This window comes from Musca domestica, unplaced genomic scaffold (genome assembly GCF_030504385.1).
Source record: "Musca domestica strain aabys unplaced genomic scaffold, Musca_domestica.polishedcontigs.V.1.1 4, whole genome shotgun sequence".
Taxonomy (NCBI): Eukaryota; Metazoa; Arthropoda; class Insecta; order Diptera; family Muscidae; genus Musca; species Musca domestica.
The window spans coordinates 14,889,705-14,961,793 of NW_026712328.1; the positions used below are offsets into that span (position 1 = coordinate 14,889,705).

The 72,089-nt window shown below is 34.1% G+C and overlaps 4 protein-coding genes across 10 annotated transcripts in view; 2 read left to right on the forward strand and 2 right to left on the reverse strand.

Annotated features, from left to right (window-relative positions):
* Positions 1 to 2,871, forward strand: part of LOC101901277 (calcyphosin-like protein) — a 17,026-nt gene extending 14,155 nt beyond the window's left edge. For all 4 annotated transcript variants that reach the window (XM_005190208.4, XM_005190209.4, XM_011296950.3 and 1 more), the window contains 4 exons: positions 1,855 to 1,974; positions 2,165 to 2,222; positions 2,318 to 2,530; positions 2,598 to 2,871. In XM_005190208.4, the coding sequence (XP_005190265.1) occupies positions 1,855 to 1,974; positions 2,165 to 2,222; positions 2,318 to 2,530; positions 2,598 to 2,702 (496 nt within the window). In that variant the 3' untranslated portion in view covers positions 2,703 to 2,871. The remainder of the gene's footprint in view (positions 1 to 1,854; positions 1,975 to 2,164; positions 2,223 to 2,317; positions 2,531 to 2,597) is intronic.
* A 14,657-nt stretch (positions 2,872 to 17,528) lies between these two features.
* LOC101901546 (uncharacterized) lies at positions 17,529 to 34,361 on the reverse strand. The gene is made up of 6 exons (XM_005190210.4): positions 34,343 to 34,361; positions 27,914 to 28,067; positions 27,572 to 27,780; positions 27,360 to 27,493; positions 26,927 to 27,182; positions 17,529 to 18,711 (listed from the first exon to the last, which is right to left on the reverse strand). Exons 1-6 carry the CDS (start codon positions 34,359 to 34,361, stop codon positions 18,611 to 18,613), a joined length of 873 nt encoding a protein of 290 aa, XP_005190267.2. The 3' UTR covers positions 17,529 to 18,610.
* A 2,488-nt stretch (positions 34,362 to 36,849) lies between these two features.
* On the reverse strand, positions 36,850 to 42,058 carry LOC131804256 (uncharacterized). Of its 3 annotated transcripts, none has more exons than XM_059126839.1 (2): positions 39,864 to 42,058; positions 36,859 to 39,785 (listed from the first exon to the last, which is right to left on the reverse strand). In XM_059126839.1, the coding sequence occupies exon 2, from the start codon at positions 39,644 to 39,646 to the stop codon at positions 37,112 to 37,114; it is 2,535 nt and encodes an 844-aa protein (XP_058982822.1). In that variant the 5' UTR covers positions 39,647 to 39,785; positions 39,864 to 42,058; the 3' UTR covers positions 36,859 to 37,111. The 3 variants fall into 2 exon arrangements, with proteins under 3 accessions (XP_058982823.1, XP_058982822.1, XP_058982824.1); XM_059126840.1 differs by having other exon boundaries at positions 36,850 to 36,954; positions 37,034 to 42,058.
* LOC131804255 (uncharacterized) lies at positions 42,059 to 45,716 on the forward strand. 2 transcript variants are annotated; one of them, XR_009343024.1, is made up of 2 exons: positions 42,059 to 45,504; positions 45,583 to 45,716. XR_009343024.1 is itself a non-coding variant. In XM_059126838.1 (2 exons), exon 2 carries the CDS (start codon positions 42,892 to 42,894, stop codon positions 45,424 to 45,426), a length of 2,535 nt encoding a protein of 844 aa, XP_058982821.1. In that variant the 5' UTR covers positions 42,059 to 42,674; positions 42,753 to 42,891; the 3' UTR covers positions 45,427 to 45,716. The 2 variants fall into 2 exon arrangements, 1 of the variants encoding a protein (XP_058982821.1); XM_059126838.1 differs by having other exon boundaries at positions 42,059 to 42,674; positions 42,753 to 45,716.
* The last annotated feature ends 26,373 nt before the right edge of the window (positions 45,717 to 72,089 follow it).

The following is a 72,089-nucleotide window of genomic DNA, read 5'->3' on the forward strand; positions in this document are numbered from 1 at the left end:
GCAGACAAAAGACTGATCTGTTCAAAATTTTAGCTTCCTACCTTAATTTATTTTTACTGTAGCATGATTACAATAGAACGACGGACAAGGCTAAATCGTCTTAGAATTTTACGCTTATCAAGAATATATATACTTTGTTGGGTCTAAACTTATTATTTCGATGAGTTACAAATGGACCGACGAACTTAATATACCCTCCATACCATGTATGGTGAAGGGTATAAAATCAAATTAAAATATATAAAATAAAAACAAGTTTGGCCAGGCCGGATTGTTAATACCATTTGGAAGGAAATTAAAAAAGGGAAATTCCGGGAATTACCGTTATATTGGGGCTTTATGAAGACGTGTGCCTGTCATTTTGTCATAGGCCATTACGATATTCATACACGAAAATTGGAACAATCCTGTTGGATAATGTCGATAAAAACATCAAAATACCGAATATAGAGAGGTACCCTTATATTGGTGCCCGTACAAAGACGTGGACCTGTATGAGAAATTTTCTGTTAAAATATGTAGTGCCCATAAAAATAATCAAAATACCAAATATATATCTGGATGTATAGTTATATGGGGACTATACCGATAACCTTGATCTATATTTACAGTTCTATGCGAGTAGGTTTGCAGAAAATTCGAGTTCAAATTGTGACTGAAATACCCAAGAAACCTTAAATCTGTCTATACAGTTATATGGAGGCTATACCAAATTATGGATCTATATATAGCCAATTTCAATACCAAGTCTGGCAGACATAAAACACATCTGAGTAAAATTTTATTACCCAACTTCATTTCGTTCGAAAGCTGATGGACAGACAGTCGGATGGATATCTCTAAATCGACAAAGAATTCTTTTGCTGATCAAGAATTTATATACTGTGTGGGGTCTAAAATTTATATTTCGAGGTGTTGCAAACGAAATGACAAACGTAGTATACCTTCCATGCTATGGTGTAGGATATAAAAACGAATCGTGTGCCTGCTATAGTCCGGGCTTATATGATGACCGAAAATGGAAAATATTGGCCCACTGTTTCTCAAACCTCCACGCAAAATAACAAAATGATTAATGATCGTTAAATATGGAATACAGATCTTCTTCTTGTTTCACATATCCCAATTATTCCGCATGAAGTTATGATTTACCAGTATACTCCCTCAGATACCTTTCCCACAAAGGGTAAAACTTTTTTAATATTTATTTACTTTCAATGAATTCTTAATTTTTTCATATTTCTGCTTAAACTGCGCACATGGAAATATTTATACTGACATTAGATTTAATAAAAGTTTCCCAAAAAGTAAAAACAAAACTAAATGATCGAATGCTGGGTGTATATATATACCGGAACAACGAATGAAACATCGTTGACCATGCTACAGTGGATATAATGCGTGTTCTACACCTAAGCGTTTGTTATTCGGACTCCGGTCCAGATAAATTTTTCGATCTAAAACTAACGCTACAAGAAAATTTAAATGAATAACGAGATAACTTAACCTTCCGATAGAACTTCTTGTAGAAAGATATAGTGCCATGAAATACCCATCAGGAAACAATTTCCATTTTCATTAGCAACATATGTATGTTCGATTTTAAAGCGATTAGTAAAATAAGCTTTCAAAACTCATAAATATGTAAAATACGCTTATACATCTTCCGCATATAAGCAGATTACTCGACCACAAAAAAGGTATTTAATTTGTATTAAAATCATCAACGGAGCACCAATTTGTATTATATTTTAAGGATCATATTTTTGCATTTGCATTTGAAAAGAGAGAAAAATATTTTATACTTGTCTTGGTGCCTAATTAATTTACATTAACTGTTGTTCCCATTTACAGAATATTCCGCAATATGGATGATGATGGCAGTAAAGCTTTAAACGAGTACGAATTTACCAAAGGCATCAAGGAATGCGGTTTAGATGTGAGTAATGAGGAGATTAAGGAGATGTTCCGCAGGTAAATGAACAGCATTCTAAATAAAGATATTAATTACGCCTCATAAGAAAAATCATAATTTCGGCTTTTCATGTCTCCTTAAATTTCATATTCCGGCCCTAACGATGGTAGATACAGCCATCGTTTTTTTTTTGGTTTGTGTGTTTGGTTATTGATGTTGTTCTTTTTTCCCCTGCTATTCTATTTGCAGCTTTGATGAGGATGGCAGCGGCTCCATTAACATGACTGAATTTTTGCTCAAGCTAAGGGTAAGTACTTTGTTTGCGTATTAAGATGAACGGGGTTTGTTTAATACAAATTCCCTTTTTCCTCATTTTGTAATTTTTTTTCTTTATTCACGTAGCCTCCCATGTCCCAAGCCCGTTTGGCAATGATTGATAAAGCCTTCAGTAAAATGGATAAAACCGGTGATGGTGTCATTACCTTGGAAGATTTGAAAAATGTGTACACAGCCCGCGAACATCCCAAATTCAAGAGTGGTGAAAAGACTGAAGATGAAATTTTAACCGATTTCCTGCACAACTTCGAGGGCGGTCGTGGTAATTTGGATGGAAAAGTAAGTCATTTTATCTAGCTTAAATGCGATATGTTTATAAACCATTATGTTTTAAAACTTATTTTAGGTGACAAAAGAAGAATTTATCAACTATTATGCCACCATCAGTGCCTCCATAGATAATGATGAATATTTCGAGTTTATGATGAAGAAAGCCTATGCCCTGGAATAAATCTCTACAACTAAATGTTTTTTATTATCCTATGTAATTTTTGTGTTTTTAAATGTTCCCTTTAGCTAACAGAATTCGTGTGTTAAAACTAATATGAACAAAGTATTATTTGCAATGATAATTATTAATAACTAAAATAAAATTATAAATGCACCAAGTCTATAAAGCACCCCGATTTTTTTAATTTTCTAAAAATGTAAGGAACGATAAAAAATGTGGATAGGAGGAGCGTAATTATACCTTACGCTATTGCGCGCATCTACGGCACATCTTAGTGTAGCTTTGCATGAAATACACTATTTTTTATAAATCGGTCACATTAGTTTATGTACATTTAGTATGTTTACTTCTGGTAGAAAAATGTTTAAATTAGTTCCACTTTTTCGCTAATTTGATGACTTCTGTCGGACCTTTGGATATCCTCCACCATCTGGATTAAATTTGTAAATTCTCAAAAAAAAATCCGTCGAAATACCGAATATACGGAGTTACCGTTATATTGAAGCCTTTAAAAAAGACATGGACCTGCGTATGCAATTTTCGGTCACAGGCTGTAGCATCCATTACGAACTAACAATACGAAATTTGAAACAACTCCGGTGGATTATGTGGGTAAAATCATTAAAATGCGGAATATTGGGGGGTACAGTTATATGAGGACTAGCTTCCTTAGTTTCCGACGGAAATTAAGAAGATCGATAAAATCTTATTCCTATGTACTTTAAGTCCACAGGATTCTTGGTATTGAAATAGACATAACTGCAAAGGCATATTAAAAATGTTTTGGTTGTTATACACAATTGTAAATTGACAGTTTGTGTTCCCAGTATACATCATTGCAGAGAACTGTCAATATAGCTCCAAGTTTATAGACACCATACAACAGTACTTTCAGATATTTTTTGTGTTTTGATTATTATATGTGATACACTATTCATCGGAATGGTTTCAAATTTGATATTTGAATTCGTATTGGGTATTACCTTCAATAACAGAAAATTGGCCAAGCAGTCCAACATGTTTGTATATTCGGCATTTTTTATGACTTTATGACAGGAAATTTCCTGTATAGGTTCACCTCTTCGGGTAGTTTGCCATTTTTATCCACATTTTCAAGGGCATTATTTCATAATTCGTATGGTAGGCCCCATATCACTGTACCACCAGATATTTGGTATTTTAATAAATTAAACGGCATGTTTTTCGACAATTTTTTTATTTTGCTAATTCCATGAAGATGGTGGAGGATGTTATATGTTCAACCCGGCCGAATTTTCTTCTGTTTTACTTGTTTTTACTTTGTACGCTGCTGGTATTGAACTAGCCTATTATGTATTTTAGTCCATTACAACAATCACTGTCCAACGGCCGTTTCAAATTTTACACATACATCAACAGCACTATGTCTTCTATTCTGTATTCGGACACGCACACTCTATGCCGAAGTAAGCTATTTTGATTTGTATTTTTTTAGGAATAACCCATTATTTGCACCTACTGGTAAAACTGCTTACATTACCCATGGATTATTGCGTTCAAACAGCTTCATTTAAATGTGAATGTAAACTCGTAGCTAGCTTCGTATATTAAAATAAATTATTAGAAACTCTCTTAAATTATTAAAGTATTATGTGAACGGATAGAGCTAGAAATTTGGTATGAGAATAGAGGTTGGAAAGTAAGTTTGATATATGAATGTGGTTTTGGCAATGTGCACTAAGTGTGCGAACTGTACTAAACGGTACACCAACAAACCAGAATTGGAACATTAGAAGAAGTGTGTATTTTTCAAGTTCAGAATCCCAACCAAGGACATGTTAAATTCCCTATGTTTCCTTGATGACGGATACAGGGTTGCCCATATTCGACGGACGCATCTGGCAACGCCATAACTTTTGACAGAGATGTCACATCGCTTAATGACATATCGTGTTTGAAGCGTCAGTCCAAGCAGATTTTTTACCATGAACCAATACACGCCACGCGAAATAGTTGAAATTTATATTCAACAGAAGAAGTCAATTGTGAAAATTCAACGTGCTTTTAAAACATTAAAAAATGTGAGAAGTGCCAAGAACACCATTAAGCGTTTATACGAAAAATTTTCGACTGGTAAGGCTCTTTCTAATCCGAAGAGGCCATATAAAAGTCGAGCAAGGCGATCGGCCAAGAATATCGCTGCCGTATGAGCCAGTGTTGAGAGGTCCCCAAGAACATCCCAAAAACGCCGTTCTCAGCAGTTGGGCATGGCTCGGTCCACTTTACAACGGATTATTCACATTGATTTGCATTTGCTCCCGTACAAAATTCAATTGACGAAAAGAATGTTGGCTGCGGACAAGCCTCGTCGATTGGAATGGGCCCATGGGTCCGTCGAATATGGGCAACCCTGTATAATTGTACACAAAGCATTTTTTGGCTTAATTCAAATGAACAGATTTTTAGAAAAATATAATAGCTGCAAATTTTAATCAACTTCAGAAAGTTCACAAATTTTTAGCCAACCGAAATAAACGCTTGGCATGGGAAGGAATTGCAAATTTGACCGCTAAATTTGGTCGGGACCTATTTGCCACCAAAAAAATTAATGATATTTCCTAGTTACTTCATGTCCACACCGTTCATAATTTCATTTGATCATTTCATGGCTAAATATTTTAAATTCAAATCTCCAAGTTTGGATGTTTGGGTATCTTTTTACGACACAGAGTAAGCTCTGAATCGATGTTATTATTTGTTAGCCTTTTTCTATAAAATTTAACGCCAATTTTTCCACGTGCAGTCATATTTTTACGACAAAAAAAAAAACAAATGAATGAATGTTAATTTATCGCATGAGTTCATAAATACTCGGCCATGCACGATAAACTTTAATGTTGTCTGCAACATAGACAGCAATTAAAAACCTACTAAAATGATAAATGAAAAAATTTAATTAAACATCATAAATGTTCATTGCCTTGGATTTAAAATACAGTAGAATTGGAAGGGGAAGAAGCTAGTGCAGGCCTTTTTTCATCTAGGATTGCAAACAGTTATTATGATATACTGTTATTCAAATTACCTAAAATCAGCTTGTACCATAATAGGGAGGTCTATAAGAAACTGTGGGTCCAAGTGGTCAATTATGTATTTTTAAAGATCTAGATCATAAACAAAAGATTTTCTCTCTTGTTCTTATTTACTCAAATAATGTTGCAACTAAAAAATCAGTAACATCATTTTCAGGTAAAAGGGACAAACCAGCTTGTTAACTTGAATTTATTAATTTGCCGACAAATGTCGATAATTACCGAAAAAATGTGCAATACAAAAATTGCTATTATCGATAAGTGTCGCTCATTCTATCGTCACTTGTTCCAAAACTGCAAGAATATAAAATTGTTTAGCACCATAACCGAAGGTCGCACCAAATACAATCAAGCAGTTATTCTATGGGAGACCCAATAGAGGAAACCATTTCTGACAGAGTACCGAAAAAAATTAGTTGCCCTGAGCGACACACTAAAAAATTTCGGACAAAGACTTTATTGTCATCAAGGCAATAACAGCCAATAAAGTTTACTTAAGAACTGCAGTAAAGTGCATAACAACGATCAAAAACTATTCACAGCACGGATTAAGGATCATAAGTGTACCAGGTCATAATGGGATTAGAGGTAATGTACTGGGAATTTATAAAGGGTAAGTGTTACTTAGAATGGAAACGTGTTAAATTAGCAGTTAAAAGAGGAAAACACACAATTTTCAGTAGTAATATCCAAATTTCGAACGCAATTTTATTTATGACCATTACAACTGAATGTATGGGGCATTCTGAAATCATATTACTTTCATTCATCAAGTCGAAAAAAGACGGAGGAAAAATAATCAAACAAAAATATTAGAAAATGCTTTCGAGTATTTCGACAATATTGTTGCATGAAAACCGTCATATGGGGGCTATACGAAGACTTGGACCTGCATACGAAATTTTTTGCCATAATACCGAATATCGGGGGTTTATTATGAATATTTCGAGGAATTACAAACGGAATGACAAAGTTAATATACCCTCCATAGAATGGTGGAGGGTATAAAAATATAGGTATCTTTTCTTTGTTGGCTTATAGGGAAATTCTGTGAAAAATATTTCTGTCCTTGACTTCATCCTTTCAAAGTATAGCTTTTCAGGAGAATTTCGCATAAACTCACATGAAGTACGATTTTAACACTAAAATGTGGTTTTAATATTTATGAATTAAAATTTTAAGTAAGCTCTGCACTTGTGGAACCCAAAGCACAATTTTGTAAAGCTTGATGGTTAAAAATTCCGACTTAAATAACCCTCGTATTGTTATCAGTAATTTTGTCGATGACACTATATACCTAGCATGCACGTATTCCAAGAAATCTTAGTTGCAAAAATTAAAAAATCGGGAAAGAGGGGGATTTTCCTCCTGCATTGAAATTACTTTGTAATATAAATTTTTTAAAAGTCTACACACGTGACTTTTGTTTTTATACCCCCCACCATAAATAGTATGGAGGGTATATTAAGTTCGTCACTACGTTTGTAATTCATCGAAATAGTAATTTTATGGGTTTCTTCTGAGTACTTCACCCCTTGGAAGAGAATTGTCTATATAAGTGCAAGATATCGTATGCCTCCTATAGAACGGTATCTCCCGATATTCGATATTTTGACATTTTTAGTCACTTTATTATTTTTTTAAAGGTTATATTTTGTGGCATAATATTGTTAACATAGGTTCCATAACCCCCATATTAAGTTATCTCTCGATATTCGATATTTTGACAATTTTTGTCACAGTCTTTAAAGGAATATTTTTAAATTCGATATTTTTAGTTTATAACGGTTTTCAACTAATGTGGCAGAATACTATCCATATGGTTTTTAACTTAAAATGCAGTATTTGGATTCCGCGATGGTCTCTTCTGATTCCTCTGCTTATATAGGGCAATTTCTATATAAGTCGAGATTTTTCTATGGCCCCTATCGTAACAAACTTTTTTACAGGACTGTGTGAAATTTAGATTAGACGTTTCTAATAATAGAAGTGATGCATGCCCATCGAATACTGGGTTTATATAGTATAAAAAGTTCGGCACAGTCTAACTTTACTGCTTCTTACTTGTTATCTCTAATTTCATGCATTACTGGATTCTTCCTGAAATTATTTTTTATGTTGCACTGTGATATCAATCACTTACATAAAATTATCTGTGGAGTATGATTATCGAGCATTATAATTCCACCAATTCCACTGTTTTTGGAATGGGCAACTAAATTGAAATAATTTTAACAATTATCGAGTGCAATGTAAATTAAAACTTACCTTAATGTGAACAAGAATAAAAAAATATAGCAACGCCATTGTTATTACTTTGAATTCATTGATTTTTGTTGTGTTGTTGTTTTTGTTCATTTTATTTTATATTTAATTATAGTAACAAAAATTATTTAACATTTATACTTTTTTAAGTTTATTTTTAATTTTTTTTATTTCTGGATTTGTTTTAAAAATTAAATTTTGCTTTGATGAGCGATTGCTCTTGTGGATTGTAGTTTCTCATAAATTATTACATTACATATCTTCCATTCACACTACACTCATTCGGGATAGAGGATATATTCATATTGTATGCATGTAAGTGTGTATTGATGTATTGGCATGTGTGTGTGTGGGTTTGTGTGATTTTGTTGTGATAGTCTCAAGAGGTAATCCTTGCAACCACTTGCATTAATAATACTGGTATTTGGTATATCTTAAGAATAGGGTTTTCCATAGTTTTCAGTTAAGTTTGTGTGTGTATGAGAATGTTTGTATGTATGCGTTTCATTTTCCATTCTATTATCTAAGTTGCAATAAAACTTAGAATAAAAATAATTATATTCGATCATAGATTACCACTAAGGGGTGAAATGAATTAGCATGTGTGTGTGTTGGTGTGAATGATGGATGTCTGTCGTGAAGATTAGAACCTCCTATTCTATTCAATGTCATATTGTTTACGTACTAAATATTCAGAACTTATCTGCTAGATATTTATGATCGGAGTTCTTTATACTGATTATGCCTTGTATTTGCTCTTCGTTTTTTTTTTTTTTGTTTTTTAAATGTATCTTAATTAGTTCACGTATTTGTTAAGTCCCTTTCTTAAAGTGTTTGTTGTTTTAAGCCGTAATTGTTTTATAGTTACTTCCCAATTGTTGCTTTTATTCCTTTTTACATCTTTAATTAATATTTCTTTTTTTTAATTTAGCTTATAATTGTTTTCCATTTTGGTTTTTTGTTGAGTGCTTTTGTTTGTAATGAAACAACTTTATCAAAAGTGTGTGCTTAGACATATGAATAGTTGAGTGTGACGTGTTGTTATTTTATTTATCTTATTGATTTTTTTTCCATTATTATCAAATCGTTTTGCATATTCGTAAAGTATTTTACAACAATCGTTATAAGGAAACTTTAAATATACTATATTTAAAACGGAAAATTATTTAAAAACACCAGATTTATTTGTAATGGCCTAATTTATACATTGTATGTGCAATTAATAAAATAAGGTGCAAATTATCCATAGGACAGCCTTCGGCGTTCACTCGAACATATTGCAACCGCTGCAAGAAATATCTTGAAATTTAAAATGTTTTATACATTACTTGACATAACGAAAAAGATGAGGCAAATAAACATTAAGCTACGTGATTTTATTTGACTTGCAGCAAAGCTAAATCACATTGATTTATAAACGTTTCCTAAACTTTTTAACACCTCAAAAAGCTATCAAAAAATAATATTTGCATAACTGAGTGTCTGACAAGGAAAGTTGGGCTTGGAAAAGATATAAAGAGGGAGGAGAAATACTTACGTTTTCCCTTTCTCATCTTTCCCCAACAGATAGGAAGCATTAGCTGCCTTCATGTAAATCCGCGAACTTTAGCTACAACATTTTGGTACACAAGGAACAAAATCTATTTGAGCTAAGCTCTAAAAGACAGATAGGGCTAAAACCGTGCCAAGTTAACCAGACAAATTGTAAGGACACACAATTAAACAGATAATAATATCAAAAAAGATCATAATGGAAAATGTTTTTGTAAAACATTTGCGCAATGGATTGGTTGCGGGCAAGTGTCGTAATTTCAAATAAATTTTTAATTGCAAACCGAGATTTTAAATTTATTATGCAAATAAAAAAAAAACATAATTTAAAAAAGTAAGGAAAAGTCAAAGTATTTGATACCCTACACCACTTATCATACTTAGTAGAGCTCCCGTAACAATATAATTTATTTCAAGTAGAACATACCACCAATCAACATTAGGCTTTAGAGTAGTTGTAGTTTGCTATAGAGTGCAATGAATCACTTGAAGGATTTTGCTAAAAATATTTATCGGAGCCGAGTTGCACAAAATGGAAAATTTGTCCCGAAATTCACTGATCTGATCTGATTATTACCAATTTCTATAGGGTTCGTCCTTTAGCCAAACAAATATTGTTTGAAAAATTCCATCACAATCGGATAATAAATGCGACCTGTATTTTGTTCACAAAAATACATGGACGGACTGGCTGACATGCATAAATCGACTCAGAAAGTGATTCTATGAAGATCCGCAAAAGTAAATATGGGTCGATCTCGTTACAAACAAATGCCCAAAGACAAGCACTCTTACCAGTATGTGGTGTAGGGTATAAATATTACAGAATGTCGATGAATCTGAAGCTTATGCATTCACGATGCAATGAAGACAACACCAACTAGGGTAACAATGGGTGAGTCAATGGAAAACATTGTATCGGACCGGGTACCTGTAACAATTGTAGATCCCTTATGTGAAACATAAATTCCTAACTCGTGGATAGACGAATTCCTATCCCAAATACCTACTGGACCGGGACTGGGACCTTTTTTGTAGAACCATATACCATAATCTCTTTTCGCTTGTCCGATCGTAAGCGGAGGTCCGGGCAAATGCAGAGTGTCTAAAGTTGTATATTGCCAACACGAGATCGGCTACCATAAACGTCCTAATGGACAGCAAGATCACAATAAAATCTATAATATCTAAGACATTAAAATCAAAAAATGTACTGGAATGAATAAATAATCAACTCTAGAGTTAAAAGACACACACACACTTATCGCTATGGAACAATGCAAACGTGGGGAAAACCACAAAAATCCTATGGGCAGACCCCAATGTGGTAAAAACGAAGAATCTTTTATTACTAGGTAAGAAAGAGATTAGTGGGGTAAGAGACATCCTTACGGTTCATCTGGGCCTACAAGCCTATTTAAACAAGATGTGCAGATGTGCAGATGTGCAGAGCAGCATATGCAGGGCATCCGGGAAACATGATGAAACGTTGAAGTATTTTCTCTGTAAATGTCCAGGGTTTGCAAATATTAGATACCAAATCCTAGGGAACGACTCCATACCAGAACTTAATAAGATTATGGTGAAAAAAGTAAAACAGATAGGTTATTTCGTTAATGCAGCTGAATTTCTGATATAATAAACAGCAAACTGCCTGTATTTTTTCAATAACCAAGTAATGGGTAGCACATTTTATGACAAAAAAGTGGCTAAAAAGCTGCACGTAACTACCATATTACGGAAACTTCAGTTATTTGGTATTTTGAGGATTATTAAGTTATTTTAATTTCATTTTAGGAAACTCTCTGGAAGCAAACTAACAACGTCATTTATAGCCTTTTTTTCAAATACTGTACTTTTGAAATGGTCATATTTCTTTAAAAGTCAAAATTTTCCAATGTTATAAAAAACCTCAGCATTACTAATATATGCACTCTTGGTAATTATTATAATTTTGTTTCCAAAAACATTATTAATTTACATTCTTCGTATTTGAATCCATCTCATTGCATTTTCAAAGGAAATGAATATAAATTCATATTTACAAAGCTCAGAACCGACGATTGCATAAACGATATACGTGTGTATTACAAATTCTTTCGGAATGAAACAATTAAAAATAAACTCCCTATACTTACATGTTTGTATGTGGACAATAACTTCAGAAATAAACGCGAATACCTTATTTAAAACACATTTGAATTTCAAAACATTTCTGTGCAGTAAGTCCGAGCAAAGAACCGCATCTGTAACACTTAAATATTAAAATTGTATCAAATATGTGTGTTCATCGGAATTTCTTTATGTAGCATTTACAATAAACTTATAACAATAACTGTTTTTGTTTTTATTTTGTTTCTTTTTTTAGAGTTTGTGGCAAGTATACAGTTTACGTGTATGTATGTGTGCATACTCATCAAGATGCGAATCAAACCGCAAGTAGTCAATACAAAGTGTTTGTAAAATTAAAATTCAATGAGCTTTAATGGCAAATGACTAGCAATTAATAAACGATTTGGACAATTCTTAATAACATTCATTGGATGTGTTTAGCAGCTATGAAAAAAAGTGAAAATTGACAAAGGTACATGTTTAACCAATTTTCTCAACTCCAAAATCAATTTATTCATGGACATATTGTAAACAATGATTTATTTTTATTTATAAAGTTTTAAATATTTATCCAATTATAAATGTTCACAAAAATTACTTACTTTAACAAACACTTTACTTTGACTATCGTTTATCGTAATTAAAAATTAATTAAACTTAAATAAATTGACAAATTTTATGTGTCTTACGATTGTACAGTGGCTATCGAAATGCTTGCAGTTGTATAATCTTATGTGTTGTACGAATAATAACTTTTGTTGAATAATAAAATCGACCTTGTTATTTGAAAAAAAAAAAAAAAAAACACACAATACAAAAGGAAACGAGTAAGGAAAAGTCAAAAGTCGGGCGGAGCCGACTATATGATACCCTACACCACTATGCACATTTGGTAGAGCTCCTGTAACAAAAGAATTTATTTTAAGTAGACCTTTGGCTCCCGAAATTCACTTCATTTGGTCTTATATTAGCCATAATTTGCACAGTAAACCTAAAATCGGATTAAGCATATATATGGGAGATATATCAAAATCTTTGCCGTTCTGGATAAAATTTGGTAAAGGTATTTTCGAGTTTTATAAGATATCTGGTACCAAATATCATTGTTGTCTAATGCATATTACGAATGTGAGGGACTTAAACACCAAATCAGATGAAACATATATATGGGAGCTATAGTATATCTGAACCGATTTTCTCCGAAAATTATGTACTTACTTCTGTCGGATATGCCAAAATTCAGGTAATTTGGGCTAATGTTAGCCATTTGGTGCACAATAAACCTGATATCGAATAAAGATATAAATGGGAGCTATATCCTAATCTGAACCGATCTCGATAAAATTTGACAGAGGCATTTATAAGTATTATCTGATATCCGGTACAAAATATCATTCTTCTGGCATGTGAGGGATTTAAAACCCCAAATCGGATGAAACGTATATATGGGAGCTATAGCTATATCTGAGCCGATATTCAAATTTGATTTACTTGATTCTAGACTGAATTCTGTGGGATGTACCAAAATACAGGTCATTTGGACTTACATTAGCCATTAGGTGCGCAATTTACCCGAAATCGGTTGAAGATATATGGGAGCTATATCTAAATCTGATCCGATTATCACCAATTTCAATAGGGTTCGTCTTTGGATCAAACATACATTGTTTGGATAATCGGATAATAAGTGCGACCTAAATTTTGTTCACAAAAATACATTGACGGAAAGTGATTCTATTAAAATTCTCAAAAGTATCTATGGGTCTATCTCGCTTCTTTCTCCCTGTTGCACTATGTTAATTATAACCAATTCAAAAATTGATGTAACTGTCGTTAATTCCGCCGTAAAAAAGTTACAGAATCGCAATACAGGAGCCAATAAAAAAATTATTTATATTTTATTTTTTACGTTTGCCTTTTGTGAAGTTGAACTTGCGATCTGTTGATCTGTCACTCATCCACTATTACGTAATATTTTTTTTTAATTTTTTAGCGGCTCGTAATTGCGTAGGCAAATCCTTGGCTTTTTGGAGTTTCGAAACAGCTGCCTTGTTATTTTCGGTTTACTAACAATGAAGACTAACTTCAGACAATTTGAAGGATATGCAGTTTTTAAAGCTTGAAGTTTTACTTGTCACATGTTTGTGGGGAGGGCGTTAAAGTCAAAGTTATTTTCTTCTATATTTTATAGTTGCAGACTGTTTCATTCTTTTGAAAAAATTAATATATATTTTTTTAATTTTAATAAAAAAAAACAGTTCGAATTATTACAGCTCATAACCGATTTTATATTTCCACACGACCTTCTCGATAGCCACTGTATTTGTTATAAGGTAACAACAAAATATTGTTTTAAATATTTATATGGATATTTGTACATATATTTACCTGTACGTATTTATGTATGTGTTTGTTATCATTGTGTTGTCATTTATTTCAATTAAAGTGTTTAAAACACAATATTTATTTTCTTTTAAACTATTATTTAAAATTTTGGCAAACAAAAAAGAACGAGAATTAAATTCATTAACACTAAATTGGTTTTTGTTGTTTGCTTGTTTATCATTCTATCTTAGACTTATTCTAAAAATATTCGTAATTTTCTTAAATTCATATTAATTGCAAATACACATACCTGTATGTGTTTTTGCTGTGGTTTGTGTGTGTGTTTGCAGTCCATAAGAAATCGATGCAATGTGGACTAAGGAGAATGAGAAGTCAAAATATGTTCCGGTCTTGGAGACAATATTGATACTAATAATTGTCCTGCATTCCCAAAATTTAAAATGAGAAACTATAAATATCCTACCCACAGTTAGATATTCACATAATATTTGCATATTTTTAGTGGGAAACCATTTTTATACCCTACACCACATAGTGGTAAGGGTATTATGTCTTTGTGCATTTGTTTGTAACATGGAGAAGGAAACGAGATAGACCCATAGTTACTTTTGAGAACCTTCATAGAATCACTTTCTGAGTCGATTTATGCATGTCAGTCCGTCTGTCCGTCCGTCCGTACGTCCGTCTGTGCATGTATTTTTGTGAACAAAATGCAGGTCGCATTTATTATCCGATTGAGATGAAATTTTCCAAACAATATTTTTTTGGCCCAAGGACGAACCCTATTGAAATTGGTGAGAATCGGATCAAATTTAGATATAGCTCCCATATATATCTTCATCCGATTTCGGGTTAAATGTGCACCAAATATCCACTATCAGTCCAAATTACCTGAATTTTGGCACACCCAACCGAGTTCGGCCTAGAAGCAAGTATATCAAATTTGGAGAAAATCGGTTCAGATATAGCTATAGCTCCCATATATATCTTTCATCCGATTTGATTTTTAAGTCCCTCACATTCCTACTATGCACTCCACAACCGTGATATTTGGTACCAGGTATTAGATGGAGCACAGAAGTAGCTGTTTTAAATTTTATCGAAATCGGTTCAGATTTGGATATAGCTCCCATATATATCTTCATCCGATTTCGGGTTAATTGACCACCAAATGGCCCGAATTTTGGCAAATGTGACCGAGATTAGCCTTAAAGCAAATACAACAAATTTGAAGAAAATCGGTTCAGAAACAGCTATAGCTCCCATATATATCTTTATCCGATTTCGGGTTAAATGTGCACCAAATGTCCACTATCAGTCCAAATTACCTGAATTTTGGCACACCCAACCGAGTTCGGCCTAGAAGCAAGTATATCAAATTTAGTGAAAATCGGTTCAGATATAGCTATAGCTCCCATATATATCTTTCATCCGATTTGGTGTTTAAGCCTCTCACATTCGTAATATGCACTCCACAAGAATGATATTTGGTACCAGATATAAGATACAGCCTAGAAATAGCTGTTTGTAATTTTATCGAAATCGGTTCAGATTTCTATATAGCTCCCATATATATCTTCATCCGATTTCGGGTTAATTGTGCACCAAATGGCCAATATAAGTCCAAATGGACTGAATTTTAGTACATCGGACCAAATTCAGCCTAGAAGCAAGTATATCAAATTTAGTGAAAATCGGTTCAGATATAGATATAGCAACCATATATATGTTTCATCCGATTTAGAGTTTTAGTCCCATACATTCGTAATATTCACTCTACAACCGTGATATTTGGTACCAGGTATTAGATGGAGCACAGGAATAGCTGTTTTAAATTTTATCGAAATCGGTTCAGATTTGGATATAGCTCTCATATATATCTTCATCCGATTTCGGGTTAAATGTGCACTAAATGGTCAATATCAGCCCAAATCACCAGTCTAGAAGCTAATACGTAAAATTTGGAGAAACCCGGTTCAGAGATAGCTATAGTTCGTAAAATGCACGATAGAATTAGATAGATTTTGATTTTGTACCAAATATCTCATAGAGCTCTGAAATGCCCTGTATAAACCTTTTTACGAGAGCTCTACTAAATATGCATAGTGGTGTAGGGTATCATATAGTCGGCCCCGCCCGACTTTTGAACTTTCCTTACTGGTTAATATTCCATGCATATTTTACTGCAGGTATTTTTTCTTTCTCCTACCCACTTTTTATGATTTTCTATTTGATCAGCCTTTTTAGTTCGAAAGTCAGTTCCCTGACTCTGAGATCAGTAGGGATCTTCAAGATAGTTAGGTCTTTCGGATTTTCTCTGAAATATTCAATTTTCGGAACATTTCTTGACTATCAACATCCTTAGAAGAGAACAATGTATTTTTACTTTCCTCTAGCCAGTCTATCTCGATCAGCCTGTTTAGTTCCAATGTCAGTTCCCTGACTCTGAGATCAGCAGGGATCGCCAACATGGCCGGGACCTCCATTCTGAAATATTTAATTTTCAATAACTTCGGAACGTTTTTTATAAAAATCGTTTGTTTACTGAGCCCTCGACTCGCTGTACCACCCGTAGTCTAAATATCGCTTATTAATGTAAGTATAGTCATGGTCGCCCCCTGGATTAAACAACCGTGGCATCAGAATAAATAGTGAATATTATTGCTAAAATATTCTGGAGGGTGTATGAAAACCGTGAAAACCGTCAGCGTGTGACGGTTTCATTGACCGTTTGAAGGCCATAATTCGTGCCAAAGGTGACCAATTCGAACAAATCTAAACTTATTCCAAAATTTGATGCTATTTCCGACATTGTTTGCTTTCATTCAATAACATTTAAAAAATTAAAAAATAAGGCGTTAAACTTTGTTTTTTTATCTCACCCTGTATATACACAATTTTACGAGACATACAGGTCGCATGAATGCCCCGATCTCAGCGAAGTGTCATAAGAAGTTAAGGTCAGGGTTATAGATTATTGGTTTAGAGACCTCTGATCACTACTTTAATGATGTCATTAAACCATCCAGTCGGATGTCGGAAATATAAAAGAATCAAAATTTTGAAATAATATTCCGAATTTCTATTAGCTGGACGGACCGCGTTCATATAGGGCAACTATTACGAAATTTAGCTTAAATTAGATTTTCGAGGGGTACATGAAATGTTCTTCTAGAGAACGTAGTTTATTAGAAAATATTGATTTCGGATCTATGTGGACATTATTTTTAGCCCCAAAACAGAGAAAATAATAGAACGATCATTGATTTTTTTAGGGAGTCCAATTATGTATACTAAATAATTGCTGAAATCTGTCATTCTTGCTAAAAGGGTTAAAGATCTACTAACTTTTAACCGCAAGCTATGGTGATGTAGAGTATCACATGGTCGGCCTCATCCGATTTTTTTAAGGAGATTAACAAACCTTAAACCTCATACCCATATGTTATATAGATATGTTTATATCTGGATGAATTTTTTTTAAAAAATACATATTTGTTGATGGTGTAATCTGTGCAACAAAAAAATCAATTGAATCATAAAGAATTTCTAGGGTTAGACTCATCTAACAACCGCAAAGATAAATACAAACTTGTAACCTTTATACGTTTTTTCAAACGATTACCGTTGCCCCCTCCTAAGATAGTTCCCATATATATGTTGATTGGATTAATCGATTGGTCAAGGTCTCACATGCTGAAATTAATTTACATACATACATAACTGGTAAAATCCGATAGTTGTTGAAAATGCTCACAATCTGACAGACACCAGCGCAACACTTAAAAACATATACAAACAGTAAAAATTACTACATCAAACTTTCACAGAAATATTTTATCAATTGGGGTGGCTAGCAGGCGGGCAGACAACCTTTTACAAAAAATGCACTTCTTTGAAATTTTTCCGGTACTCATTTTCATTTTTAATCTACTTAAAGAGAATTGTAATCGAGACCATTATTGTTCTGATAGCATCGCATTTGTTCGTTGCACATACATACAAACACTCACATTCAATCACACTCGTTCGGAGGAGTTCTCTCCACCTCACTTCAGACCACATTGCACATTTCATTCCTTGAGCTGAGTTCGTCGTCGTCGTAGTCGTCGTTATGTGTAATTTCATGTTATTTAATATTCGATGATGTACATATATACAAAAGGAATAATACATATAAAAATAGTATTTAATAAATAATGACGAATGAAAACAAAGAATACAACCAAAAAGAACAGGGTCTTGTTTTTTATGCATTTAATTTTTTTGTTTTGCTTGACTTTACCTTTCTTTGGCTTCCTGTCGTTCTATTCTATTCTGTCCTGTTTTGTTTTATTTTTCACTTTTTGTTTTATAGACTAACTAATATGATATAGTAACTTCGTCTGCAAACTTTTCCTCGTGCTTTTATTCCTGTGGGGATTACTGCTCACAGATCTTCATTTAACGCCTATCTTCGCTTATATTCGTAGTTTTGTTTTGTTTTTCTCTAATACAGCTTCCACTTTCCGCTTACATTTAATAATTCATAATTTAAATAAATGCCATCGCAATTTCAGTAGATCATAACTTGTTGAAGCCAACAACTGTTGAGAATATCACCACAGTGGCCACAACAACGGTGAGCAATGTGCGGGTCACTGGCACGGGGCTATTTGTGGTCGCTGTAGTTTGTGGAATAGTGGAAAAAGAGGAAGTAGAAAATAAAAAACGTAAATTAAATATAAATGCAATCAAAAAGCTTTGTATTGTGATTTAAATTTGTTTTAAATTACTTTAGCAACACTAATGAGCAATCGGTTTTTAGCATTTGGAATTTGGAATATTTCATGAATAGCATTTTTCTACAAAATTACGATTACAAAATTCAATATTTCAAATAACCATGGCTCTGATGAATCACTATACACAAATATACAAAATATATAAGGGAGCACTTGTTGCAGGAAACTCTGCTAAATACGAAGAGTGTGGTATTGGTTATCATGTATTAGGCTCTTCTTAATTGTGTCTTTTTCGTACTAATTGTCATGTGCAACGAAAGTTGACGAATGACTTCACATAAGGGAAATTAAGATTCTCATAATTGATATTTTTTAATTTTTTCCCTCTGGGAAGTTTCCAGAAGAAGGTACCAATATATAATCCCTACATTTGTTTCAGGTGAGTTACTAATATTATAATGAGGGAACTTGGGAAATTGTGTACCTTTATGATTCTTATAACATCTACATATGGGATTCAATGTTGTCAAAGTGGAATGTACGGAATTTGAGGGAAAGAAACCACTGATTTGACATTTAATCAAAATTATTGGTATTAAAATGTTGACCTTTTGTGAGAGTCACGAAAAGCAGTCGGCCAATATTCTTCATGTTCCTCAGGCACATCTGCATTGTACTACATCGGGTACTCGATTCGTTTTATATGTGATATATTTGAAAATTATTTTTATACGCTTCACCATACATAGTATTGAGGGTATATTAAGTTCGTCATTCCGTTTATAACTCATAGAAATAATAATTTTAGAACCAACAAAGTATATATATTCTTGATCAGCGTAAAATTTTAAGACGATTTAGCCCTGTCCGTCCGTCCGTCTGTTGTAATCACGCTACAGTTAAAACGAATTAAGGTACGAAGCTAAAATTTTCCACAGATCTGTCTTTTGTCTGCAGGCAGGTCAAGTTCGAAGATTTTTAACACGTATTTTCAGGGAATGGTCTGAAATTCTACACTAGGAGTTCTTTGTGAGCACTTATCCCCCTGAAAGAGAATTGTCTATATAGGTCCACGGTATCGTATTGCCCCCATATAGAGCTACCCCCCGATATTCGGTATTTTGATGATTTTAGCCACATTTTTCAACGGAATTGTCTGAAATTCTACACAAGGAATTCTTTGTGAGTACTTTACCCCCAGACATGGATTTATCTATTTGGGTCTACAATATCGTATATCCCCCCATGTATCGGCACCTTACGATATTTGGTATTTTTAAGATTTTAACATAATTTTTAATATATATGTATTTTTTTTGGAAAATTTTCTAATTCGTTCCAAATGGTGGAGGGTATTCAAAGTTCGGCCCGGCCGAACTTCTTGCTTTTTACTTGTTTTAATTTTAAAGTTGAACCGATAAATGTTATGTTCACTCTTGATCTAAAATAGTCGCAAATATTGGAAAATCGGACAATGATTCCCCACTTTTAGATAATTATTATTTTTCAAAACATTTAGCTTTTGTGCACAAAAATGATCGTACCCGACCTAAGTCTTATCTAAACATTATGTTGCCCAGGGGTCCTACACGTGTTGGAAGGCGTGACAAATATGTTTCTATCGATCTGATTTTTTAGTGAAACTTAATAATGAATAAAGAACAATGTAACATTAAAATTGCAGGAATGGACCATGTTTAGAAATGATCTACATTAATCGCCATACTCCTGAAATTTTAATATGGTGGATAATTTGATATTGCTTCCGTAGAACCCTACAACCGATTTAAGTTTTCTAATGGATTTGGACCATATTTTTCAATTTATTTTTTAAATTCGACATTCAATAGGGCAACAAATTTATTAGCCAAAAATTGTCAACATCGGACATATTTTTGGAATTTTTTTCAAAAATGTTGATGCAATTAGATGCATTTCTCTCAGTACAGTATGTAGATCCTTGTAATAAGTTATAAACATAATCCTACTATTTGGAATAAATTACGTATAAAAAGGTACTTCCATATTTGCCGTATTTTTAAAGCTTAAATGACATATTGGAATATAAATTAAAAATGCAGATACAGGGTGAGATGAAAAAACTGCAACCAATTTTAGACTGTTGTCATTTCGAAGCCATTCGTCTGACAGCTCTTAAAATTATTCCAGTGACAGCTCATTTTATTGTTTACAAGCGTACAAAAGCATTTTGGTGAGAATTTTCCAGAAAAAAAGTGGACGGAAGAAAACAGCAACATCAGCAGAAATGGTTCGAAAAGTAAAGAAGCGACTTGATTGAAATCCGCGTCGCAGTGGCCGAAAAATAGCTTCGGCAAATATTGAAAAATGATCTCGAGATAAAGTCATTGAAATTCCAAAAAGTGCAAGAACTTACACCGCAACAGAAAGAAAATAGTCTCAAAAGAGCTAAAGATTTGCTTCGCTTGGCCGAAAGCAGTGATCTGCCAAATTTGGTTTTCTCCGATGGGAAAACATTCGTTGTCCAGCAGTTTATAAACAAACAAAATTATCGGGTTACTTGCGAAAGAGGTCAGCTAAAAATTTACACTTTCGGTTGACCACCAGAACTCAAGCGCCGGCCATGCTGATGGTGTGGACCGCCATAACAGCTGATCGTCGCCCTCTGCTCGTATTAATCGACCGTGAAATCAGAATAAATGCCGAATATTATGCCGAAAATATTCTGGAGGATGTATTAAAGCCTTGGGCACGCAAACATTTTGGCCGCAGACCTTGGACATTCCAACAAGCCTCAGCACGCGCCACCCAAGAATGGTTACAAAATGAGGTTCCTCGCTTCATTTCCAGCGCACAATTGTCAATATCTCCGGATACCAATCCGATGGACTATTGTGTCTGGAGTATTTTGAAAAGCAAGGTTGGCACAAAAAAATACCAAAGTGTCGATCGCCTCAAGCAAGCGCTTCGCCGGGAATGGGCCAAAATGCCCAGTGGTGAAAGTTTCATTGACCGTTTGAGGGCCATATGCCAAAGGTGACCAATTCGAACAAATCTAAACTTATTCTAAAATTTTAAATGATATTTCCGACACTTTTTGCTGTCATTCAATATAATTAAAAAAATGTCAAAATTATGGCGTTTGACTTTGTTGCAGTTGTTTTATCTCACCCCGTTATATGGGAACCTATCGAGAAGCCCAATTGACAAGATTCAACTAATTTGTTGGAAATAGTGTGCAGAATCCTTCAAACTACCGAAACCGGGAGGTATCGTTACATGCGTGTTTTACCTTATAGCCCATTTTCAGAACCAATCAGCATGCATATAATTTAAACCCTTGCACCAAATGTCAAAGCTTTAGATTAAATTATGTCTTTAGTTAAAAATGGCTCCATCGTGACTCCAACAGACAGATACGAAATCTGAGGGAAAGCAAACTCTGATTTGACATTTAATAATAGTTATTGGTATTCAGAATGTTGACCTTTTGTGGGAGTCACGAAAAGCAATCTGCCAACATTATTCATGTTCGTCAGGTACATCTTATATGAATATTAATACTTCTACATTGTACTGCATCGGGTACTCGATTATATAGGGAATAATTTTTTGAAAATTTCGAAGTTGAACCTATACATTACATGTTCACACTTGCTCTAATATAGACACAAATATTAGAAAATCGGACAATAATTTCCTTCTTTTAGACAATTATTTTTTTTTTCAAAATTTAGAGCTGTTGCTCACAAGAATATTCCTACCTTTCCTAGGGCATATCTAAATATTTTATCGTCTGATTTTTATACCGTACACCACATAGCGGCAAGGGTATTATGTCTTTATGCATCTGTTTGTAGCATAGTTACTTTTGAGGATATTCATTGAATCACTTTTTGAGTCGGTTTATGCATGACAGTCCGTCCGGCCGACCATGTATATTTGTGAACAAAATGCAGGTTGCATTTATTATCCGATTGAGATGAAATTTTGCGAGCAACATTTGTTTGGCCCAAGGACGAACCCTATTGAAATTGGTGATAATCAGATAAGATTTAGATTTCTCTTCAACCGATTTCGGGTTGATTGTGCACCAACTGGCTAATATCAGTCCAAATGACCTGAATTTTGCACAACAGACTGAATACAGTCTTGAAGCTAGTACATCAAATTTCGCGAACATCGGTTCAGATATCGCTATAGCTCCCATAAATATGTTTTATCCGATGTGGTTTTAAAGTCCCTCACATTCGAAATATACATTCGACAACAATGATATTTCGTACCAGATATCTTATACAAATTTTATAAAGATCGGTTCAGCTCTGGATATAGCTCTCATATATATCCATAATCCGATTTCAGGTTTATTGTGCAAATAATGGCTAATATCAGCTCAAATGGAGTGAATTTCGTGACGTGCATTTCCATTTTGTGAAACTCGGCTCCGATATATATTTTTCTATATAATCCTTCTCCAAGTAATATCATGCACTCACTAGCAATGTTATTTGTGATCGGGAGGTACCGTTGTATGGGGGCTGTAGTACCCATAACGAACTTCATATACAAAATTTTGAATAATTCCGGTAAATAATGTCGTTGCTATGACAACTAATAAATCTTAAGGACAAACTGTATGGGGACTTAATTTGACATGTTCCTGCTTTTCGCGTGGTCCGCTGTTAACATTTTGGTAAGCCAAGCTGTTTGTTTGTTTACGCTCCTAAAGGAGATTTTTATACCCTCCACCTTGGAAAGGAGGGTATATTAACTTTGTCATTCCGTTTGTAACATCCCTAAATATTCGTTTTAGACCCCATAAAGTATATATATATTCATAATCAGCATAAAATTCTAAGTCGATTTAACGATGTCCGTCTGTCTGTCCGTCTGTCTGTTGAAATCACGATACAGCCCACATTATTTGACGTAGAGCTCCAAAATTTAGCAGAGCTATTTGCATTGTGTCTAGGATGGTTGGTATTGAAAATGAGATATATAGGTCCACGTTCTGGTATAGTCCCCATATAACGGTACCTCCCGATATTCGGTATTTTGATGATTTATGCCACATTTTTTCACGGATTTGTCTTAAAATTGGTATTTGTAGGTCATAGCGGGTCCCTGAGCGTGTGGCAAAACATTGCATGTAAAGGTCCACGTTGTGGTATAGCCCCCATATAAAGGTACCTCCCGATATTTAGTATTTTAGTTTTTTATCTCATTTTTTCACCGAGTTGTCTAAAAATTGGTATTTGTGGGTCATAATGGTTTCCAGCTGCGGTGGCGGAACATTGCATGTATGGGTCCATAATTTGGTATAGTCCCCATATAACGGTACCTCCCGATATTCGATATTCTGATGATTTATGCCACATTTTTTCACGGATTTGTCTTAAAATTGGTATTTGTAGGTCATAGCGGGTCCCTGAGCGTGTGGCAAAACATTGCATGTATAGGTCCACGTTGTGGTATAGCCCCCATATAAAGGTACCTCCCGATATTTAGTATTTTAGTTTTTTTTACCATATTTTTTCACGGATTTGTCTGAAAATCGGTATTTGTTGGTCATAATGGGTTCCAGCTCCGGTGGCGAAACATTGTAATTATAGGTCCACGTTTTGGTATAGCCCCCATATAACGGTACCTCCCGATATTCGGTAATTTGATGATTTTTGCCACATTTTTTCAGGGATTTGTTCGAAAATTGGTATTTGTTGGTCATAATTGGTTCCAGCTTCGGTGGCGAAACATTGCATGCATGGGTCCATGATTTGATATAGCCCCCATATAACGGTACCTCCCGATATTCGGTATTTTGATGGTTTTTGCCACATTTTTTCACTGATTTGTCTAAAAATTGGTATTTGTGGGTCATAATGGGTTCCAGCTCCGGTGGCGCAACATTGTAATTATAGGTCCACGTTTTGGTATAGCCCCCATATAACGGTACCTCCCCATAATCGGCATTTTAATGGTTTTTGCCACATTTCTTCTAATGTTTCATTTACCCTAAGGTGGAGGGTATTAAAAGTTTGGCCCGGCCGAACTTAATGTTTTTTTACTTGTTGAATTTGTTCTATTTTTATTTAAACATCACAAAATATTCGTATATAGAATTGTGAATGCATCTTAAATCAAAAAGGGTAGCGAAGCGCAACTGCTTCATCTAGTATCATATTAAAAACGAGCACCCAATATAGACTAAGTTTGGAACGTGCCAATATTTCTGTCCGACTTAGGTCAGTAGTGAACATGAAAAATTTTGGTCCCCTGTTCAAGAAGGATAATGTGTCGACCTTAAATTTGTTAGTCAAGTTTGACGCCGTCATCAATGATCCTTTGTGGAGATGCTAAGTGAAGGAATAGTATGCTCATGTTAATTTCGGACAAGAACTTGGCCTGAACTAATGTAGGAAGTTTGTTGGAAAACAATGAATGATTTCGTACTTTATAGGAATTTTCATTCAAAATTTCGTGCATTTGTATGGGTGGTTGAGAATGAGAGGAACGATATTGTTCATTTGCGCATCTTGATTATGAATGATAAAATTATTACGATATTCGAAGTTTCAACTAAGTTAGATTCTTCCAACGATTCTTCCTCATCGAACTCGTTCAAAGTTCGACACACAAATTAAAATGTGTCATTTTCTAAAATGTAATAAACCTATAATGAATTGTCTCTTTAAGTCTTTGCTTTCATTAAAGTCGAATTGTTTTGCGGAACTATAATGTGTACGTTTTCTTTTGAATGAAATACAAGTGACATTTAAATATTCTGCGGTAATGATCTTGATCTTGTTACATCTGATCCATCTTAAAATTTAAATTCGTTCCAAGAGTTTTTAGTACTCTAAATGCATATGCACAACATCCATATCTAAATCTCAAATACCAACAAATTTCGAGATTCCAGCTCTGTTCCTACACCGAATACCAAATTTTGTACTATTTAGCATTTTTCGTAAAATTTTTCAAACCACAGCCAAATCTCAACACAGAAATATCATAAGTAATCTAAATATCAAACTTCAAATTTCTATCCCTTCACTCAACACCAATGGTAGTTCTACATTTAGTACATTTCGTACAATTAAAGTACACATTAAAGTACTAATTTCCGATTTCAAGCACTATGTGTTCATCCAACGCCAAATTGTACCAAACATAGCACTATTTAGTTTTTTCGTCCACATGTAGTATACATTTCTAAAACCACCTTTTTATCACGAACAATAGGAATCCCAAAATTTCGAATTTCAAATATTTAGCGTTTAGAAGTTTAGCAACATTTAAGAACATTTAGTACAGTACACGAATTTCCAAAGCTTCCTACATATATATCCCAATCCTACTCTCCCAAAGTATTCCCAATTCCAAATTTAAGTATTCCACCCCTGTTGGTTCGCCCAAACACAAATTGTACTTTAATTAGTACATTTTAGCACAAATACGTAAAAATGTCCAAAACTTCTAATCTCCAATCTTATTTCCAATTTTCAAATCCAAATTGTACCAAATTTAGTAATATTTTGTACACTTAAATACAAATTACTACCGAAATCATACAGTCCAAAAGAATCTTAATTTCAATTTTCGGGATTCCATCTCTACCGGTTCATCCAAAATTTAAATTATACCAAATTTAGTACCATTTGGTACACATAAGTACGAATTTCCAAAACTACCTACATTTCTTACTCCTAGAATGCAATAGTAATCTCATTACTACATTTCAAGATCCCACCTCTATCGGTTGACCCTTACCATTTAGTACTTTTTGTGCACATAAGTACAAATTTCAAAAAATTTCTCCATATTTAAATTTCAAGATTCCAGCTCCATCCGTTCCTCCAAATTCAAATTGTTTAGTCCATTAAGTACCGTTTAGTACTTTTCGTGTAGATTTCGTGCCCTATAATTACACATATTCCCTATCAATGTAAAGAAATGAAATACCTTGTACAAATGAAGCCCGTTATATTTCCAAACCATGGAAGGTAAATTATGACGCATAAGCGGTACTTCAATTCTACAAACTCTTTATGTTAACGAGTGATTACTTTTCCTATTTTCTTCCTTTTATTCGTCTCATTCATAGAAGCTCGTATTCAAATTCCATATGCTAAAACCATGCTATTTATCAGTGCTGGCAGACACATAAACTTACCACTTGATCCGGCATGAATTAACATTTGATTGTTTAAATTGTCATAGGGAATTAGAACAGCATTCAGTGAAGTTTCACGGGTGAGTTCGGGAAAATTCTCAATTTCCGCAACACATTTAAGATTCAGTATTTTGCCAGCATGAAAGAATCGGGGACCACTTAAATAGAAATGCACCTGTAGTTTTATGCGTCTCAGGATATAACCATGGGCGGATATACTGGTGTCCACATTTGGCTGTTGTTCACCAAGGGATGCCTGGAATATAACACGAAATGGAAATACAAAAAATTGTCAAAAGGAGTTCGATTCGTTTTTTTCTATACACAATATGTATGAATGTGTATTTGAAAGTAAAGTTTATTTTCTAGTAAATGTTTCTCTGCCATTAAAAAGATAAATTGAGGTTATGGCATTTTAGTTATCTGTACATACCTGTTCGCCATTAATGTACCAGGTCAACCGTGTGGGCACACTAGAATAATCAGAGGTACATGTGGCACTTAGAAAATCCTCCATACGGTACATGGGATTAAAGCTTTCTATTAGTGGATCACTCTGTGGTAGTGCTACAAATAACAACAACAAACATAATGTTTATAGTCATATGTAATAGAAAGGCGTCCGTCCTTCAATGCGTGTCATACCTGCCACTGTCATATTATCTTCTTTGGCAGCCAACTGGAAATGTGGTGCATCCCCCGACACCTCGCATTTGTACACACCCGATGACTTGGCGCTCAGCATGCTCAGTTCCACCTTGCACGATGACTCATTACAATAGTATTTGCCATCGGGCAAATGGACGCCAGTTACAGGGAATTTTATATAGACCGGATGCATCATCGGCGAGTATCTGCGGTTGTAATCGAAAGCACACAATAAAGACATTTACATATGTATGTGTCATCGGTCGTTTATTTATTTTCAATACATGCATATTTTTCTTGACGCTTATCGGATAATTGCATTTCCCTTTTTAAACTTACCTGAAAAATTCCATTTTGTCCTTGTACCATTTGACAGAGTTCAATGTATGGCCACTCATTTCATAGCTGCACGAAAGTGTGACATTATCGCGAAAATCAACAATTTCCGGGACATTTAAATCAGTCACAAATAAACAGCAGACACGTTGCAAATCTACGGGAAAGGAGAGATTCGGGTAAACAATGGCAGCAAAAACATCAACAACCACAACAACAATGAAAAAGCAGTTGAATTAATTTTTAATAAACCTAATTATTGTTTAATTTCCTGAAATAAGCATATATGCAAATATATGTGTGTGTGTATGTATATATAGATGTGTTAATGTATGTATTCATATATACATAGAGACATTTCATTGTGTGTGTTTTTCGAGGGTCTGGGGAATACACAGTACACATTGTTGTAATTTGTAATAAATTTAAGCAACGAACAGACAACTATTTAACGCAAATTCTGTGAGTTCCCCAAAGGATGAATCTTATTACGTATCAGAGCAAAAAAATCAATCGAATGAAGAGGCATGCACTTCCGTAGGATGGGTTAAAATGGACTTTTTACACCTCTATCTGGCGGAGGGGGTATAATATGTTTCGAACCATTCAACTGTTTTCTGACTAAATTTAATTGTCTGTGGTATATGCAAATAATAATCTTATAACCTATCCTCGTATAAAAATAAGGAGATGATATGTAGAGCTCATTATGTGTAATCATCCTACCCTTTATTTTTTAGCCTAATTAAACTTGTGGAATGCGCAATATAAATGATTTAGAATCGTTATACACTCTCAGCCTTGTGTATACAGAGGGTATATATAATTTGAGACTGTCTGATCAAAATAACCTTTTTAACGCCAATGCCTACTTGCATGAAATTCGTTTAAGGACATTTGGAGTGGCTCAGGTTATAAGTAGACGATTTGGTCTAAACATTATACACCGTAATATTTTTATTATACTCTGAGCGAGTTCGGAGATGGGCCTTATTGATACACTCCCTCTAATTGGTACCGTCCATTCAAGTTAAAAAAATTGTTTGATCTTTAAGATCGGAAATGCGAAGCGTTTCGCCGTTGGTTAAGCGGCAATAATCTGTCACAGGGGGTGATACCCTTTACAAACTCTAAGTACCGATTCCTATTCGTTTTGAAAATATTGCTTAAACTGTCCAAATACAGAATATGGGGGTAATAAGAAAACTTGGATCTATATGAACAAAAGGTAGAACCCGTTACAATTTGTAAGTACCGAATTTTAAACAATCCCTTTTGAAAATGTAGCTTAATTGTGGGGATGTACAGGGTTGCCCATATTCGACGGACCCATGTTTTATTTTTTAAAAATCAAAGAAAAAAAATAAAAATTTGGCGGTTGGCAATGTTAATCATTTAATTTGTTCAAAGTAGATTTGTTTACATCAATTTTTGAATATGATATCTCTCAAATGGCCGCCTCTGGCGTTGATGACGTATTGTGCCTTTTTTGCTGCATTTTCCATCGTTTTTGCCAACATATCGGCCGGAATAGCGGCTATTTCTTCACGAATGTTGTCCTTGGGCTCTTCTACGGTCCTTGGCTTGTTAACGTAAACCTTTGACTTCAAATATCCCCACAAGAAGAAGTCAGGCGGCGTCAAATCGGGCGAACGCGGTGGCCAGTCCAAATCACCACTTTTCGACATCAAACGGCCCGGAAACAAATTCTTCAGAAAATCGATTGTTATGCGACTTGTGTGCGGTGGAGCGCCGTCTTGTTGAAACCAGAACTGCCTCATACGCTTTCGACGTATAGTTGGCATCACAAAATTGGTCATCATGTCGCGATAACGCTCCTGATTGATGGTAACAGCATGGCCATTTTCATTTTGGAAGAAAAACGGCCCAATGACCGTTTTCGCACTAACGCCGCACTTCTTGAATCTTCTGAGGATTTTCAGTGGCGTAAAAACGGCAATTTTGCTTATTTACGGTCCCATTTAATGTGAAATGGGCTTCATCGGACATGATAATTTTGTTCCAAAACAGGCAACATTCTTTGCGTCAATTGAATTTTGTACGGGAACAAATGCAAATCAATGCGAATAATCCGTTGTAAAGTTAACCGAGCCATGCCCAACTGCTGAGAACTGCGTTTTTGGGATGTTCTTGGGGACCTCTCAACACTGGCTCGTACGGCAGCGATATTCTCGGCGGATCGCCTTGGTCCCTTCGGATTAGAAAGAGCCTTACCAGTCGAAAATTTTTCGTATAAACGTTTAATGAGGTTCTTAGAAAGGCGCACTTCTCACATTTTTTAACATTTTAAAAGCACGTTGAGTTTTCACAGTTGACTTCTTCTGTTGAATGTAAATTTCAACTATTTCAGAGCGCTCGCGTGGCGTGTATTGGTTCTTGGTAAAAATCTGCTTGGACTGACGCTACAAACGCGGTATGTCATTAAGCGATGTGACAATGTAGACAATGTTCTGCACATAATTTTTAACAATTGTATTTGAAAATGTAATCTAAGTCGTCAAAATACCCTATATGGGGAAATACCGTTAAATGAGGGGTACAGGAAAACGTGGGCCTATATAGAATATATAACAATATTATGCCTCAAGAGGTAGTACCCATTATAAAATCTATAAACCGAATTTTAAAAAATTCCGTTTAAAATGTGGTTTAAATTTCTAAAATATCAAATATCGGGAGATACAGTTATATGGGAGCTATAAGAAAAGGTGAACCTATATTGGCAATGCCCTGCCACAGAAAGTGTACCCGGTACAACATCTAAGTACTGGATTTAAAACAATTCTGTTAGAACATATGATCCAAATAATCAAAGTATCGAAAATATCGAGAGGCACAGTTATATGGTGGAAATAAAAAATGTGGATAGACAGGACAAAATTAACATGTCTACTAAAAAAAAAGATACGTGTGCAATATTTTAGCCTCAATTATCTCAATTCGTCCGAAAAATATCGTGATTACAACAAACATACGAAGATCACTATATCGATTTAGAATTTTATGTTGATAAGAAAATATTTATTTTGTTAGGTCTAACATGAGTATTTTGAGGAGCTACAAATGGAAAGACAAAGTTAATATACCCTCCTGGTTTACATAAGGTCAGACAGGAAGATTACGTTTAATAAGAATTTGACAATAAACTTCGTGGTTTTTACTATTGTGAGTTGACTTCCTTTGAATAGTAAATCACAATATGTCTGTGGATAGCTAACTGAGTTGTCAAATGGGCTTACTGGCTGATCAGAAAACGAAAGATGCATACGGATTGGGTGAATCTTTGCACATTGTAATAATTACAGCTCGTTTCAACAGAATTAAAGAAACAAAAAAGCAGCTAAGATTGGCAAGGCCGAACTTTAATACACACCATTTGGAAACAAATTGAAAAGTTTCAACAAATTCCGAAAATACCGTTTAAATGATGTCCTTTATACGGGGGTTATACGAAGACGTGTATCTGCATATGAAATTTTTAGGCATAGGCTGTACTTCGAATACGAAATTTTAAATAATTCGGGTTAATGATGATGTGAAAATCATCAGAATACCGAATATCGGGAGGTACAGTTAAATGGAGGCTATACGAAAACATGGACCGAAATTTTCTAACTTAATCTGCCTACTGTGTGCAAAATTTCAGCTCTCTATCTCAATTCGTTGGAAAGATAGAGTGATTACAACATCATCACTAACTCGTCTTAGAATTTTACTCTGAGACAAGCGAGTAGATACGAACAGAATAGAATTGTGGAGAGTATAAAAAGGGACCAGACAACTGACTTCTTTTTATTTCCGCCTCACAAATTCTAATAAAACGTACATTGAAATATTTTTACCTAGTTAAGAGCTGGTATGAAAATGTAACTCGCCCACAAAACTTGCTTATTTACAAAAATGCATATATTACTCATAATGCATGGAGTACCCAAACTTGATACAACAAAGCAATTCTAATCCAACTTTAGACTATTTTGGGTGGGACTATGTTAAAGCTCATGTCTAAACAGACGGGTCCGCTTGAATTGACGCATTAGAAGGCAACACCGAAACATTTACCAGCCGAAATTTTGGGAAGAGTATTTCAAAATTAGATAAAGCGGATAGACAATTTGAGGCGAGGTCGCAATCAACATTTGCATGAAATAATCTTCAAACTTTAAATTATATGAACTAAATTATCATTTCAAATAAAGATTTCATGCATTTTTTTAATTCTATGTGTTATTTACTTATCTTAATTTACTTAATTTCAGGTGTTATAATGGGAAGTATCGCTTTACTATTTCTGGTACCCACACCTCGAAAGGGACAAATTATTGAAAAATCATAGATATTATAGATATTTTGAATAGTCTGATCTCATATATGATATAGAGCAACTCTTATAGCCCCAGGTATAAACCCAGCTCAATTTTTGGTATCGTAAAGAGCTTAGCAACATTTTCCATTCAAATGACTCAATGTTCATTAAACAAATGTTCGGTCCAGTGCTACTTTATAATATTCGTATTTTTCATGTCCCTGCCATAATTTCCGACCGAATGAGTCCCAGTTTGACTTTTCGGAATTTATTTCACATAGATGTACATCCCAAATCTACGTTCCCAACCAATATCCTCTGGGGGTTTACAAATTCAATAGAATACAAAATTTTCTGTTCTGACCACACATTAATGGGTAAAGGGACTTGCGGGTACACTAATGTGGGACTATACCTAAAAAAATGCCTATGTGGACAATTATCTGTCAGATAATTGGTAGCCTATTTTTTTTTTCAAATCAATTGAAGAATTTGGTTAATACCAAGATGGGCCCTATTCCGAAAATTGAAAATTTTATGCAAAGAGGTTTTGAACAAAAAAAAAAAGAAAAAATGTCCTCGGAAATAGCTTAAATCATATCATGAATGCTTTAAACTCAATTTTGTGAATGTAGTTTAAAGTTTTTATAACATTAAAATAAATTCGGAATTTGCTGCAATATTTTCCAATCCTTCAAATAAGGATATTAGTTAAACTGGATTTCCGGCACTTTTTGAATGATTAAAAAGTTGTTAAAATGCAATCAATTTCAAATTTAAGATAACTGAATAAATTTGATTGCACTCACCATATGGTGATGCCCTTAAAACAAAACCATTTCATTTGCATATTTAATTTCATATGCAAAACTGTTTGTCCATTTGGCCCTATTCCATTTCACTATCCGGAAATTGTAATTGAAGTAAAAGCTAAACAATAGTTTACACCTATGTTTATTTATTTCTTAAATTCTCCATTTAAATGGAACACTTCTTATCGATATCGTACATAACTTTTTGTTTTATTTTGTAGAGCAAGTTCATATTTTACTCTGTTTTGCATCCATCGTACCTTGTTGGCTGATGCGTGCTATTTACCAGGAATTGTTTTCAAAAACATTAATTTATTCATCTCTTTGTGGAGCAATGAAATTGTTTTTATTGATTGCTTTTTTGAAAAAAAAAAAAAAAAACAAAGTGGGTCAGTGTATTGACCCGTGTATGTGTGTTCGGAATTGTTTTTCGAAAACTTAGCTTTCCAATTGTTATTTCTATACTTGATTTTAATTCATTCGTTTATTGTATTGCATAACTTTTCTTTTGTCAATTTCAACAAAATAAATCTTAAAATGCAACAATATTGGAGCACATACGTACATACATACAAGTACTATGTACATAACATGTATATACAAAAATGTGGATATACCAAAATGCGTCAGAAATGCACTTAACAACGACTGAGTTTGTGTTTCTTATGATAGTGTGGAAGTGTGTTTGTATATATATTTTCAAATTGGTTTCAATGAATTATAAACTATGTTAATTTTATTATTATTTTTCCCTGGATGAGCCATAATATTGAAACTTTGTATGCAATGTTGTGTTGGCTTTAATAGGTAAGAAACACGTCCTCAGTAAAATTTTGAAAGCTGCGTGTCCTGCTTTCTGCATTACAAGTAATGACAACAACACACCTTTACATTACCATTTACATTTATTTCATGAAAAATTACAGAGTGAGATGAAAAAAACTGCAACCAACTTCAGACTGCTGCCATTTCTAAGCTACTCGTCCGACAGCTGTTAAAATTATTCATTATATTGTTTACAAGCGTACAAAAGCATTTTGTTGAGAATTTTCCAGAAAAAAAAAAAGGTTTTTGTGATGGAATTCAGGCGTGATAGTGTGATTTCTTTATATTTGGCTGGAAGACCACAATGGACTACCGTTAGAGCACTCCAGCATTTAAATGTGAATAAATCTTTGTGTCTCGTACCATCTCTCGTTACCGTGATACTGGTATCGTAGCCCGATGTAACGATTTCAATATAATTTGGTAAATGTATGTTCGGTTTAAATTCCGTCACTCATTCCAAATTACATTGGAATCGAACAAACATGTCGTGCTTGGTGTATCAAACGAAATCGGTCGAAAATATATATGGGAGCTATATCCAAATCTGAACCGATTTCAATATAATTTGTCAAATGTATGTTCGTTTTAAATTCCGTTACACATTCCAAATTTTGTTTGGTGAATAAATTACTTGAAATCGGCCGAAAAAATACATGTGAGCTATATCCAAGTCTGAACCCATTTCAATATAATTAGGCAAACAAATGTTTTAGACAAATTCCTTCACACATTCCAAATTTCATTGAGATTAGAGATACACAGCGTCGGTGGACGGAAGAAAACAGCAACATCAGCAGAAATGGTTCGAAAAGTAAAGAATCGACTTGATCGAAACTCGCGTCGCAGTGGCCGAAAAATGGCTAGTGATCTGAACATATCGCAATATTCCATTCGGCAAATATTGAAAAATAAGCTCGGGGTAAAGCCATTGAAATTCCAAAAAGTGCAAGAACTTACATCACAACATAAAGAAAATGATCATGTTTACTTGCAAAAGAGGTCAGCTGAAAATGTGCACTTTCGGTTGGCCACCAGAACTCAAGCCTTGGGCACGCAAACATTTTGGCCGCAGACCTTGGACATTCCAACAGGACTCAGCACGCGCCACCCAAGAATGGTTACACAAATGAGGTTTCTCGTTTCATTTCCAGCGTACGATGGCCACAAAAGTCTCCGGATACCAATCCCTTGGACTATTGTGTCTGGAGTATTTTGGAAAGCAAGGTTGGCACTAAAAAATAACAAAGTGTCGATCACCTCAAGCAAGCGCTTCGCCGGAAATTGCCCAAAATACTGCGGAGCAACATTCGGGCAGCGTGGAACGGTTTCATTGGCCGTTTGAAGGCCATAATTCGTGCCAAAATTTAAAGCTATTTCCGACATTTGTTGCTTTCATTCATTAAAATTTAACAAGGAATGTAACAAGTTAAAAAACAGCAGGCCCGGCCGAACTTGGAATACCCTCCACCATTTGGAACGAATTTGGACATTTTCAAAAAAAAAAAATTCTGTTAAAATTTTGAAAATACCGAATAAAGCCGTTATATTGGGGTCTATACGACGTGGACCTACATAGGCATTGTTTGCCATATGCCATTACTATATTCAAATTCGAAACTTGAAATAAACGGTGAATAATGTAGCTAAAATCATCAAAATATCGTACATATTGAGGTACCGTTATATCGGAGCTGTGCAAAGACCTGGAACAGCATTGACAATTTTCTGTCACAGGCTATAGCATCCATTACGAACGTCAAATACGACATCTTAAACAATTTCGGTGGGTATTGTACCTAAACTTGTCAAAATACCGAATATAGGGAGTTACTGATATATGGAGCCTATACGAAGACCTGGACCAGCATAGACAATGTTCTGTCACAGACTGTAGTTCCCATTACGAACAAAATACCAAATATCGGGAGGTACCGTTATATGGGGGCCCTATGAAACACGTGTGCAAAATTTTAGCCTTCTATCTCACTTTGTTCGAAAGATAGCCTAATTACAACAGACCGACAGACAGACAGACTGCTTACTGCTGTTTAACTTGTTTTATCTCACACTGTATATAAGGTAATTTTTCCATAAATTTTTATTGACAACATCCAACTTAAAACAGTAAAGAAAGTCGTAAAGTCGGGCGGGGCCGACTTTATGATACCCTACACCACTTTGCTAATTTAGTAGAGCTCCACATAACAATTAAAAGTTTTTATGGGAGAATTCAATCGTACACGCTATGATTATAATTATAATTTAAAGTTCAAAAGACTAAATACGCCGAAGCATTTGTATCTTTTAAATTCGGACTTGTATTGCCCATTTGGTGCAAAATTAATTTGAAACCAGATAAAGATATGTATGGGAGCTATATCCAAATCTGAACCGATCTCGATAAAATTTGGCAAATATATTTCTGAGCTGTATCTGATATATTTCCCTGAATATCGTTGTTACGGAGTGCATATTACGGCTGTGGGTAACAAATACAACAAATAGAATGAACAATATATATGGGAGCTATAGCTATATCTGAACCTATCTTCACCAAATTTGGCATACTGCCTTCTAGACTCAATTCGATCGTAAGTGCCAAATTCCATCCCATTTGGAACAATATTAGACGTTTGGTGCACAATAAAAGGTAAATCGGATGAAGTTATATATGGGAGCTATATCCAAATCTGAACCGATCTCAATAAAATTTAGCAAAGGTATTTCTGAGCTCCATTTGATATATTTCCCCAAATATTGTTGTTACAGAGTGCATATTACAAAAATTACAAATCGGATGTACAATATATATGGGAGCTATAGCTATATCTGAACCGATTTCGATCAAATTTGGTATACTAATTTTCTGGCCTAATTTGGTTGCATGTGCAAAGTTTCATACTATTCGGGCTGATATTACACGTTTGGTGCACAATAAAAAGCTAATCGGACGAAGATATATATGGGAGCTATAAAAACAATTATTTGAGCTTGAGGTCAAACTTTTTGGTTTTTTAATTATTTATTTTTCTTTTTCCAATATTTCGAAGCTCTTTGAGTTTCATCTTCAGGGTGATCTACAAATTAAATAACAAAACATACAACATATTAACATTATCACAGCACAGGACATAAACATGTAAAAAAAACGCTTACTTGCAAATAATTAAAATAATAAACTTAAAACTAGCGTAGTGTGACTACTACCGTCAAGTGTTACTATTGCACTGATAATTATTTGCATATTGCACGATCTCTTTTTGTTAAATGCCTGTAGCAGTAAGCTGTGTTGTCCGTGTCTGCTTTGCTGTTTATTCTCTTTGTTGTTGATAAACTATTGATGTGAAGCATCTCTATCGTTAGTCTCTTGTTGTAGTGATGTTCCGTTTGTAACACTCTCACGTCATCGATCTTGGGTGTATGGTTGTACTGTTTACAGTGTTCGGCTAACGCTGTTTTTTGTATCGAATTATTGTTTCTTAATTTGATGTCTGATTTGTGTGCTGACATCCTAGTTTTTAGTTTGTTTTTTGTTGTGCCAACGTAGTGTTTTCCGCAACTTTCTTCCTTGTTACCACCACATTCAATTTTGTAAACTACATTATGTTTGTCCATTTTTGGTATTTTACTTTTCATGTTTGTGAATAAAGATTTTGTTGTGTTATGTGAGCTATGTGCTATTGTGTATTTATTTTTGTCATATATTTCTGACTTTTCCAATCTTTCTGATATATTCGGTAAATATATCAGGGATTTGTATATCTTCGGCGGGTCTGTTTTCTGCGAATCTCGACTTGAATGTTTATTCTTATAATAATTTTCAATTAGGGATTTGGTTATATGTAATGGGAAGTTATTATTAATTAGAATGTCTTTTATTTTTAATTTGTTTTGGAAATGAAATTGTTCGTCGCTTATTGTTAGTACTCTATTTATTAAGTTTTTCGCTGTATTGATAATTGTTCGTTTTGTGTGTTTAGAGTAGTAATTTATTATTCTACCTGACGCTGTAGGTTTTTGATACCAATTTATATTTATCGTATTATCTGCATTTCTTATTACTAATGTGTCCAAATATGGGATTTTTCCGTCGCATTCTTCTTCCAAAGTAAATTTAATGTTTTTGTTGAAACTATTTAGTACTGTCAGCGTTTCTTGTATTGCATCTTCCCTTATAATTAAAAACAAATCATCCACGTATTTCGTCAGTATCTTTGGTTTTGATTGTAATCTTTGCAAGCTTTCGTTGAGCAGTGATTCCATAACCAAATCTGCAATTATGGGTGATGCTGGAGATCCCATCGGTAGCCCTGCTTTTTGTTTGTATATTTTGTCATCAAACTTGAAGTATCTGTTGTCCTTTATGCAAAATTTTACAATATTCAGAAACATGTCTTTGGTTATGTTTGTATATTGTTCTATTTCTTCCCATCTTTCTTCAATTATATTTAGTCCTAATTCTACTGGAATACTTGGGAACAGTGAGACCACGTCGAATGAAACCATTTTTTCATTATTATTAACTGTCAGGTTCTTTATCTTATCCCTAAATTGCACAGAATCCCTTACGTTGTAAACTGATTTTGTCGTCAAATTATTTAGTATGTTTACTATGTATTTGCACAGTTTTATTGACGGGGAATTTATAGACGAACATATGGGTCTTAATGGATAGCCGTCTTTGTGGATCTTTGGCAAGCCATATATTCTTGGGGCAATCGCAATTTCTGTTTTGAGTCTTTTCTTCTCTATTGTCGAAATTATATTATTTTTGAAAAGTTCTTCAACGATATCATTATTTTTCTTTTGAAGGTTTGACGTAGGGTCCTTATTGATACGTTGATACGTCATCATGTCTGAGAGCAGATTGGACATTCTTTCTTTGTAATCATTTTTGTTCATGGCTACAGTCACGTTTCCTTTGTCTGCATTTAGTATTATTATGTCTTTATTTTGGTTAAGAAATTTTCGGGTTCTTTCCACTGTGCCTATCATGTATTTGTCTCTATTGCTCTCTCTGCTTCTATTCATATGTGTTTCCAGCATATTTGTTAATTTTGTTCTTCCCATTTCTTGTTGTTCTTTGTCATTGTTTGTTTGTATGAGATCTTCCGCGTCCGCAATATATTTGAATAAAGGGAAATGTGTTCTTCTTGTTGGTAAGCAGTGTTTGTCTCCTAAGGAGAGTAACCATTTTATGTCATCTGGGAAAGTTTTGTTCGTTTTGTTGACAAACCAATTATCGTTGTGCTTTATGTTGAGTTCCTTAGTCAGTTCTTCTTGTAGTTTGTTGAATTTATTTTTGTGTATTTCGTCATGTTTTTTCTGCGTTCCTGTTATTATGATATTTTCGTTAAACTGAAATTGTTGTCTTTCTTCGTGTGAAAGATTATCGTTTAACTTGTTTTCTATGTCACTTAAAATTTTGTTATTGTATTTCAATTCTTCGTGTTTTTGTTTTATAACTAAGTTTAATATTTTACCTTCAAAATTTTCTATGTATGATTTTAATGTAGATTGAATGTGGTGATTGTGGTAACTTGCGATAAAAATTCTATGTACATTTTTGATGGAGTTTTTGATGAACTTGGGGATAATTCCCATATTGCGGCAACGAATGAGAAAGGTTATGGACGATTTAATTTTTGTTACCCTAACTTTTACATTCTTGTGTTTGTTTATGTTGTATCGTACTTTGTTGTCAGTTTTTAGTTGTTTGTAGATCATTTTGTTTTTGATTTCGGCGGGCTCTCCGTTTGTTATAAACATTTTCTCTGGTTTTTCGACCTTTTTCGATAGTTAATAAAAACAATTATTTGAGCTTGAGGTCAAACTTTTTGGTTTTTTAATTATTTATTTTTCTTTTTCCAATATTTCGAAGCTCTTTGAGTTTCATCTTCAGGGTGATCTACAAATTAAATAACAAAACATACAACATATTAACATTATCACAGCACAGGACATAAACATGTAAAAAAACGCTTACTTGCAAATAATTAAAATAATAAACTTAAAACTAGCGTAGTGTGACTACTACCGTCAAGTGTTACTATTGCACTGATAATTATTTGCATATTGCACGATCTCTTTTTGTTAAATGCCTGTAGCAGTAAGCTGTGTTGTCCGTGTCTGCTTTGCTGTTTATTCTCTTTGTTGTTGATAAACTATTGATGTGAAGCATCTCTATCGTTAGTCTCTTGTTGTAGTGATGTTCCGTTTGTAACACTCTCACGTCATCGATCTTGGGTGTATGGTTGTACTGTTTACAGTGTTCGGCTAACGCTGTTTTTTGTATCGAATTATTGTTTCTTAATTTGATGTCTGATTTGTGTGCTGACATCCTAGTTTTTAGTTTGTTTTTTGTTGTGCCAACGTAGTGTTTTCCGCAACTTTCTTCCTTGTTACCACCACATTCAATTTTGTAAACTACATTATGTTTGTCCATTTTTGGTATTTTACTTTTCATGTTTGTGAATAAAGATTTTGTTGTGTTATGTGAGCTATGTGCTATTGTGTATTTATTTTTGTCATATATTTCTGACTTTTCCAATCTTTCTGATATATTCGGTAAATATATCAGGGATTTGTATATCTTCGGCGGGTCTGTTTTCTGCGAATCTCGACTTGAATGTTTATTCTTATAATAATTTTCAATTAGGGATTTGGTTATATGTAATGGGAAGTTATTATTAATTAGAATGTCTTTTATTTTTAATTTGTTTTGGAAATGAAATTGTTCGTCGCTTATTGTTAGTACTCTATTTATTAAGTTTTTCGCTGTATTGATAATTGTTCGTTTTGTGTGTTTAGAGTAGTAATTTATTATTCTACCTGACGCTGTAGGTTTTTGATACCAATTTATATTTATCGTATTATCTGCATTTCTTATTACTAATGTGTCCAAATATGGGATTTTTCCGTCGCATTCTTCTTCCAAAGTAAATTTAATGTTTTTGTTGAAACTATTTAGTACTGTCAGCGTTTCTTGTATTGCATCTTCCCTTATAATTAAAAACAAATCATCCACGTATTTCGTCAGTATCTTTGGTTTTGATTGTAATCTTTGCAAGCTTTCGTTGAGCAGTGATTCCATAACCAAATCTGCAATTATGGGTGATGCTGGAGATCCCATCGGTAGCCCTGCTTTTTGTTTGTATATTTTGTCATCAAACTTGAAGTATCTGTTGTCCTTTATGCAAAATTTTACAATATTCAGAAACATGTCTTTGGTTATGTTTGTATATTGTTCTATTTCTTCCCATCTTTCTTCAATTATATTTAGTCCTAATTCTACTGGAATACTTGGGAACAGTGAGACCACGTCGAATGAAACCATTTTTTCATTATTATTAACTGTCAGGTTCTTTATCTTATCCCTAAATTGCACAGAATCCCTTACGTTGTAAACTGATTTTGTCGTCAAATTATTTAGTATGTTTACTATGTATTTGCACAGTTTTATTGACGGGGAATTTATAGACGAACATATGGGTCTTAATGGATAGCCGTCTTTGTGGATCTTTGGCAAGCCATATATTCTTGGGGCAATCGCAATTTCTGTTTTGAGTCTTTTCTTCTCTATTGTCGAAATTATATTATTTTTGAAAAGTTCTTCAACGATATCATTATTTTTCTTTTGAAGGTTTGACGTAGGGTCCTTATTGATACGTTGATACGTCATCATGTCTGAGAGCAGATTGGACATTCTTTCTTTGTAATCATTTTTGTTCATGGCTACAGTCACGTTTCCTTTGTCTGCATTTAGTATTATTATGTCTTTATTTTGGTTAAGAAATTTTCGGGTTCTTTCCACTGTGCCTATCATGTATTTGTCTCTATTGCTCTCTCTGCTTCTATTCATATGTGTTTCCAGCATATTTGTTAATTTTGTTCTTCCCATTTCTTGTTGTTCTTTGTCATTGTTTGTTTGTATGAGATCTTCCGCGTCCGCAATATATTTGAATAAAGGGAAATGTGTTCTTCTTGTTGGTAAGCAGTGTTTGTCTCCTAAGGAGAGTAACCATTTTATGTCATCTGGGAAAGTTTTGTTCGTTTTGTTGACAAACCAATTATCGTTGTGCTTTATGTTGAGTTCCTTAGTCAGTTCTTCTTGTAGTTTGTTGAATTTATTTTTGTGTATTTCGTCATGTTTTTTCTGCGTTCCTGTTATTATGAAACAGACCCGCCGAAGATATACAAATCCCTGATATATTTACCGAATATATCAGAAAGATTGGAAAAGTCAGAAATATATGACAAAAATAAATACACAATAGCACATAGCTCACATAACACAACAAAATCTTTATTCACAAACATGAAAAGTAAAATACCAAAAATGGACAAACATAATGTAGTTTACAAAATTGAATGTGGTGGTAACAAGGAAGAAAGTTGCGGAAAACACTACGTTGGCACAACAAAAAACAAACTAAAAACTAGGATGTCAGCACACAAATCAGACATCAAATTAAGAAACAATAATTCGATACAAAAAACAGCGTTAGCCGAACACTGTAAACAGTACAACCATACACCCAAGATCGATGACGTGAGAGTGTTACAAACGGAACATCACTACAACAAGAGACTAACGATAGAGATGCTTCACATCAATAGTTTATCAACAACAAAGAGAATAAACAGCAAAGCAGACACGGACAACACAGCTTACTGCTACAGGCATTTAACAAAAAGAGATCGTGCAATATGCAAATAATTATCAGTGCAATAGTAACACTTGACGGTAGTAGTCACACTACGCTAGTTTTAAGTTTATTATTTTAATTATTTGCAAGTAAGCGTTTTTTTACATGTTTATGTCCTGTGCTGTGATAATGTTAATATGTTGTATGTTTTGTTATTTAATTTGTAGATCACCCTGAAGATGAAACTCAAAGAGCTTCGAAATATTGGAAAAAGAAAAATAAATAATTAAAAAACCAAAAAGTTTGACCTCAAGCTCAAATAATTGTTTTTATTAACTATCGAAAAAGGTCGAAAAACCAGAGAAAATGTTTATAACAAACGGAGAGCCCGCCGAAATCAAAAACAAAATGATCTACAAACAACTAAAAACTGACAACAAAGTACGATACAACATAAACAAACACAAGAATGTAAAAGTTAGGGTAACAAAAATTAAATCGTCCATAACCTTTCTCATTCGTTGCCGCAATATGGGAATTATCCCCAAGTTCATCAAAAACTCCATCAAAAATGTACATAGAATTTTTATCGCAAGTTACCACAATCACCACATTCAATCTACATTAAAATCATACATAGAAAATTTTGAAGGTAAAATATTAAACTTAGTTATAAAACAAAAACACGAAGAATTGAAATACAATAACAAAATTTTAAGTGACATAGAAAACAAGTTAAACGATAATCTTTCACACGAAGAAAGACAACAATTTCAGTTTAACGAAAATATCATAATAACAGGAACGCAGAAAAAACATGACGAAATACACAAAAATAAATTCAACAAACTACAAGAAGAACTGACTAAGGAACTCAACATAAAGCACAACGATAATTGGTTTGTCAACAAAACGAACAAAACTTTCCCAGATGACATAAAATGGTTACTCTCCTTAGGAGACAAACACTGCTTACCAACAAGAAGAACACATTTCCCTTTATTCAAATATATTGCGGACGCGGAAGATCTCATACAAACAAACAATGACAAAGAACAACAAGAAATGGGAAGAACAAAATTAACAAATATGCTGGAAACACATATGAATAGAAGCAGAGAGAGCAATAGAGACAAATACATGATAGGCACAGTGGAAAGAACCCGAAAATTTCTTAACCAAAATAAAGACATAATAATACTAAATGCAGACAAAGGAAACGTGACTGTAGCCATGAACAAAAATGATTACAAAGAAAGAATGTCCAATCTGCTCTCAGACATGATGACGTATCAACGTATCAATAAGGACCCTACGTCAAACCTTCAAAAGAAAAATAATGATATCGTTGAAGAACTTTTCAAAAATAATATAATTTCGACAATAGAGAAGAAAAGACTCAAAACAGAAATTGCGATTGCCCCAAGAATATATGGCTTGCCAAAGATCCACAAAGACGGCTATCCATTAAGACCCATATGTTCGTCTATAAATTCCCCGTCAATAAAACTGTGCAAATACATAGTAAACATACTAAATAATTTGACGACAAAATCAGTTTACAACGTAAGGGATTCTGTGCAATTTAGGGATAAGATAAAGAACCTGACAGTTAATAATAATGAAAAAATGGTTTCATTCGACGTGGTCTCACTGTTCCCAAGTATTCCAGTAGAATTAGGACTAAATATAATTGAAGAAAGATGGGAAGAAATAGAACAATATACAAACATAACCAAAGACATGTTTCTGAATATTGTAAAATTTTGCATAAAGGACAACAGATACTTCAAGTTTGATGACAAAATATACAAACAAAAAGCAGGGCTACCGATGGGATCTCCAGCATCACCCATAATTGCAGATTTGGTTATGGAATCACTGCTCAACGAAAGCTTGCAAAGATTACAATCAAAACCAAAGATACTGACGAAATACGTGGATGATTTGTTTTTAATTATAAGGGAAGATGCAATACAAGAAACGCTGACAGTACTAAATAGTTTCAACAAAAACATTAAATTTACTTTGGAAGAAGAATGCGACGGAAAAATCCCATATTTGGACACATTAGTAATAAGAAATGCAGATAATACGATAAATATAAATTGGTATCAAAAACCTACAGCGTCAGGTAGAATAATAAATTACTACTCTAAACACACAAAACGAACAATTATCAATACAGCGAAAAACTTAATAAATAGAGTACTAACAATAAGCGACGAACAATTTCATTTCCAAAACAAATTAAAAATAAAAGACATTCTAATTAATAATAACTTCCCATTACATATAACCAAATCCCTAATTGAAAATTATTATAAGAATAAACATTCAAGTCGAGATTCGCAGAAAACAGACCCGCCGAAGATATACAAATCCCTGATATATTTACCGAATATATCAGAAAGATTGGAAAAGTCAGAAATATATGACAAAAATAAATACACAATAGCACATAGCTCACATAACACAACAAAATCTTTATTCACAAACATGAAAAGTAAAATACCAAAAATGGACAAACATAATGTAGTTTACAAAATTGAATGTGGTGGTAACAAGGAAGAAAGTTGCGGAAAACACTACGTTGGCACAACAAAAAACAAACTAAAAACTAGGATGTCAGCACACAAATCAGACATCAAATTAAGAAACAATAATTCGATACAAAAAACAGCGTTAGCCGAACACTGTAAACAGTACAACCATACACCCAAGATCGATGACGTGAGAGTGTTACAAACGGAACATCACTACAACAAGAGACTAACGATAGAGATGCTTCACATCAATAGTTTATCAACAACAAAGAGAATAAACAGCAAAGCAGACACGGACAACACAGCTTACTGCTACAGGCATTTAACAAAAAGAGATCGTGCAATATGCAAATAATTATCAGTGCAATAGTAACACTTGACGGTAGTAGTCACACTACGCTAGTTTTAAGTTTATTATTTTAATTATTTGCAAGTAAGCGTTTTTTTACATGTTTATGTCCTGTGCTGTGATAATGTTAATATGTTGTATGTTTTGTTATTTAATTTGTAGATCACCCTGAAGATGAAACTCAAAGAGCTTCGAAATATTGGAAAAAGAAAAATAAATAATTAAAAAACCAAAAAGTTTGACCTCAAGCTCAAATAATTGTTTTTATTAACTATCGAAAAAGGTCGAAAAACCAGAGAAAATGTTTATGGGAGCTATATCTAAATTTTTACCGATTATCTCCAATTTCAATAGGGTTCGTCTTTGGGCCAAACAAATGTTGTTTGGAAAATTTCATCTCAATCGGATAATAAATGCGACCTGCATTTTGTGAATACATGGACGGACGGACGGACAGACGGACTGGCATGCATAAATCAACTCAGAATGTGATTCTATGCAGATCATCAAAAGGAACTATGGGTCTACCTCGTTTCCTTTTGCCTGTTACAAACAAATGCACAAATACATAATACCCTGACCACCTTGTGTTGTAGGTTATAAAAATTAAAATGCCAAAATTCTTCTTTCGAAATATACCCACAAATTGTGTTAAGTGGCAAAAAATACAACAATATTTATGATAAGAAATTCCCGACTTCTTACATATTTTCTTTGACCTAGTTAGAATCCAACTAGTAGCAAAGGTAAACACAATGACATTTGCATAATATGTATTTAAAATTTAAATGCAGTTCGATTGCAATTATTTCGATATCCCCCAAACAGTATTTTACGCATTAATGCTTCTGTAAGAGGTAATTAACACATGACGACTAAAAGATTTCTTGCAGATTAATAATTTTCCAGACACTGCACTTGACAATTTCTTCATGATCATAAAATCATACTTAATTAAAAACTGATTTATTTCAGTGAATAATATTTTTTAACTGTTGATTGATTTATATCGCAATTATACGGAGATGGTGTTGTATCGAAATCTCTGCCACGTAATTAATTGATTTTGTATGGCATTTCGTTTGGGCTATTGTTCGCATATCACGTTTCACACAATACCATACAAATTGAATACTTGTGCAGCCATATATTCGGAAAATAATTGTGTGATTGATAGATGATTTATAGAGTTTCCAATGAAAGCATTTACAGCAGAGCAGTTGTATTGTACAGAGATAACATCGTTCGCCAATAAAATGCCTCATTAAAAACTCGGTTGTGGGGAAACTATAATTCACATAGTTTCAGTGCTAGTTGCGTTTCAAATAACAACATCTTCAGCAGAAAAACTATAAATGTTTCGCAGAGAATATTCGTACATAGAGGTACATTGAGGTATGGCGCGAGTTTTAATACGTGATCTTTTCCACAACTAAATATTACTTCTATGGGGCCACCAGTGGGATAATAACCCTGGGCATATCTGTAATGAAAATTCTACGAAACCATTTGATTTGTAGTCAATACACCTCGACTAAACAAATCAAAGCGAACGATTGTTGAAACAGTAAACTCATTTTCGGCGATGTGCAACTTCTTTTAGAATTTTACTACTCTAATTATATACCTTCCATCTTGGAAAGGAGGGTAAACATATTAATTTGCCATTCCGTTTGTTACAACAAATATTTCTCATAAGCCCCATAATATATATATTTTTATGACCAGCATAAAATTCTAAGTCGATTTAACGAAGTCCGTCTGTCTGTCCATCTGTCTGTTGAAATCACGATACAGCTCACATTATCTGACGTATAGCTTTAAAATTTGGCACTATTGTTTGCTTTGTGTCTAGGATGGTTGGTATTGAACATGAACATGTCCCGACATTCGGTATTTTGATAATTTTAGCCACATTTTTCCACGGATTTGTCAAAAAAAAATTGGTATTTGTAGTTGGTTATGGTTTTTAGCTCCGGTGGCGGAATATTGCATACATAGCTCCACGTTTTGAAATAGTCCCCATATGAGGGTACCTCCCCATATTTCGTTGTTGATTTTGCCAGATTTTTTAATGGCTTTGTCTTAAAATTTGTATTTATAGTTCGTAATGGGTTCAAGCTACGAAGAATGAACGTTATACACAAAGGCTCACGTAAAAACGGATATTGGGTATTTTGATTGTTTTACCCACATTTTTTCTGCGGATTTTTCTTAAAATTGGTACTTTTAGCTCGTAATGAGCTCTAGCTTCGGTGGCAGAACAGTGAATGTCTAGGTCCACGTTTTCCTATGGCGCACATATAACGGTCCCATCGGATATTCGGCATTTGGACGATTTAAACCAGATTTTTAATAGATTTGTCACATTTACACACGAAATCATGTAAAATTTGGTATTTAAGACTCGCTATAGATTACAATAGTTGTAGTTTAAAATTGTCTATATAGGCTCCAGTTTTAGTATGGTCCCCATATAACGGCTCCAACGATTCTTCTACCTATCTAACTGGAGTTTGTAGTTTAATGTGGAACACTTTTGAAAAAAAATGTTTTCTTTACCCAATGGTGGAGGATATTAGGAGTCAGTCCAGCAGAATTTAATACCTTTTTACTTGTTTTTTTTTTTTTTAATTAATTTGAATTGATTTATATCACAAATATCTGGAGAACCCTACCTAAACTGTTGACTATGTATAGGGAAAGATAAAAAAGCTGCAACCAACTTCAGACTGCTGTCACTAAGCCACTCGTCCGACAACTATTAAAATTATTCCAGTGACAGCTCATTATGTTGCATACAAGCGTACGAAAGCATTTTTTTGAGAATTTTCCAGAAAAAAACTTATTCCTGATGGAATTTATATTTGGCTGGAAAACCACAAGTGGCTATCGTTAGAGCACTCCAGCATTTAAATGTGAACAAATTTTTTGTGTCTCGTAGCGTGGCCCGACGACAAGGAAGTGGACGGAAGAAAACAGCAACATCAACAGAAATGGTTCGAAAGTTAAAGAAGAGACTTGATCGAAAAATGGCTCATAAGCTGAACATATTACAATATCAGCATATATCAGTAGTTTGTAAGCAAACAAAATGATCGTGTTACTTGACGAAGAAGTCAGCTGAAAATGTGCACCTTTGGTTGGCCACCAGAAATAAAGCGTCTGCTACGGTGATGGTGTGGGCCGCCATAACAGTCGATGGTCGCTCTCCACTCGTATTAATCGGCCGTGGCATCAGAATAAATGCCGAATATTATGGCGAAAATATTTTGGAGGGTGCATTAAAGCCTTGGGCACGCAAACATTTTGGCCGCAGACCTTGGACATTCCAACAGGACTCAGCACGCACCACCCAAGAATGGTTACCAAATGAGGTTCCTGTCTTCATTTCCAGTGCACAATGGCCACCAAAATCTCCGGATACCAATCCGTTGGACTATTGTGTCTGGAGTATTTTTTAGAAGGCAAGGTTGGCACTAAAAAATACCAAAGTGTAATCACCTCAAGCAAGCGCTTCACCGGGAATGGGCCAAAATACTGTAGAGCAACAATTGGGCTGTGTTTAACGGTTTCATTGGCCGTTTCAAGGCCATAATTCGTGCCAAAGGTGACCAATTCGAACAAATCTAAACATATTCTAAAATTTCATGCTATTTCCGACATTTTTTGGAATCTAAATTTCAATAGGCTAATGTCTGATAACCAAAAAAGACAACCAATCCCTGCTGGCCAGTCCGCCAAAAACGGTTCTAAAATTATACTTTTGGAAGGGGTGTGGTTCAGCTAGAATGTCATAAACTAAATTTTATAAAAAGTTTTCAATAAATAATTTTGACAGTCTATTGTTGCAAATAGTAGGGCTTTATCTTATCAGTTGTTCTTTTAAAAATAACGTTTTTTTATTAGTGTAAAAGATGTTAATGTTTACCAGTAGGTAAATCAGGGAAAACCATGGAACAAAATTGCCGACATTTTATCCGAAATCTAAAGTTGACAAAAATATTGGGATGTGCGAAGATAATTGGACACAAATTTTACACTTTTCGAGGGTCTGTATCAATAGTAAACATATATTGTAACCAATAACCAGAGGTAGGTCTGGTACAAATATATCGAATACTTCTCTTACTCAATATAAAATTGTTTTTATTTATTTTTGATTTTATTTATTTATATATTTTTTTGTCGAAAATTATCTATAGTGGCGGCGTACAAGTCAAACAAACAAGTCAAATAATAAACACCAAAATTTCAATTTCAATTCTCATTTTATGAAAATTTCATTAAGGAAATATATTTTTCCTCTTACCAAAGAAGAAAAATTTGAGAAGCATGCTATTAAAATTAGTAAACGAAATTTATTTTGCCTTTTCATTGTCTTTTTAAAAATGTTATTGTATCTATTATTCGTGTATGTCCAAAACAATTAAGTTTTTCACCAAACCAAATCCTTAACACCCTCTCTAACATCTTTATGTTGCGTAGTCGCCCGTCTTTCCCGATAATTCGATTTTTTGAATGAACAATTAAGGGGTAGAACGCTTTAACGGCACGTATTGGCGAAATCTAAAGCTTTAAGTAAAATGCTAACAATCAACGTCATTTGTTGTATAAAGGCTACATCGAAGAAGATAATTCACAGCGATAGGCTCCGTTCGAAAACTATTATTGTAATTTCGTGTTCAATGCATTATATGTCAAAAGAAGAAGAAGAATAATTTGAATTTATTTGAAATTTTGTTTATTCTAAATTCTTCTTTGACCCCTTTGCATCTTTCAAGCAGTTAGGAACGTTGAGCTACTCTCGTGGGCAAAGTTGTAGCACCTGTCATAAAGAAAATATCTGGAAACTCTTCATCATAAGGATAAAAATCGTCAAGGCAAAATTGCTCTTATATAATTTTTCCCGGTATTGACTCATAGTACCCCAATCGTTTAAAATTTAGTGAATCATTCAACTACTTAATTGTACCTAAAATATCAAAAAATATCATATTACAATATGCGAAAATTCTAGAAGCGGTTCGAAAGGTCAAGATATTAAAAAAAAATAAAAATTTCAAATCATTAAGCTAGCCCCTAAGAAAAATAATCAGATGAATCATAAGCATATAATCTTGGTTTTAACAAGGCAAAACTCTAGAAATTAAAATCGAATTTCGTCTAAAGAGAAAAAGTTACGACCAATGAACAAAGTTGTGATTTTTCCATAGACAAAATAGTTCCCTTGAAATATTTTGGTCAAAGACGACGTATTGTTAGAAATAACGCTTAAAAACAAAATCCAGCGTATATACTGCAGTATTTACTGAAAGAAAAGTGGTATATATAAATGTTTGCAATTCCACTTGGTACTGGCGCTAAAAAAACTAAAATTCAGCCGAGCCTGGCTGTGGGATTTGAACCGCGGACCTCTGTGTGCAGCCAACTAGAAGTTGCCGTCTCTACGTTCAGAGCCATTAACCCGTCTCCCTAAAGCAGCACTAAAACAAGTGTATGCATTGGAAGCAATGTAGTTGTTGTGGACAAAAAATCCATCACTACAAAAAACAAAACGTTGCTGTGAAAAAAAGATCTGCCAATAGAACTTGAGTCGAACCTGGAGAGTTTCTAGTGTATAATTCGCATATGCTAATTTGCAATAAGTTCGAAATATATAATACTTTCCAGAGAACGGCCCTTGTAAGCCATCATCCACATCAAATATGCCTGAAGAGCCGCTTAACCAACGGCGAAACGCGTCGCATAGTGGTGAGTGTGTGATAGTGTCTATCTGGCTTTCCTTTTCACTGCAAATTTCAGATCATTAAGCTCGTCTCGAAACAGAAAACAAACACTTAAAATAATTTAGTTTTTGTGTGAACATATCAATTGACTGGTTACAGATAAAGTCTTAAAAATTTGGAATGTATAACAGAATTTGGTTTAAAAATAAATTTGCCAAATTGTACTGAAACCGATTCAGATTTCGATATAACTCCCGTATATATTTTATGCCGATTTCATGTATTTGATGCATTCAACACTCAATGTATATCAAATTTCAATGACATTTATTTGTCAAATTATATGGTCACCATTTGAGGTTTAGATAAAGCTTCCAATATATTCTCGACCGATTTCGTATATTTGATGGTCTTAACACGCAATGAAGTCTAAAAATAAATTAGCCTAATTATATTGAAATCGGTCAAGGGTAGAATATAGCTCTCATATATGTTTTTCGGCTAATTTCATGTATTGAATGCACCAAACACGTTATGTAACTCCAAGAGTTTTAATGAAATATCCTAACGTATTTTGGACCTTTTCAAAACCAATCGCTGATCAGACTATAAAGCAATAATATTGTCAAATTCGACGTATTGACATTTTATTGTTTTACTTACATTAGAATAATAAATCTCTATATGGTTGGTGTTGTATTGTATTTGTTGTATTTTTTCTACATTGTGGCGAAGACTTTTTATTGTTCTATTCCACTTAATAGTTTAACTATTTTGGGTTAGGATCCAGTTTTGAGTGATTCGAAAAATATACATTTTTATACCCTTCACTATAGTATGAAGGGTATATTAAGTTTGTCATTGCGTTTGTAACACCTCGAAATATACATTTTACACCACACAAAGTATATATATTCTTGATCAGCACAAAATACTATATCGTCTGTCCGTCTAGCTTCCGAACGAAATGAAGTAGGCGGATAAAACTTTACTCAAATGTATATTATGTCTGCGGGACTTTTGGTATTGAAAATGGATCATGTAGGTCCATGTTTTGGTATATCCGCCATATAACGGTACCTCCCGATATTCGGTACTTTGATGATTTTATTCCTCCATTATTCCCCGGAATTGTTTCAAATTTAGTATTTAATGTTTGTAATGGATACAACAGATTATGACAGAAAATTGTCTGCGCACGTCCACGTCTTCGTATATCCCCCATATAACGGTACCTCCCGATATTCAGTATTTTCGCCGAATAGACGGCTACATCCTGTATTTTTAAGATTTTGACAGAATTTTTAAAAAATTTAATTTTTTTGAAAATTGCCAAATTCGTTTCAAATGGTGGAGGGTATTAAAAGTTCGGCCCGGCCGAACTTACAGCTTTTTTACTTGTCTGTCATAGAACAGTGTTGGGATGTTTGTTCGGGATACTATAATATTTTGTTGTTGCAAAATAGTTAGGCTTAATCCCATTGTTGTTGTTTTTATAACAACAACGTTTGTTTACTATTGGAGAAAAATGGTAATGTTTACCAGCCGGTAAGGCAGGGAATAAGTAGGCTTTGGAAATAGCCACCACGAAATTGTGGACCTCTATTGATAATTTTGCATGGAAAAGAATATATGTTAAATCAGCTGCTTTAATAATATGGTTGCTATGAGCAATAGCATTATAAATTAAAGATCATACCAAAAATATCAAATCAATGTCAGTCGGAAATTGATGCAGAAACTTACAAAATGATGAAATTAAGGAGGAATCATTATACAGGAATATCCATGGGCAACTTATAAGTACCAATCAAACGTGAATAGGAATAATGTAGCCGCCGGATTGAAGTTTCAAAGGTATATCTTATATCTTAAATATCTATATTTATTCCAAAGAACGGAAGAACAGACGGAAATAGTTTAATCAGCATAGAATTATGAAAATTTTGCAAAGCCCTTTCGATAATAACTAAAATTATCTGTTATGCGGAGGTTTTTATAATATTCGAAAAATATGCCATACCCCTTTATAGTCTAATTATTAAATAAAATTCAAGTAGAAAAATGTGAACGGGACCTTAAAACATTTTGACATATTGACATTTTTAAAATTTCGATGGATGAAATATCCAAAAGGCCGAAAGTTCCTATCATTATTGGAAAAGGAAAGTGTGATACAGTTGTATATGCAAATTCTGATACATTTACTGTGGCCCTTAAAGAAAATCGTCAATATTATGTGTTTAAAAATGTTTCACTAAGGCTATGGCTATGTATATTATCATGAAGTTAATTTTTACCATAATTTCCTATTTATTTAGAGTTAAGTAATTAAAAGTATGCTTGTATCCACACCAATTTCTCATTCCGTTTGTAACTTTAAATTTAAAAATGTTTAAAAATTCAAATCTATTTAACTTTGTCCATCCGTCAGGTAATTTGTCTGTTGAAAACAAGATACAGGCCACATTATTTCACATAGAGCTTTAAAATCTTGTACAATAGTATGCAACGTGTCATGATAGTGGGTACATAAAGCCAAAATTAACGCTTTTTACTTTTCTTTAGTAAAATTTGAAAATCTAAATTTAACAACAATTTTTCAATGTAGCTCTTTAAAAAATCTCACACATTTCCTTCCCATTTTACCCATCCGTCAGTTAATTTGTCTGTTGAAAACAAGATACAGGCCACATTATTTCACATAGAGCTTTAAAATCTTGTACAATAGTATGCAACGTGTCATGATAGTGGGTACATAAAGCCAAAATTAACGCTTTTTACTTTTCTTTAGTAAAATTTGAAAATCTAAATTTAACAACAATTTTTCAATGTAGCTCTTTAAAAAATCTCACACATTTCCTTCCCATTTTACCCAGAAACCGTAAACAATAGCAACAAAATATTTTTAGATGTTATTCGAGTGAACTTGTTTATTCCTAGAATACTCGCCTAAGTCCTGCTATTTCAAGAGTGGGTATATATGTTGAAAGTAATTTCCAAATATTTTCTGTTTACAAAACTTACCAACAAAAATTAGTGAAATTATCAGCAGCCAGTAATCCATTTTGCCAATTTTCATAATGAATAGTCGCCTGTTGTAAATTAACGTCTTACGTTGTGGGGTTGCTTCAAGTTTCGACTCGCTCGAATAGGAGGTAGTTAATCACTCTGTATTAATACACCCCTTTTATTTCATGCGAAAGAGAGTACGTGGAAAGGGGTGTTTTGAGTAATTCTTTTTAATTTGAAATTGGATGGTATTTTGCTTTTCTATTTTCGTAGAATTTCGTATTTAATGATGGGAATGAATCACTAAAGGATAATATTGTTTTTATCCATCAGACTTCGGGGCACACACAAGCACCACACACACACACACACAAACTCAATTCTCCGCTGTCACAACTTTTCCAAATCATAGAGACCTTTTATAGCTGTATTATGTTTTATTATTATTGCTGTTGTTGTTGTTGTTGTTGTTGATGCCGCTGTTGGTTTGTTCGATGCCTCTTTTGTTTAATGTTTAATTAATTAATTTATATGATGTGTTATTTTGTTTCGATCCAGCAAAAGCAAGGACTTATATTTTTTTGTTGTACAAATGAAAAACTTTTTTAAAAATACGCACGGACGCACACACACCCATAAACGTAACACACCAAGAATCTCTATGGTAAACGTATTCACAGCCACAAACTTGTAAACATGTTCACATATACCGAAATATATACATACATGTGTTTGTATTTACCTTCACATTCGTATGAATTCATGGAATATATACATTTTCACATGTGCGTATGTATGCAGGAATGTATGTTGTTATTGTTTAGATGTTCACTTTCACTTTTTGTTGCTGCATTTGTTTTTTGTTTTGTTTTTGTAGCAATTGCCCTTCCACCAGATCTCTAATTTGCCCTCTTCTTCAAATGTTAAACACAAGATAAAGGACCTTTTGACGTGATTATACTGCTGGCTTTTCTCATTTAGTAGCGACATAAAGGAGCTTTGTCCCCGTCCTCGTCGTTGTTTGTCGTCGTCGTGTTAAGCTCGCTATTCAAACCGTTTTTTATGACTGAGACAAAATATAAAAAAAGAGGACTCACTGACTGACTGACTGTTCACATGATTATCTGGTGTGGCAAGTGTTGGACTTAAGTGGCTTGTTGCTCGACAAAATTTGCATCGGCAGACCTGACTGTGTGACGGATGCACCTACACAGAGTGGTTGGCTAGCTACTTATAAGAAGGTGGTGGTGGAAGAGGAGGAGTACAGAAAGGAAGGCGGGGTGGTAATTCGTTTATTTGCCGTTTTGTTAGCTGCTACTCATGCCATTAATGCATTTACTCATTTTATGCACTTGACGATTAATGCCACCTTTTCACACGGTCTTCCTTCCATGGGCATGGATGATGACGAGTCGAGTCCCCTAACCAGCGATGACGGGATGACGTCGTTAATGTAGTCAGAGTCAGCTGCAGCACTGTGGTGATGAGAGTTTATTTGCTTGTTTGTTGTTTTTCACACTGTTTGTTTCCACGAGTTCCGTGTGCTTGTTGTAATGCTTACTTTTCTACTAAATTCCGTTTTTTTAGATTTGTTTTCATTCACTTCATAATCCGTTCTGGTTCAGTGTCAGGCAGTGTATGTGTGGGAGGCAGTGTATTTCTGTGTGTGGAGTTATTTCACGGATAATGAGTTGTTCAACGATATAAGCTGATGTTGCACACTTTATGCTCATATGCGGTCGTATATAAATCACTATACCTACACATGTACATATATATGTACGTTGCTTGTACGTAAATGCTGAATTACTGGTAAGTGAACAATAATGCACACATGGTGTCATCGATTGCCGTTAATTGACTTTTTTTCTTATTAATTAGTAACAATTTATCCTTTTTGTATTTATTCTGCATTACTTGTCTCGTTACTGCGACATGTTCTCACAAACACTCAATCACCAATCACGAATTTTCACTATTAAGTTATTCATCAATACAGATGCTCATCGACGTGCTAGTTAGTATGTATGTAGGTATATGCGCATAATGATTCAGTACCAATCTGAAGACCAAAAAAAAAAATTATGAAAAAGTAATATTTGTTTTTTTTTTTTTTTTGTTCTGTTTTGTTTGGCCAAAGGAAAATGCCAGGTTTCCTGTACTGTTGGTTTTAGGTTGTGTTCGACCGAAAGTTAACGCACTGACTAAATTCTCAAATAAATCCAGATGCTGTTCCATGTCCTGATTTTGTGTCGTTTGTTGGTCTCGCAAACGTCTGCACACATCTCTGTCTCAACACGAGTCAACATTTGACATTTTGGTAGTTGTCTGCAAGGCAGCAGTTACAGCATCCCGTTTTTCTTTCGCTTGTTGTATGTGTATGTGTGGGGAGAGAACAGTATTGACGCTCAATTTTTTCTATGGGTTTTTAACAGACATCCAAAATGTTATTTACATGGAACAACCCCATTTGTACAGAGAGTTGGCATTTGGTGTCATGTTAGTTACATTTGTATTTATATCCATACATTGTATGTATAACAGTTTGTATAAAATTAAAATTTCGGTTAGAAAAATGTTATAACACTTTTCCAATAACATAAACAGTGTGTGGAGAGTTTTTAACATACTCACTGCAGACCCGACCAAATTAGCAATAAATTGGAATATCACATTCTCTGTGGATAACTGCAATAAATGTTGAATATATGAATAGCCTCTACTCAGCTAGCATTTGGAACATTGTTTTTGAAACAATCACTATGGTGAGTCTTTATTGAGTCCTTTTGGTGATCAAATGATTAACTCACTTGTATGATAGAATGATTAAATTATGACAGAAAAGTGATTCGAAAATGAATCTCTATAATGAGTAGCAAGTAAAAAAGTTGTAAGTTCGGCCGGGCCGAACTTTGAATACCCTCCACCATTTGGAACGAATTTGGCAATTCTCAAAAACAATAAAATCCGTTAAAAATCATGTTAAAATCTTGAATAACCTGAATGTAGCTGTTATATTAGGGTCTATACGACGACATAGACCTGTATAGGCATCTTTTGTCATATGCCATTACAATATTCAAATGCGAACTTAAAAAAAATGGTGAATAATGTAGCTAAAATCATCAAAATACCAAATATGGAGAGACATCGTTATATGGGGGACTATACGAAGACGTTGACCTGCACAGACAATGCTGACTGGGTATTTACTGGTACAAAACCAGGTTACCATTTTGGAACTTTGGGGTTTTTTGAATGTAGAAAGCATGTGCGGTATAAATTCACATTCCAGTGCAAGGTAATACTAAAATTTTAAATTAACTGTTTTTGAAATTAAACAAATCGGACATAATGCCCCCACTTATGTCGGAGGAGATACTTCAAGGAATGATTAAATACTTTTTGAAACAAAGTATTCAATCATTTTTCTCAAATATACTAGCATCCCAATTTTGTGAGAATTATTTTTCAATTGGTGAATTATTATCACGAATGAAATATATTTTGTATTTTTGAAGAAAATGTTTTTCTCACTCAGTGCCAAGAAAATCGAAAGACTTTGTTTTAGTTTGAATTGTTAATTTTTGTAAAAAAAAATCTATGTTAAATGTCAAAAAAAAAATATATGAAGCAACCTTTCGTTTTGAGAATAAATTGTCTGGTTGGTAAAGAATTCAATTGATTTACAAACAAATGTTTTTAGGTCTATATATATTTTGGCATTTTTATACCCTCCACCACAGTATGGAGGGTATATTAAGTTTGTCATTCCGTTTGTAACATCTCGAAATATACATTTAGACCCCACAAATAAATATATTCTTGATAAGCATAAAATTATATGTCGATTTAACGATGTCCGTCCGTCTGTGGAAATCACTCTAGTTTCCGAACAAAATGAAGTAGATTGATAAAATGTTAAAATGAATATTATATCTGCAGGACTTTTGGTATTGAAATGGGACATATAGCCCCCATGGTACAGTAAGGAGGTAAAACAGCTTCGTAAAACAACAAAAATACAGCCCTGAGGCTATGCCCGTTTCCTGTCAGAATTGTTCAAAATTATATCCAACAAGTTGTTTTCATTCATTTGATATTTTTGTTCATTTTTAAAACTAGTCATATAGTGCGGAGGATGAATGAAATGCCTGGATGTTCTCTCAAATATATGATCTTAAGAGTTCAATCTTTCAATTCCGTGCAAATATGGTTAATATAATTAATGCGCACCCCTCAATTTAAGTTTCTTCCAATCATTGATTTTAAAAATATTTTGTTATTATTTTTTTTAAAACAATAAATAGATACCCAAATTTGCAGAAGTTGGGCACACTTAGAAAAAAAAGTAATCAGCTGGTAGCTCTACCTTACATTTTTATTGTACCATGGTAGCCCCCATATTACGGTACATCCCGATATTCGGTACTTTGATGATTTTAACGACATTATCCAGCAGAATTATTTTAAACTTGGTATTTGAAGTTCGTAATGAATACTATAGCCTAAGATAGAAAATTGTCTGTGCAGGTCCCATATAACGGTCTGTGCAGCCCCATTACAACGGTATTTTGATGAATTTAGCGTCATTACTCACAAGAATTATTTCACACTTGGTATTTGAAGTTTGTAATGGATACTATAGCCCATAACAAAAAATTGTCTATGCAGGTCCTCGTTTTGGGCGGAAGAAAACAGCAACATGAGCAGAGATGGTTCGAAAAGTAAAGAAGCGAAACACGCGTCGCATTGGCCGAAAAATACCTCGTGAGCTGAACATATCACAAATATTATTGAAAAAATATTGAAAAATGAGCTCGGGGTAAAGCCATTGAAATTAAAAAAAAAGTGCAGGAACTTACACCGCAACAGTAAGAAAATAGTTTCAAAAGAGCTGAAGAGTTGCTTCGCTTGGCCGAAATGGTGAACTGTCGAATTAGATTTTCTCCGATGAGAAAACATTCATTGCCCAGCTGTTTGTAAACAAAAAAAATGATCGTGTTTACTTGCCAAAGAGATCATCTGAAAATGTGCACCAATACTCAAGCGCCGGCCATGGTGAAGATGTGGGCCGCCATAACAGCCGATAACCGACTGAGGCATCAGAAAAAATGCCGAATATTATAGCGAAAATATTCTGGAGCGTGTCTTAAAGCCTTGGGCACGCAAACATTTTGGCCGCAGACCTTGGACATTCCAACAGGACCCATGAATGGTAACAAAATAATGTTCCTCGCTTCATTTCCAGCGCACAATAGCCACCAAAATCTCTGGATACCAATCCGTTGGAGTATTGTGTCTGGAGTATTTTGCAAAGCAAGGTTGGCACTTAAAAATACCAAAATACCACCTCAAGCAAGCGCTTCGCCGGGAATGGTCCAAAATACCGCAGATCAACAATTAGGCAGCGTGTGACGGTTTCATTGACCGTTTGAAGGCCATAATTCGTGCCAAAGGTGACCAATTCGAACAAATCTAAACTTATTCTAATATTTGATATTATTTCCGACATTTTTTGCTTTCATTCAATAAAATTTAAAAAAAATTTAAAAATGTAAAAATGATGGCGTTTGACTTTGTTGCAGGCTTTTATCTAACCCTGTATATAATGGTACCTTCCGATATTCTGTATGTTGCCGATTTTAGCAACATCTTTAATTTATCACAAAATTGGTATTTGGAATTCGCAATTAAACCACATACTATGGCAGTATAATGCCCACGCAATCTTCCGTATTATGATAATTTTAGTGGATTTGTTTTCAGTGGAATTTTTTGATATTTTGTTAGTTCCTTCTAAATAGTAGAGTTTACTAAATATTCGACCTGGCTGAACTTAGCTGAGTTTTATTACATATTTATAATTAGTTTCAATTAGTAAACCAACCGGAATCAATAATTTTTCTAGTCTCTATTTCACTTCTTCAGAATCCTATCTTACGTCTCGCATTCCAAATTAAAGAAACGAAATTGGTCTACCTTTTCGTTGGCGTATCGTAAGCTCAAAATATATCCTTTCTGTTTGTAATTCATAAAGCAAAATGATTTGCAACTTTTCACAACATTCATAATCAATATGCTGTCGAGGGTTTACTCTAAGCGATTACAAATACTGTAATTCTTATCACGATTTGATATGCTGCTACAATCTATATATTTATTAATGAGGTCCACGAACAAGCTGTCCGTTTGTTGGTTTGTTGAAAAATAAAATATTATATTTCAAATGTGATGTTCGGACAACCGAGTATAATTTTTCATCGCAATTTATATCGGCTTTAAAGATGAAGGACGACTTTGTGAAAAAGGATAAATATAGACGTTTTTATTGGGCCATCATCGGAAAATTCTGTGTTTCAATAAAGCATCACACACGTTTTTGTCCTCAAAAAAGTGTTTTCGATTCATTCAATATTTACTCCTTTAACAAAATCATAAAACTGACTAAATTGTTAATGATATACCTCATTCTCCTCTCGATTTTTTTTGTGCTTTTTTGGGATTTTTGTATATATGACCAGCCAGTGTTTTCTATGTTAACTAAAGTATTCTTTTGTATTGGGGAGTTTCTTTCTCTTCTTTATTTGCTACTTGGGAAGAGAAAAACGAGAAAGGCTGTAAAAGAAGCTTTGAAAATAAAACATAACAACCCAAACATAAACATAGCCATAATCAAAGCTGAACTGGTGCCCTTACATCTTCAATTACATTTCGTTTCATTTCGAATACATGCTTGTGTAATGTGCTGGTAGCTGCTCGTTCCTGTGTGCCGAAAAAAAGGTTTTACCGTTCCAAATCAAGAATGTAAATGTGCAACTTTTAACATGGACATAATAAGATATGAGCATTTATTTTGTGTGTTTTACCAGAGAAATACACTCAAAGAAATCCGATTCTATATTTCAAATTGTGTAAAACAAGAAAAAAGTAGCTAAGTTAGAGAGAACTTAAATAATTTCGAAACAAAAACTTAAAATTCGAAAACTACCTCTTAAATGAAAACTGTTATATAGGGACTATACAAAGACGTGGGCCTGCATACGAAATTTTTTGTCATAGGCTGTAGTACCAATTTCGAACTCCAAATATGGAATTTGTTACAATTACGGTGAATAATGTCGCAAAAATCATGAAAATACGGAGTACTTGGAGGTACCATCAGACGTGCTATACGAAGACATGGACCAGCACACGATTTTTTTCCACAAATTGTAGTACTCATTAAGATACGAAATTTGAAACGATTCCGGTGAAAAATGTTGTTGAAATCATGAAAATTCCGAATATCGGGAGGTACCGTTTTATGGGGGCAATACGAAGACTTGGACCTGCATACAAAAATTGCCATAGGCTGTAGTACCCATTACGAAACTTCAAGTACGAAATTTGAAATAATTCCGGTAAATAATGTCGCTAAAATCATGAAAATGCCGAATATCGGGAGGTACCGTTATATGGGGGCTATACGAAACCGTGAACCGACGTGGCCCATTTACGAATTTGACCTGCCTAATGGTAAACTATGCATGTGTGCAAAACTTTAGCACCGTCTGTTTGTTTATCTATCTACCTCCGTTTGTCATTCCTTTATGTTATCTTCCTATTTATCTATCTACCTATATATCTACCTACCTATTTATCTATGTATCTCTCTGTATGTCTGTCCGTTGTCTATCTTCCAACCGGAATAAGGTAGGTGGACATCGTTTCAATCAAATCTATGTCTTTTGTCTTTGGACCCTAAAATTTATGGTATTTTATAGCCCTATGTAAAGTGGCAACCTGAATTAGAGTATTGTTGGAGTTTTAGTCATGCCGAATTGCATATAAACCAGTAGTTTGTGTTCCCAGCGGACAGAAATCATCCTCGCAAAGAACTTCGTATATACGTCCAAATTGTGATACGGACCCCTTACAACGCTGCCACCGAATCTTTCGTATTTAGACGATTTTAGCTATTTTTTAAATGAATTTTCTCAAAGTTTCTCAACAAATACCATTTTCTCTGACGGATACCTGTCTGTTAAAGTTCGGCTTTACGTAAAGCACCCATATAACCGTATCCCTCGATGTTCGGCATTTGGACGAGTTTAGACCACCTTTTAACGAAATTTACTCATGGTCGGTATTTGGAGTTTGCAGTAGGTCCCAGTTAGTTGTCTATTCAAATCCAGGTCAGGCCATATATCCCCCATATTACCAAACCTAGATATTCGGTACATATTATTGTGCTATACCACTAATTTAACACACTTTCATTCTGATTTGAAATATAGATGTAGATAGATTAAATTTAATTGTGAGTCTCTTAACATATATATACGTTCCCCAAATATATATATATATATACTAGCTGAACCCGGTGCGCTTCGCTACCCCTTTTGAAATTATAACCTTCAAAATTTTATATGTTAGCTTAAAAAAAATAAAACAATTTCAAAAAATAAGAAAAAAAAATTGTAATACTGTAATGCGTAAATAAACAAATAGCTCGGTCTACCAACGCATGAACATGACAAAAACAGCTGACCATGAGAAAAGCAGGAACATGCCAAATTTTGTCCGCATGTACGAAGGGTTTGTCCTTCCGATTTATTAATTTCATAGCAAATGCCAAGCGTGCAGGAAACTGCAATCTTTAGAAATTGAGTGGCATTTCTGTTTCAATTAGAGAATTCGAGGTAGCAACATACTTCCCCGTAATAATCGTATCTTCAATTTAATTGTTGTGTAGTTTTATACTGTTAGCCTAATACAATCGTAAAGGCGTTGTGGGTCAATGCTTCTTAATAAAATCGTATCCCAATCTGAACCGATTTCAATTTAATTCGACAAAATTTACTTTTACCGGCCGAAAATATGTATTTGGAATCGGCCGAAGTATATGTGGTAGCTATTCTGAAACCTCAACCGATTTCAATATAATTTGGCTTTTTTTTTTTTTGGTACCAGATTTTTTCCCTCTGTCCGAATTTCTTTGGAATTGGACGTACACATCGCGTTGGGTGCATCAAATATGTAAAATCGGCCGAAAATATATATATATATATATATATATATATATATATATATATATATATATATATATATATATATATATATATATATATATATATATATATATATATATATATATATATATATATATATGAGAGCTATATCCAAATCTGAATCGATTTTAATATAATTTGACAAATTTATTTTTGTACTAAATTTAATCACTCATACTGAAAAAAATTTAATCACTCACTCACATACGTATCGTGTTTTGTGCATCAAATACATGAAATCGGCCGAAAATATATATGGGAGCTATATTCAAATCTGAATCGATTTAAATAAAATTTGACAAATTTTCTTTTGTACCAAATCTAGTCACTCATACCGAATTTCATTGGAATCGGACATGTGTATCTTGTTTGGTGTATCAAATATATGAAATCGTCCGAAAATATATATGGGAGCTTTATCCAAATCTGAACCGATTTCAATATAATTTCAAAAATTTATTTGTAAACCAAATCTAGTCACTCATACCGAATTTCATTGGAATCGGACATGCGTATCGTGTTTGATGTATCAAATACATGAAATCGGCCGAAAATATATATGGGAGCTATATCCAAATCTGAACCAATATTATTTGGCAAATTTATTTTTGTTTCAAATTTTTTTGTTTCAATTTCACTGTCTTATAGCCAGCCTGGATTGTGGAAAAATCCACGTGGATTTGATAGTACTAAGTAGATAAAATCCCCAGAAGGGTTTCGTGTACCCAGGCCAAACATTGAAAGGCCTTTATGTATATTTCGAAGCGTTTAATATAGAGCTTTGAAGATTTGTAAAGCACATTAAATTGCTTAAAAATCATTATTTAAAAAAAATGTTTTTGTTAAAATACCTATATAATGGTATATATAACTTCGTTTTTAGGTTAAGTTAGAGCACGATCGGTTGCCTTATGATAACCGCTCCAATCAAAGACCTGCTAGTCCATTGTGTTCATTCTAAAGTGCAGGAAGAGAAGAAAGAAAGAGGTCGGAGAAAAAGGAAGACATTAGTAGGAATAAACGAATAATAATAAAGATAATCCACGTTCCTTCGTTGTTCCTTGTGACCAATAAGTGTATGGCTTTTTGACCGCATATGTATACGCTAGGCCACAGTCGTTTCTGAACTTGTGTCGCAGAAAACTTCAGCACCCGTTCCGTATTCCATTTCAGAACCATCAGGGGCTACGGGCTCAAGCGTCTCTGATAGGTATGTGGATATCAGGTAGGTCGAAGCTCCACCGTGGAGAAATGTAATCACTTTTTTGGCTTCCCCTTCTACAACTCCTACTCGACCTAGGATCGCAGAATGTCCATAGGATTGACTGCGCCATTGTTTTAATTCTCTGCGTCGAAGAGCACACCTAAGTGCCAGTTTCTCTATGTGGATGCTCAGTAAGGGCGTCACAGTAGGGTGTCCAATGAACCTGAGGTGTGCTTCTGAAAGCACCTATTATCAACAATGATGCAGTTCTATGAACTTTGTCAATCCTTCGTATATAAGATGGTGTAGGAGTTTCAATAGTAGAATATATTTTAAAGGTCTTGACCACATTTGCTAATCGATTTTGAGTATAGAAACCCTATCGACAGAACGTATTTAATATAAGTATATATTTTAATAGAAGAATTTAATGACAAATAATTTTGTAGAATATTTCGATTTTTTACGATCCTATTTATAGGGGGTTTCTAATCATATTTCATTTGGCCACTCGTTCAAGGGTTATATATTTTGACCAAAATAAACGTGTTACACATACATTTCACGGATTTTAAAGAAATCTTTATTCAAAGTGTCCAAAAAATAGTAAAGTGAGGGAAACATTTCCCTTTCAATAAAGATAATTCCAAAACGCTGAAAAATATACTGGATTTTTATACCCTACACCACAAGGTGGTCGGGCTCTTACATATCCCTTTGTGCATTTGTTTGTAACAGGCAAAAGAGACCGAATTCAAAAGATAAAAATGCTTCGGCATATTTAGTCCTTTGAACTTTTAATTATAAATATAATCATAGCGTGTATGATTGAATTCTCCCATAAATACTTTTAATTGTTATGCGGAGCTCTACTAAATTAGCAAAGTGGTGTGGGGTATCACAAAGTCGGGTTCGCCCGACTTTAAGATTTTCTTTTCTGGTTCCTTTAAACATTGAAAAAATTGATTTTGATTGCAATAACAGACGATGGTTGCTCTCCGCTCTTATAAATCGAGCGTGGCATTAGAACAAATGCCGAATATTATCGCGAAAATATTCTGGAGGGTATATTAAAGCTTGGGCACGCAAAAATTGTGGTCGCAGACCTAGGACATTACAACAGGACTCAGCACCAACCAAGAATAGTTACAAATGAGGTTCCTCGCTTCATTTCCAGCGCACAATGGCCACCAAAATCTCCGGAAACCAATCCGTTGGACTATTGTGTCTGGAGTATTTTGGAAAGCAAGGTTGGCACTAAGAAATACCATAGTGTCGATCACTTCAAACAATCGCAGCGCATCGCCGGGAGTGGGCCAAAATACCGCAGAACAACATTCGGTCAGCGTGTGACGGTTTCATTAGCCGTTTGAGGGCCATAATGCGTGTCAAAGGGGACCAATTCGAACAAATCTAAACTTATTCTAAAATTTGATGCTATTTCCGACATTTTTTTGCTTTCATTCAGTAAAATTAAAAAAATGTAAAAATTATGGCGTTGGGCTTTGATGCAGTTTTTTTTATCTCACTCTGAACATGATCATATATTCTATCTTCAAATATAGTACAAATATTGGGATGCTTATATGTTTATTTTAATGTCGTTTTGATTATTCAAAATTTTGAGTCTTTGTGGGGGAAGTGCCAGAATGAGTGGGACGATATCTACCATCTTCACTGTTGTGAAGGATAATTTAATAAAAATATTGAGATATTACATGTTGTATAAAAATCGTATACATTTTCGCATTTTACGACCTTCATGTCTTTTCAAAACTTTGATCCGTTATGGGGGAGGTACCGCAAGGAGTAGACCGATACATCCCATCTACACACCAGGTTTTTATACCCTACACCACAAGGTGGTCAGGGTATTATGTCTTTGTGCATTTGTTTGTAACAGGCAAAAGGAAACGAGATAGACCCATAGTTCCTTTTGATGATCTGCATAGAATCACATTCTGAGTCGATATATGCATGTCCGTCCGTCCGTCTGTCCGTCCGTCCGTCCGTCTGTCCATGTATTTTTGTAAACAAAGTACAGGTCGCATTTATTGCCCGATCCAGATGAAATTTTGCACAGATCATTTGTTTGGCCCAAGAACGAACCCTATTGAAATTGGAGATAATCGCTCAAAATTTAGATATAGCTCCCATATATATCTTCGTCCGATTTGCCCTTTATTGTGCACCAAACGTGTAATATCAGCCCGAATTGTATGGAATTTTGCACATACAACCAAATTAGGCCTGAAAATATGTATGCCAAATTTGATCGAAATCGGCTCAGATATAGCTATAGCTCCCATATATATTGTTCATCCGATTTGTTATTTATGTCCACCGCCGCCGTAATATGCACTCTGCAACAACAATATTTAGGGAAATATATCAAATACAGCTCAGAAACACATTTGCAAAATTTTATCGAGATCGGTTCAGATTTGGATATAGCTCCCATATATAACTTCGACCGATTTACCTTTTATTGTGCACCAAACGTCTAATATTTGTATGCACTCCGTAACAACGATATTCAGGGAAATATATCAAATACAGCTCAGAAATATCTTTGCCAAATTTTATCGAGATCGGTTCAGATTTGGATATAGCTCCCATATATATATTTATCCGATTTCAAATTAATTGTGCAACAAATGGTCAATACAAGTCCAAATGGACTGAATTTTAGTACATCGGACCAAATTCAGCCTAGAAGCAAGTATATCAAATTTAGTGAAAATCGGTTCAGATATAGATATGGCAACCATATATATGTTTCATCCGATTTAGTGTTTTAGTCCCTTACATTCGTAATATTCACTCCACAACCGTGATATTTGGTACCAGGTATTAGATGGAGCACAGGAATAGCTGTTTTAAATTTTATCGAAATCGGTTCAGATTTGGATATAGCTCCCATATATATCTTCATCCGATTTAGGGTTAAATGTGCACTAAATGGTCAATATCAGCCCAAATCACCTGAATTTTCGTACATAAGACCGAATTCAGTCTAGAAGCTAATAGGTAAAATTTGGAGAAACCCGGTTCAGAGATAGCTATAGTTCGTAAAATGCACGATAGAATTAGATAGATTTTGATTTAGTACCAAATATCTCATAGAGCTCTGAAATGCCCTGTATAAACCTTTTTACGAGAGCTTTACTAAATATGCATAGTGGTGTAGGGTATCATATAGTCGGCCCCGCCCGACTTTTGAGCTTTCCTTACTGGTTTTTTTTTTTTGAAAATTTGACTTTTTATAGGGGAAGTACTACAAGGAGTGGACCGATTTTGCCCACCTCCGAACCAGATTTAAGTTTAATAGTAATATTGCGATGTGCCAAGATTGGATCAAATACTCTAATTGTTCTGAAACGGATTTGGTCCAAAGAGTCCTCTGTAGGCATATGGCTGAGGGTATACAAATGTGTTCATTGACTCTGTCCAACTATGTGTAGTTACTAGCAAGACAGACGTATTCAAAATTTCATTTATTATGGATAACAAAATTCTTTTACAGTTTTCCAATTCCCGGACTCTTCGCAATCCCATCGTTGTATTTAACGACGTAATTCACCTTGGTATTTCGCCTCATTCAGATTAATATATTTGAACTTTGTGCACACAATTATTGCGAAGCAGCCCGAGATATTTATCAATGAGGTACTCTTATATTTAACTTCGGAATCACAGAGTTTGGGACACTCCTCTAACCTGATTTAAGGAATGCGTTATTTTTTTCTCGAGCGTATGTTAAAACATATTCTTTTATATCTGGTTTTATTTTCTTTACAAACCAAAGGGGGACGTTAAATCCAAAAGCTAATAAAACATAATGAATTTAGCATACAAACACACAATATGTATATGCAAACGCAGAATTACATGTATAAAAACATTTATACTTGTTAGTGTGATAAATGTTCTGCAACTACAGCATAAGACGCCCAAAACCTCCGGTAGACTACTAACATTAAATATATTTCTCAATGGATTCCCTAGATATTATGCATGGACTTAAAGATGTTGAAGTTATTTTAAAGTGTACCTGTTAACGGCGGCGTATCGTCCGTTTTAATGATACGGACGAGAGCGAATCGTGCTTGGAATAGTTATTATAACATTTGCAATTTTCCTTGGGCGCTGTCTTGTTTTAAATTCTTTTTGCAACAGTGTTTCGTAGCGTGAAAGGAAATAGAAAATTTTCAAATGTGAGAATATCTGACATCACAATTTAGAACTTGGTAACATGTAGGTAAGTATGGTGCTGAGCCTATTCCATGGTCTGAATACATTATAATCCGGAGTTAAGGCATTGCGTTACAGGATATTATGTCTCTGTGTATGTGTTTGTAACATTAAAATTTATGATAATTAGTTCTTTAATGAAGAAGAAATTTCTTCCGATTTCAAGTTTAGAGTATGGCCGGAAATGAAAATCGGTTCAGATATTGTAATAGCTCCCATATATACGATTCATCAGATTTGATAATACAACTGTGATATTCGGTACAAGATATCAGATGACAGTCAAGTAATACCTTTGGCATTTTTTATACCCTCCACCATACATAGTATGGAGGGTATATTAAATTCGTCATTCCATTTCTAACTCATCGGAATAACAAGTTTAGACCCAACAAAGTATATATATATTCTTGGTCAACGGAAAATTCTAAGACGATCTAGCCCTGTTCCTCGGTCCGTCTGTTGTAATCACGCTACAGTCAACACGAATTAAGATATGAAGCCAAAAGTTTGCACAGATCTGTTTTTTGTGCGCGGCAGGTTAAGTTCGAAGATGGACTATGTCGGTCCTCCATATAATGATACCCCCCGATATTCGGTATTTTGATGATTTCAGCCAAATTTTTCAATGGAATTGTCTTAAAATCCAGGCAAAGGTTTCCTTCTGAGTGCATACCCCCTAGAAGAGAATTTTTTAAATAGGTCCACGTTTTAGTATAGCGCACATAGAACGGTATCCCTAGATATTCGGTATGAATTGTGTCGAATTTCGTATATAAAGTTCGGAACAGTTACTACAGCCTATGACACACGTAACGATTTTGAGCAGTATTTTTCGACGATTTTTTTTTTTAATTTTCAATTTTCTCCAAATTGTGGAGGGTATAAAAGGTTCTGCTCCGGTCGGTTCGAACTTAACTGTTTTTTTTAAGATCGGTTCTGTTTTAGATGTAGCTCCCACATATATTTCTCTCTAGTTTGATATAAATGCGGTATTTCAAAAAATTTACAAAATTTACATTTTCCTCATTAGCAAGTATTGAATAACGTCGATATAGGGGGTGTGGTCTGAATATGAAACCGAGTGTTCTGAGTTTGAGTCTTGGCGTCGGCAAACTAACTTTCCCATAAATAATCAATTTCAATGTATAAACATTAAACGATAAGAAATACAAAAGGTAGTGCTGCTGTTTGCGGCACTGACTGATATGTTCTACTTTGTTTTGCCTTTTTCAATTCCAAAATTTTCTAATATTTCCCAATATAAAAACATTTTATAACATTGGAAATGACCAATTAACAAATATGCGCTTTGGTAACACTGTGCCGTCGTCAATACATTTTCCGTTTACAAATTTCTTATTCATCACGAATTTTAACCTGTATAGTAATTTCCAGTAGCACCTTTAGAAACATTGCTTCAAGTCTCTCTGTCTGTTTGTATGTATGTATGTGCGCGCGTTAACATGAAAAGTACTTAGCTTTGTGGAAGATTGGTTTGCTTGTAATAATTTGGCAGTTTGTCGGTACTAGACCGACGGAACGTACATCTAAATGAATACGTTTGCATAACTACCGTACAATTCACATCTTCATAGCTTTGTGCACTGTACACACGTATGTATTCCTCTATGTATGTACATCTGTGCGATGCTTAGCCCATAACAATGTGCAAAATTATTTCCGAGTTCAATTTCACACATTAAGGAAGACATTTGATTTTACAACTTCCTCCGGAATACAGTGTTCAATAATTGAAGATATTGTACATTTGATTTTGGGATGTCTTCGAGATGTTCCGGGGCTACGTAGCTGTTAGCAGGCTGTTAGAAGACGTCAACCGATAAACATGCTTGTGGTGGTGTTTCTGGTGGTTGCCGGTATTGGAACGGTAATTGCTCTAAGATGGCTAAAGTTAAAGGGGTTGTCATTTTGCAAAATAAAGAGCTTCAAGTGTATTTTGTTGATGGGGTGGCGAATATAAAAAGCATAACCTATGGTAAATTCACAACAACAATTTCTTTTTCTAGTTGTTGATTTGAACAAAAGCCAAGTATATATTACTTGCAAGGAGGTTGATGTTTGTGTAAGGCATGTTAGAAAAATATAAACATGACTAATCCGATTTTCCGCCTCTTGACTGAAACGATTTATTGACACACAGGTGGTGGGTTACAAGAAAGTATTATTTTGAACTGTTTTTCATTTTTTAATATATAAAAATGTTTGTTGGGTAGCATAGGCAACTTTTGTCATGAGCCATTACAATATTCAAATGCGAAATTCGGAGCATAATGTAGCTAAAATTATCAAAATACCGATTAAATGGAGGTACTGTTATAGGGGGGCTATACGAAGACGTGGACCTGCACAGACAATTTTCTGTCATAGGCTGTAGTATCCATTTTGAACTACAAATGCCAAATTAAAAAAATACCGAAAATAGCGAGTTACTATAATATGGGAGTTATACCAAAACGTGGACTTACATAGCTAATTTTGGCAGAATATTTAGTTGATTAAAATTTTATCCACCTACTTCATTTCGTTCGGAAGCTAGAGTGATTTCCACGGACGGACGAACATCTCCAAATCGACATAGAATTTTACGCTGATAAAGAGTATATGTACTTTGTGGGGTCTAAAATATACATCTCGAGGTGTTACAAACGGAATGACAAACTGAACGGCATTTTAAAAGTTTACATCGCAAAAAAAGTACACATCGCAAGTCAACATATTCAAACAAAAAACAAAATAAATAAATAAATAAATTCGTCATAAAATTCTACTACCGTAGGTAAGACGTCAAAAGTCTAATTCTTACCTTTGGTGTTTAGGTTTTGGCTCAATCCTAAATGTTAAATATTTCTCAAACTATAGGTGTCCTTTTGTATATGGTTAAAACTATATAAATTGCTTAACAAAATTTGGCCTTACAACTCCTTGGAACTTCTGTATCTATCTTGTACTAATTTTTTTTAGAAGTAAACAAGGTTTTTATTAACAAAATTTATAATATATTTTCGTGGTATATATTGAATATACAAATTTGTTTTGTTCAGAGACTCACAATGAAATTAGGTCTGGAATAATTCTTTTATTGACATTTCCCCCAAAAAAGACAATGATTGTACCTAGATATGTGGTTTATATTTTAGGAGTATGGCTCCTCTTTGCAGCGCTATTAATACTTCTCAGTTGATTTTTAACAATGTAGCAAATTGTTCGCTAGAGGGCCACATTAGGATATAGTTTTCATATCGCGGTACCACCCTAAATTCGGAAATTAAATATTTTAAAATTGGATTGGTATTTAGGATTGTTAACAGTTACAAAAAACGTGACAATTTCTAAAAAACAAAATAACTGCAACATTCCAACAAATAATTTGTTGTAAAAGACAAAATGCATAAC

What these genes read in the sequence shown, in the direction of transcription:
- LOC131804255 (XM_059126838.1), top strand. Translation starts at nt 42,892, where the DNA reads ATGTTTATAACAAACGGAGAGCCCGCCGAAATCAAAAACAAAATGATC.
- LOC131804256 (XM_059126840.1), bottom strand. Translation starts at nt 39,646, where the DNA reads ATGTTTATAACAAACGGAGAGCCCGCCGAAATCAAAAACAAAATGATC.
- LOC101901546 (XM_005190210.4), bottom strand. An exon ending in AGATAATATGACAGTGGCAG is followed by an intron (nt 27,494 to 27,571) that starts GTATGACACGCA and finishes TGTTATTTGTAG; the next exon opens with CACTACCACAGAGTGATCCA. An exon ending in AATTCATGCCGGATCAAGTG is followed by an intron (nt 18,712 to 26,926) that starts GTAAGTTTATGT and finishes CACAAACTACAG; the next exon opens with CGACCACAAATAGCCCCGTG.